This window comes from Nicotiana tabacum, chromosome 2 (genome assembly GCF_000715075.1).
Source record: "Nicotiana tabacum cultivar K326 chromosome 2, ASM71507v2, whole genome shotgun sequence".
NCBI lineage: Eukaryota > Viridiplantae > Streptophyta > Magnoliopsida > Solanales > Solanaceae > Nicotiana > Nicotiana tabacum.
In genome coordinates this window covers 86452029-86524117 of record NC_134081.1, presented here as the reverse complement: position 1 = coordinate 86524117, position 72089 = coordinate 86452029, and the positions used below count along the sequence as shown (strand labels likewise).

Below are 72089 nucleotides of genomic sequence, written 5' to 3'. Positions count from 1 at the left end.
AGGTAATACTGATACTGAGCTGAAACGACAGGGCGGTCTTCCGCGAAGCGACGACAATAGACCAATCCAATATGCAGGGAGAAACATCCTGCACCATATCTATAGTACCGTTAAACTTCCTCGATTTCCAATTTATAACAAGCGCTTCACGTCGCATAAGATTGAATAGGAATGAAATGAAGGCATAAGCCTTAAAGGAATCGAATTGCACGATGAGGAATCAAGGAGGGAAGTGCTCCTAATATTCCTGTAGCCTCTCGAAGATAAGTACAGACTTCTCTGTACCGATCCGCAAGACTCTACTAGACTTGCTCATGACTCGTGAAACCTAAGTGAACCTAGTGCTCTGATACCATGTTATCACGATCCAAAATCTATTAAAGGTCGTGATGGCGCCTAACACCGCTGTCAGGCAAGCCATCCATAATTAATTAACTTAATTACTCATTTTAGTATTTTTGAATCAAAATTTTCTTCAATTAAATAGTAAAAATAGAACTCATAGACTAAGTGATAAATATTTTAGCAACTAAATTACTAAACAATCCATAACCACTCCCAAAACCCGGTGTCACAAGTGCATGAGAATTAACTAGGGAGTAAAATAAAATACAGCATCTGTCCGGAATACAAATTAGATAGGGAAAATATAGATAACTCTGAAGGAGACTCTGCTGACTATGAATCGTAATATAGAATGTATCTCACCTAAATCCCTGCATTTTACCATACCTTTGCACCCACAAGACCGATAGACATATCTGTACCTGCACAAAAATATGCAGCAAGTGTAGCTTGAGTACGTAAACAGCGTGTACCCAGTAAGTATCAAGCCTAATCTCGAAGAAGTAGTAACGAGAGGTCGACTTTGACACTCACTATAGGTCAATATTATTAAATAGAAATATTTAAATAAATATGATTTATAGAAATAATAATAATTTTCTTTAACCAGCAGAGATAATTAATTCTTCCAATTCCAATAATTTCCAATTTATCAATTAGCTTCACAAGCTGCAATAAAATATCAAGGTATCGTGTAATTATTATTATTAGGCACGATATCTATCGAGGTCATTCGGCCCGATCCAAAGTGTCGTGTACACTACCGAGAGACGTGTGGCATGATCCATAGATGCATCTATACTGCCAAGGCATTCGGTCCGCTCCACAAGAAAGGAGGGCATTTTCTTATGAACCTCCGGAATGAGAAGTTATTATAATTATAACACATAAAGATGTACAATTCCTTTTACCAATTAATTAATTTATACAAAAATTTAAGTATATGAAATTTCAATCTTTTACTATTTCCCTTAATAATTTACAATATAATCCCAATACTTCAATTAAATAGAGGATGCAATTATCACAAGTTTTTCATGATTTGAGTCCTAAACTACCCTACCTCTTATTTTCTCGTATCTGCGGCTTAGGACTCACTTTTGTGAGCTCGCACCAGCGGCTGCCCAAGTGCAGGTGCGATTGCAACAGAAGCTGGAAGCTTCAGCTGTTGCTCCAACTTCCAAAATTTGTGTGAGCCTCGTCCGGTTAACACCCGAGGCCCCCGGGGCCCTGCCTTAGCATACCAACAAGTTTGAAATCATAAAACAGACTCGCTCGAACCCTCGGAACGTGTAAAACAACATCAAAACTAAGAATCATACCTCAAACCAAATTGATTCAACTTAGAATTTTCAAAGTTTTCAAACTTACTCTGAACGCGCCGAAACATACTTAAACTACTCGGAATGACACCAAATTTTGCGTGCAAGTCTTAAATTACCATACGGAACTATTCCCAGACTCGGAATTCCAAACGGACTTCAATTACTCCAAAACCTACTCCAAACCAGATTTAAAGAACCTTAAACCTTTAAATAGTTGATTTTCACTATTAAGCGTCGAAACGATCCCGGGTTGTTCAAAACCCGATTCGAACATACGCCCAATTCAAAAATTATCATACGAACCTATTGGAACCGTCAAATCCCGATTCTGGGGTCGTTTTCTCTCCAAAATTGATCTCCGTTCAGGTTATCACCCTTTTAAAGCCAAACTAAAGAACTAAGTGTTCCGATTTCAACCCGAACACTTCCAAATCCCGAACCAACCATCCCCGCAAGTCATAAATTAGTAAAAGCACACACGGGGAGTCTTATTTAGGGAAACGGGATTCTAAAAGTCAAAACGACCGATCGGGTCGGTACAGTCGGGATAGATCCGATCCTAAGTGAGTTATGTTCCAATATGTGTGTGAAGCTTTTGTTGGTATTCTGTGCATATCAGTTGATGTCTAGAACTTGCCCCACGTGTTTGTAAAATGAAATGGTAGTCTTGTCAATCTAGGAAGTGATACAAGTATTTCTTTATTGAGAAATATATATGCATGTAACCCATCAAAATTAATGTGTATCATAGTTAGCCCATTTGAGCACGTGATCCTATTTCTTTGGCAATCACACTACAATCCTGGCCCCTTTTGTTTGAATTGACTATCTGTTTGAACCTTTTACCTCTCTTGAGCACTTGAGTATGGTTAAAGTTTTGGGTGGAACTAGAGGAAAGGGATAAATGTGCTTTTTTGGAAAAAAAAATGAGAACCACTTGCAGGGAATTGGAAAAACAAAATCTTGAAAAACAAATCAGAACATAGAAAGAAAAAAGAAAAAAGAGTTAGCGTTTGAATATATTAGAAAAAAATTAATTCCTTCCTAGTGGTATGTTCCTCATTGTGTTTGTGCTTAAAGAAATTGGGAGCTTGATACTATTATGTTGTGAAGGTTGGGGTTTGGTTCAACATAAGTGTGGGGTTTGAATTGTTAATATATATATATATATATATATATATATATATATATATATATGTGTGTGTGTGTGTGTGTGTGTATGTGTGTGTGTGTGTAGGGAGTGTAGTCACAATTATCCAAATTATATTCTGCCAGTCCCGAAAGCCTACACGTAACGACCCGGCCGGTCGTTTTGAGTAGTATAATCATGTTTCCCCATTTACTTCTCAAGTTATGCTTTACAATCATTTTATGACTTACCGGGTTACTTAGTTCGGGTCCGGAAAGACTTCGGAGTGAAATGAGACACTTAGTCTTATAATTGAAAACTTAAGTTTGAAAAGTTGACCAGATATTGACTTATGTGTAAACAACCTCGGATTCGAATTCTGATGATTACAAGAACTCCGTATGGTGATTTTGAACTTAGGAGCATGTACGAAAATTTATTTGGAGGTCCGTAGTGGAATTAGGGTTGAAATGGCGAAAGTCAAATTTTTGGGAAGTTTGACCGGGGGGTTGAGTTTTTGATATCCGGGTCGAAATCCGATTCTGAAAATTTTAATAGGTCCGTTATGTCATTTATGACTTGTGTGCAAAATTTGAGGTCAATCGGACTTGATTTGGTAGGTTCCGGCGTCTTTTGTGGAAACTTGAAATTTCAAAGTTCATTAGACTTGAATTGGGGTATGATTCATGGTTTTAGCATTGTTTGACGTGATTTGAGGCTTCGACTAAGTTTGTATGGTGTTTTAGGACTTGTTGGTATATTTGGTTGAGGTCCCGAGGGCCTCGGGTGAGTTTCGGATGGTTAACGGATCGAATTCAGACTTATAAGAAAATTTGAATGTTTCTGCCATCTGATGTAATCGCACCTGGGGAAATTCCATCGCAGGTGCAAGCTCGCTGAAGCGAGACTTCCATCGCAGATGCGTCCAGGCGTGGTTGGGGCTTCGATCACAGAAGCGGCCCGCACCTGCAGGTATTTGATCGCAGAAGCGCAAAGCGCTTGGTGAGGCAGCTTCGTAGAAGTGGATAACTCCTCGTAGAAGCGTATTCACAGATGCGCACAAATTCCCGCAGAAGAGGAAACCCCGGCACAGTACAAAAACAAAGGGGTTCCGAGCTTTTGCCATTTTTGGGCATTTCAAGCTTGGACTGGGCGATTTTGAGCGAGGTTTTCATGAAAAATCTTTAGGTAAGTCACTTGTGATCATTTCTACTCCATAATATTAAATTATCATCAATTAATCGGACTAGATTACATGTTTTTGAGGTGTAAATCAGGAATTTGAACTTAGGAATTTGAAAATAAGATTTGAAGATTTGGAGGTCGAGTTGAGGTCGGATTTTGGTAAAATTGGTATGGTTAGACTCGTGGTTGAATGGCTTCCGAATTTTTTTAACTTTTGTCAAGTTCCAAGACATGAGTCCCACGGGCGGCTAAATTTCGGATTTTGATGGAAAATTAATATTTTCTTATGGAATTAATTCTAATAAATTTTATTGACTGAATCAAATTATTTGTGGCTAGATTCGAGGCGTTTGGAGGCCAATTCACGAGGCAAAGACGTTGCAGAATAAAGAATTACACGGTTTGAGATAAGTAACAGTTCTAAAATTGGTCCTGGGGGTATAAAACCCCGGATTATGTGTTATGTGATTAGTTTTGAGGTAACGCACATGATAGTAATGGGCGTGTGGGTGTGCACCGTAGGAATCGTGGCTTAGTCAAAGTCCATGGAACTGTATAGTTGTATAATCTGTTGATACTAGTACATTCTCTATGTGTTAGAGAAAATTGAGTTGAGACTCGTATTATAAATCATGCTTAGACATATGTTGTTATTATTGGTACCCACTAGGGTCATTTCTGTGGTTGAATAATACGTTCAAATTGTAATTTCACACTCAGTCATGTTTATTCATTTCATATCATATCTTAGTCTCTCTTGCTATTTATTAATACATCATATTATCATTTTGGGCTAAATATCATGATTTTTGAGAGCCCGAGAGACTGGAGAGGTTGATGACTGAGTGAGGTCGAGGGCCTAATTGTGAGGATATTATGGGATCGGGCTACACGCCGCAGCATATTTTTATTGATTTATGCCATGATTGGCTTGATATAGCGCTTGGGCTGAAGGAGCCCCTCCGGAGTTTGTACACACCCCAGTGAGCGCAGGTACCTACTGAGTGTGAGTGCCGAGTGATTGGGAGGAATGATTGATTGTAAGGAATGAGTGACTGTGAGGAAAGAGTGACTGTAAGGCTGGAATGAATGGAAGGACTAAGTGACTATTACTCTAAGAGGATGCATTGATTTCATTATTGCTGCATTTCAGCTGTCATATATCACTGTTTTGGAAATTTTCTAAAAAGACATCATCTTCTGTTTCATTCGAAGTTGTGATAAAATTACTGTGGAGTTTTAAATATTGAACTTGAAAGCATGCCTACCTTTTTATGTTGGAAAGTACTGTATTTGGACTTAGCTGAGAAGCTCGTCGCTAATTTTAGTTCTTTATTTATTATTGTTACTTACTAAGTTGGTTGTACTCATACTATACCCTGCACTTCGTGTGCAAATCCTGGTGATCCCGGACACAGAGGGTGTTGATTCTTTCACACGGTTGATTTTTCGGAGATTCAGAGGTAGCTGCCATGTTTCGCAGACCTTGTCTCTCCTTCCCTATCTTTTCATTTATTTTATTTGGTCTCAGATTATTATAGACCGTGTTTTCCAAACTTGTAATGTATAGATGCTTATGTACTCGGTGACACCAGGTTTTGGGAGTGTTTGTATCGATATTTGCGAGATTTGTGGATTGTGTTTAAATATTATATTTTCAAACTTAAAAGAAATTGTGGTTTGTTGAGGTTGTCGGCTTGCCTAGTATCGAGATAGACACCATCACGACAGGTTAGGATTTTGGGTTGTGACACTACATTACAGCCAAATAAATTCCTACTTGATTTTTGACTAAGTGAGCTCGAATTAGTAAAGTATTACACTACAGGCAAGCCTATGGTACATCTTCTATGGCACATAAATTTTAATTCTGAGAGTGAGTGAATTCTTTCTATCTTGAGTTGCTTTTTATTCTTGAATTTTATTATGTGTGGAACTACTCTCTATCTTTGGTGTGAGTGCACATGACTTACGAAGGAAAAGTAATATCTTTGGCATCTTTGTTAGAGCAAGTGGGCAGGTATTGAAAAATGCGGGGTGCTTTTGAGTCAAGTCTTGAGGCTAGGATATTACGGTATGGTGTTTAATCTGCTTTAAATATTCTTAGAATGATGGGTTGGGGAAGTTGTTTAATAAAAAGATCATCTCTATGTGAAGTATAGTTTGATTGCTCGAGGACGAGCAATTGTTTAAGTGTAGAGTGTTGATGGTACGGTAGAAACCCACGTTTTAGCCTATTTTGCACTCTAATTACCGCACTTTACTTGTGTTCGAACTTAAATGATGATGATTTATAATTATTACGTGTTTTATGCTTTGCATGAAATAATTCCAAGTTAAAACAATAAATTGGAGTTAAATCGAACAGTTTGAAGCTTTGAAGTCTGAGTAAAAGCTTAAGAAATTAAATCGGGATCGTATCCGAAGCTCGTGGACTGGCGTTGCATACGAAAGTTGGAAAAAAGCACAAGGTCTAGAGAAAAATGTACTAATGCATCACATAAGGCGTGGCATTAAGTGACGCATTAGTACAAAAGTTCGTCAGAAATTCGAGAAGTTCAGAGATTTGGAGTTCTTGGGTCTGACAAGAAAATACACTAGTGCGACGCAGAATGCGTAGCAGTGTGCGATGCATTAGTATAAAAGTTTGTTAGACTAGATAAGTTCAGAGAGTTTACAACCGAGAAAATTACACTAATGCATAACAGGGCAGGAAGCACTGTGCGACGCATGAAGTGTAAAAGGTTTTCCAGCTTTTTCCACTTCGGTTCAAAGAGGGTAGTTTGGTCCGGACACGTTCCGACTTGGTATAAATACACTAGAAACATGTTCTTGATGAAATTTTTGACCTTGGGAGCTTTTGGAGTGCATTGGAGGCTTCAAGACACAAGATTTCATCTTCCTTCTACCAATTCAATACGCGAGTTTGGATTGTAACGTCGGATTAATATTTTCTTATTCTTTAACTCTATTTGTGATGACTTTCTCCATATATATGGAGTAGTTTTCCTTAGGGTTTGACATGATTTGGTGACTTGGTTGTTGTTTATGGATTTGACTACTGTTTAATTGCTTGAATTTATTGGAGGAGCTTTAATATTAGTTGTGATTTTATTCTTTATAGTGTTTAATCGAAAGAGGAGCATCTTATTGAATATTATTGCAGTGTATGCCTTAGTTTATTTTGGTGATTCTTTGAAGTAATAGAGAGAGATTTTTGAGTTACCGTTTAAATTAAGATTGAGAAATATTCGCAAGAAATTTCTCTTATATCATCCCACCCAATAGATTCTTGTAAGTTTTGCCGTACTTTACATTAGTTTATTTGAATGATTTAGATTTAATCGAGAGAGAAATCTAAATCGGAAGTATATGTTAATCGCCTATTGAATTCGTGAGAATCGATAGAATCTTAAGTGCGAAATATAACACTATCAAATTCAAGATAGCAGTCTTGCACCTATCATGTCAAAACCCTTATTCTTCGTCTTGATAATAACCCATTGCTCTACTTTCTAGTTCTTTGTGATTAATTGTTAATTGCTTTAATTTTAATAGTTAATTTTAGTTCATAATCATTCCAATTAAAGTGTTAATCATCCCGAATAACATTAAACCAAAAATTACTTGAACATTATTTAAATCTAATCCTTGTGAAGAAGATAATTAAATTATATTTTCTTTGGCTAGCGAGCATTAATTTCATATTGTGTTTTGCACTCGTCACTAGGGTATTACACTTTAAATGGCACACCTATATGAAAAATTACATTCAAATTAAATGAAATTGTTACAGACGTTCATATAGGTTGTTACAAGTTAAATGGTGTTAGTTCATGAAGAAAATAAAATGTCAATCAATTTGCACCAACAAATCAAACGCAAAGTTGCATGACTGATTTACTGCATCATTCTGCTAAGAGATTAGAATTAAACTAGTTAGTAAATAAGAGAGAATTACTATTTTCATCTCACTCTCACAATAGTTTTGCCTCTAAATGTTTTTATTTTTCTCCATTTTTCATTTGCACTACGCAAACAAAAAACTCAACAAACACCTCAAGCTGCTGCAATTAAGTACACTACTCAAAAGCTGTCATAGAAATTAGATGGACATGTGTGGATCAATTCGCCGAGTGCTTCATGATAAAAGATTACTCAGCACGCTCTATTCATAGTTGTAAGTTTTTTTGTTAATTAGTTTTTGTGTCTTCATTTTTATTTTTCACGCTAATTTTTAATTTTTCATTTTATTCTTTTCAGTCCTCTACGGTTGTTACGCTGTATTACAGGAAAAAACTTTAATGCATTAAAGGCGAAGATTAACGCTAACGGGGAAGAAATTATGAAGTTATTTTTAGGAAGAGGTGAAGAAGATAAATGGAGAAATTAGGGAAGGTGCTCTAGAGGTATTGAATGAAGAGCAGACACACAAAGGGCTGAGGTGAAGAAGGGTATATTTGATATAATTGAAAAGAATCTATTTGTTCTTTTAAGACTGATCAAAGACGTCCTCATGCGCCTTGAGAACTAGAGTAATGAGGCTGGAAAGGGCGTGATTCCTCCCGATGAATGAGGTAACTTGCTATCTTAGGGTGGCTAGACACAACATGTTATTACATTATTTAAGGAGTGGATAAGTTTAAAACATATAGTCTTTAACTAGCAATATTATTATTTATATTGGTAAATACTAGTTCAAGTAAATAAGATGTTATTCATGTGTTTTAAAAATATTAACTTTAGATGTTGTTATAGAAAAATTTATTTATTAAAATGAATATTGAAATAGTTTAATTCAAAGTTCTAAAATATTTCTACTGTTAGAAGGCAGTCTTTTTTTAAAATTTAAAGATTTTTTTCCCTATAAACTTCAACGTTGTCTAACTGAAAATAATATCATAAAATTCACTATTAAAAATTATAGGGCCTGAAGTAAACACTTCACGAGCCCCTCCTAATTGAGCCGTCCATGTTTGAGTATGTTTGAATTGTTGTATTTTGTTGTTTCATATTATATTATATTATATTATATTATACTATATTATTTATGATTACGATTATTAGAATAAACAGTATTATTTGTGATGATTTAATAATATTTTTATTATTCTTATTGTTTTGTTTGGATTGTTGTATTTTGTTGTTTCATATTACATTATATTATATTATACTGTATTATTTTATGATTACGATTATTAGAATAAACAATATTATTTGCTACGATTTAATAATATTTTTATTATTTGATTTAACTATATTTTATTGTATTATAACCGATAATTGTACTAAAATAGTTGAGTTTATTAAGTGCTCATGCAAACAATCATACCAACAAAAGGGGAAAAAAAAAGTAATCTAATAGGAATCAAAAGGACCTGTTTTGAAATAGTCGACATTTTATAAGGTTTGACAAAAAATAAAAGGTAAAGTAAAAAGTCACTAGCAAGAAAGTGACGAGGAGGCAAGGAAAGTGAGGGGCTTACAACAACGACGACGACGACCCAGTGAAATTTCAATAGTAGGGTATGGGGAGGGTAGTGTGTACGCAGACCTTACCCCTACCCCAAGGAAGTAGAGAGGCCGTTTCCAAAAACCTTCGGCTCAAGAAGACGAAAAGAGACAATATCAGTATCACCAATAGAAACTATAGGAAAAATAACATCATGGAAATGAGAAAGTAGATGCAAAGCAAATGCGATAGACAGTACATAGACCCGACACTATAGAAAACAAAGGAGTAGTAAGATACAACATTACCACTAGCTGACGTCGACAAAAACCCTACCAGGCTAGCCTCACAAAGGTACGAAGTAAGGGAGACTCAACTACCTCCTAGCCTACAACCCTAATACTCAACCTCCACAACTTCCTATCAAGTGCGATGTCCTCGGAAATCTGAAGCCTCGCCATGTCCTGCCTGATCACCTCTCCCCAATACTTCTTAGGCCGTCCTCTACCTCTTCTCATGCCCTCCAAAGCCAACAGCTCACACCTCCTTACCGGAGCATCTGGGCTTCTCCTTTGTACGTGTTCGAACCATCTGAGCCTCGCTTCCCGTATCTTGTCATCAATAGGATCCACGCCCACCTTCTCCCGAATATCTTCATTCCTAATCTTATCCATCCCAGTGTGTCCGCACATCTACCTCAACATCCTCATTTCTGCTACTTTTATCTTCTGGATATGTGAGTTTTTAACAGGCCAACACTCAACCCCATACATCATGGCCGGTCTAACCACCGCTTTGTAAAACTTATCTTTGAGTATCTGTGGCTCTCTCTTATCACACAAAACTCCAGTTGCTAATCTCCACTTCATCCACCCTACCCCAATATGGTGTGTTACATCCTCGTCAATCTCCCCTCCCCTCTGGATAACCGACCCAAGGTACTTGAGATTGTCACTACTTGGTATGACCTGTGATTCAAGCCTCACTTCCACGCCCACTTCCCTCGACTCAGTGTTGAACATACACTCCAGGTATTCCGTCTTCGTCTTGCTCAGCTTGAAACCCTTAGACTCAAGAGCCTGTCTCAATACCTCCAACCTCTCGTTAACACTGGTTCACGACTCATCAATCAGAACTATGTCATCGGCGAATAATATACATTGTGGTACCTCCCCTTGAATATGGTGTGTTAACACATCCATCACCACGGCAAATAAGAACGGCCCGAGTGTAGAACCTTGGTGTAACCCCATAACAACTGAAAATTGCTCAGAATCGCCTCCTACCGTCCTAACCCGAGTCTTAGCCCCATCATACATGTCCTTAATTGCCCAAATGTAGGCAGCCGGCACGCCTTTTGCCTCTAAGCATCTCCAGAGAACTTCTCTAGCAACCTTGCCGTACGCTTTCTCTAAATCAATAAACACCATGTACAAATCCTTCTTCCCTTCCATGTACCGTTCCACCAACCTCCTAATAAGGTGTATAGATTTCGTAGTAGAACGACCCGGCATGAACCCGAACTGGTTGTCGGATATAGACACTGTCCTCCTCACCCTCGCTTCAACCACCCTCTCCCAAACTTTCATGGTATGACTCAGTAATTTGATACCCCTATAATTGTTACAACTCTGGATATCACCTTTGTTCTTATACAACGGAACCACCGTACTCCACCTCCACTCTTCCAGCATCATCTTCATCCTAAAAATAATATTAAACAGCCCAGTCAGCCACTCCAAGCCTGCTCTGCCCACACACTTCCAAAATTCAATCGGAATTTCGTCTGGCCCGGTCGCTCTGGCCCTACTCATCTTACACATAACTCCCATGACTTCTTCTACCTCGATGTGCCTGCAGTCCCAAAGTCATGGTGTATGATGAAAAAAATATGGACTTAAAATCATCACCCCGTCCAAGTTTACAAGTCCATTATTGACTTGATACCACCCTTAAAAAATACTCCCTTTAGTCCATTTTAATTGATTTTTTGGCTTTTTTTGTGATCCACAATATTTAATTTTTTCGGATATCAAGAAGGAATTAACTTCTTTTTTTAAAAGTTACCCTTGAAGTAAAGAGCCTAGAAGTACTTGTTATATTTTCAATAAATAAATTAAGGTTAATATTGTCAATTTTATTGTTAATTAATGCAAAAAGATGAATCACTTAATATATGTGAAAATAAAAAAAAAATCAATTAAAATGGAGTGAAGGGAGTATTATATATCTGCAACTGCAGTTATCATTCACCACAACAATCACTATCATTATCATCCGCCATATATATCAAGGGCCGCTATTAACTACCATCATAAATAAAGCATGTTAACCACAACTGTCAGCTGCCATCGCTACCGTATTATTTCTTTAAAATATTGTGTTGACATAATGTTAAATTAATTAGTATGTTATTTAAACTATATATTTATTAATTTTAAAATAAAGATAAGTTTTATATAACTCAATGTTGAGAAAATAAAATAATCTTAATTATTTAGTATTCAGATCGTAATATAATATTTTAAATTTTAAATATGCATTTAAATTTAAATGTTTTAATCTTAAATACATTTTAATATTGAAATATGTATGTAGATTTAAATTTCAGATGTCTTAATCTTAATATAGAAACAAACGGTACCTTAATTTAGATAAGCAATACCAAACAAGGGATTTGCAACTGTATCCTATATTTGTGCCACCTTTTAACATGTACCCTATTTTTAAAAATTATTGATTTGGTAGCCAGCTGACAAAAAAACCGTAATAATATGACAATTACATCCCTGACAAAAGATATAAAACCAGAAACTTTTCCTCGCGTGATCTACAACCTCATTCGTGAAAAAAGATCTCCTCCTCTCCTCTCAGCAGCTTTATCAAAAAACCAGAAACTTTTTCAGATTCATCTACAGAATCATACTTGCATGAAGTTGTTTCACCTTGAAACTAAAACTTTATGTTAATGTAGCATGAAGTTGTTTCATGTTGAAGCTAAGACTTCATGCTAATATAGCATGAAGTTGTTTTACATTGAAGCTAAAACTTCATACTAATGCATGCTGAAATTATTTGTCCTGCAATCCACAGTTTGGTCATGAGTTTTATCTGAAACTTCAGTCTAAACATGCTGAAATTATTTAATTCATTTGCTAAAATTTCAAACTAAACATGCTTAAGTTATTTAGTTCATTTGTTAAAACTTCAGACTAAACATGCTTAAGTTAGTTCATTTGCTAGAACTTCAGATTAAACATGCTTAAAGCTTTTAGTACATTTGCTAAAACTTCAGACTAAACATGTTCAAGTTTTTGTCTTGCAGTATGTAATTTTCTAATGAGTTTTTGCCAATGCATGCTGAAATTATTTAGTTCATTTGCTAAAGCTTCAGACTAAATATGCTTAAATTATTTAGTTCATTTGCTAAAACTTCATACTAAACATGCTTAAGTATTTTAGTTCATTTACTCAAATTTCAGACTAAACATGCTTAATTTTTTAAGTTCATTTGATAAAATTTCAGACTAAACATACTTAAGTTATTTAGTTCATTTGCTAAAACTTCACACTAAACATGCTTAAGTTTTTTAGTTCATTTGCTAGAACTTCAGTGTCACGACCCAACTTTACCTATAGGTTGTAATGGCGCCCAACATCACAGCTAGGCAAGCCAACTAGTGAATTAAATAATTATTTATTCCTTTAATAATTTTTCGAGTTTGAACTCTTCTTACTTGCATAATTTAAGAAAAATATAAAAGTTCTGATTAATTAAAAATCAAGAAAAATACTTAAATCCATAATTCTACTAGTGTGTGTGCCAAAACCTGGTATCACAAGTATATGAGCATCTAGTAGATTATACAAAAGAAATCCAAAATACTGTCTGAACACAAAATAGACAGAAAACAAATACAAAGGGAGACACTAGGTGCTGCGGAACGGCTCGGGAGAAGTAGCTCACCACTAGGCCTCGGGATAGCGTGGGTGCGCACCGGTAGTTACGCCTAAGGTTCCTGTCTCAGATCCTACACAAAAAATGTGTAGCAAGTATAGCATGAGTACGTAAACAACGTGTACCCAGAAAGTATCAAGTCTAATCTCGAAGAACTAGTGACGAGAGGTCGACTTTGACACTCACTATGGGTCAATAATATTAAAATAGAAATATTTAAATAGACATGATTTATGTGAATAACAATAATTTTCTTAACAATCGGGAATAAATAATTCTTTCGAATTCAATAATTTTCAATTAATCAATTAACTTCACAAGCTGCAATTGGATGTCCACAAGAAAGGAGGACATTTTCTTATAAACCTCCAGAATGACAAGTTATTACAAGGCTAACACATAAGGATGTACAATTTCTATTAACAGTCAAGTAATTTGCACAAAATTCAAGTATATGAAATTTCGGCCTTTCACTATTTCCTCTAAGAATTTCCAATATAATTTCAGTACTTTAATTAAATAAAGGATGCAATTATCACAAGTAATTCATGATTTGAGTCCTGAACTACCCAGACATAGCATAATCAGTAGCTACGCACGGACTCTCGTTACCTCATACGTATTTAGCCCCACACTTAGCAACAATTATTAATTTAAATCATTTATGGGGTAAATTCCCTCTTACAAGGTTAGACAAGAGACTTACCTTGTCTCAAAGTCCACTTCCCGATCACAACGTCGCGTTAAAGTCTCAATTCGATGCAGCAAAATCCAAAACTATACAAATATTATATAAAATAATTAATACATGCTCAATAATTCGAAATTTGACTCCTAAATTAATTATCAAACCCAAAATAGTAAAATTCTTAAAATTCACCCCGGGCCCATGTGCCCGGATTCCGAAAATTTTCAGAGAAAAACGTTACTCATAATCTCAAGAACTCAAATATATAATTTTCATCCAATTCCATAACCATTTTAGTGGTTAAAATCTCATTTTTATCAAAACCTAGGTTTTTCATCTAAACCATTGATTTTCACGATTTACAGGTTATAATCTACCCATAATATATATATTTAACTCAAAGTGTGTAGAATTAACTTACCTTCAAGTTGCTAGTTTAAATCCTCTCTCAAAAAGCTCCAAAACTCACCCAAGAATGGAGGAATTATGGGCTAAAACAGCTGAGCCTCGTTCTCTTTAAAACAGTCTGCCCAGCAGCATTTTCGCACTTGCGGAGGGCTAGCTGCACCTGCGGAAAAGTCCTCGCAAGTGCGAGTTTACCCCACCTGGCCAAGCTCCGCATCTGCGGCCTAAGGACCGCTCTTGCACGTCCACTTATGCGGCGCTTCTTCCGCACCTGCGGCCCTAGCCGCTTCTGCGCCCTCTTGCATCGCACCTATGCGCTCGCAGGTGCACCAAAAATCTCGCTTCTACGATCCCTGGGCGTCCATAGCTGGTCCGCTTCTGCGAGCTCGCACCTGCGGCTGGCCAAGCGCAGGTGCAACAACAGAAGCTGGAAGCTTCAGCTGCTGCTCCAACTTCCAAAATTGGTCTGAGCCTCGTCCGGTTAACACCTGAGGCCCCCGGGGTCCCGTCCTAACATACCAACAAGTTTGAAATTATAAAACGGACTTGCTCGAACCCTCATAACATGTAAAACAACATCAAAACTAAGAATCATATCTCAAACCAGATTGATTCAACTTAGAATTTTTAAATTCTTCGAACTTACTCCTAACGCGCCGAAACATACTTAAACTACTCGGAATGACTCCAAATTTTGTGTGCAAGTCTTAAATCACCATAAGGAGCTATTCACAAGCTCGGAATTCCAAACGGGCCTCAATTACTCCAAACCAAATTTAAAGTAGCTTAAAACTTTCAAATAGCTAGTTTTCACAATTAAGCGCCGAAACGCTCCCGGGTTATCCAAAACCCGATTCGAACATACGCCCAAGTCCAAAATTATCATACGAACCAATTGGAAATGTCAAATCCTGATTCTGGGGTCGTTTTCTAAAAATATTGACCGAAGTCAAACTTGGCATTTTAAAGCCAAACTAAGGAACCAAGTGTTCCGATTTCAACCCAAACACTTCCAAATCCCGAACTAACCATCCCCGCAAGTCATAAAACAGTAAAAGAACATACAGGAAGTCTTATTTAGGGGAACGGGGTTCTAAAAGGCAAAACGACCTGTTGGATTGTTACGTTCTCCACCTCTTAAACAAACGTTCGTCCTCGAATGGGTTTAGAATTATACCTGGAGTGCTTAATAAGTGTAGATATTTGCTCTACATGACTTCCTCGGCCTCCCAAGTCGCTTTCTCGACTGGTTGGCCTCTCCACTGGACTTTTACCGTAGAAATCTTCTTGGACCTCAACTAGCGAACCTGTCTATCAACAATGGAAATTGGCTCCTATTCATAATCCAAGCTCTCATCTAGCTGAATTGTGTTGAAGTCTAACACATGTGACAGGTCGGCATGATACTTCCAGAGCATAGATACGTAGAAAACCATATGAACTCCCGATAGACTGGGAGGAAAAGAAAGCTCGTAAACAACCTCCCCAACTCGCCTCAACACCTCGAATGGGCCTATAAACCTTGCGCTCAACTTGCCCTTCTTCCCGAATCTCATGATTCCCTTCATCAGGGAAACCTTCAAGAGGACTTTCTCACCTACCATAAATGATAAATCACGCACTTTCTGATCCGCGTAACTCTTCTGCCTGGATAGTGCTATACGAAGTCGCTCCTAAATCAACTTTATCTTTTCCAAAGCATCCTTCACCAAATCAGTGCCATATAACTTAGCCTCGCCGGGTTTAAACCATCTGATAGGCGAACGACATCGCCGACCATATAAAGCCTCACATGGAGCCATCTCGATGTTGGATTGGTAACTGTTGTTATAAGAAAACTCGACCAAAGGTAAGAAACGATCCCACTGTCCTCCAAAGTCAATCACAAATGCCCTGAGCATATCCTCCAAAATCTGAACTGTCTGCTCCGACTGCCCATCGGTCTGCGGATGAAAGGTTGTGCTGAGCTTTACACTGGTCCCCAATTCACTATGTACTGTTCTCCAGAAATGTGAAGTAAACTGAGGGCCTCTATCTGATATGATGGAAATTGGCACACCGTGCAACCGAAATATCTCCTGAATATAAATCTGGGCCAACCTCTCTGAAGTATACGTAGTCACAACCGAAATGAAGTGTGCCGACTTGGTCAACCTGTCGACAATGACCCAAACTGCATCAAACTTCCGCAAGGTCCGCAGCAACCCAACTACAAAGTCCATAGTAATGCGTTTCCATTTCCACTCCGGTACAGTCATCTGCTAAAGTAGGCCACCTAGCCTCCGGTGCTTATATTTAACTTGCTAAAAATTTAGACACCTAACTACATACTCAACTATGTCCTTCTTCATTCGCCGCCACCAAAAATGTTGCCTCAGGTCACGATATATTTGTGTAGCACCCGGATGAATAGAATATCTAGAACTGTGTGCCTCATCTAGGATCTTTTCCCTCAGCCCATCTACATTAGGAACACATAGACGACCCTGGAGTCGCAGCCTCACAAGTCTCACAAGTCTATTAGCCAAGGACTAAATATCCAACGCTAATGGCCTCTCCTTTATGGAAATAGAAGCCAAACTACCCATACTCTCCGCTTTTCTACTCAAGGCATCTGCAACTACATTTGCCTTGCCCAAATGATACAAGATAGTAATATCATAATCTTTTAGTAACTCAAGCCATCTGCGTTGCCTCAAATTTAGGTCCCTCTGCTTGAACAAATGCTGTAAACTGCGATGATCAGTATAAACCTCACAAGACACCCCATAAAGATAATGTCTCTAAATCTTAAGAGCGTGAATAATCGCATCTAACTCCAAATAATGTACCGGGTAATTCTTCTCCTGGGGTTTCAACTGACGTGAAGCATATGCAATAACTCGCCCCTCCTGCATTAATACATAACCCAAACCAGCGCGTGAAGCATCACAATACACTGTATACATCCCTAAACTGGAAGGCAACACTAACACTGGTGTTGTAGTCAATGTTGTCTTGAGCTTCTGAAAGCTCACCTCACAATCATCGGACCATCGGAACGGAGTACCCTTCTAGGTTAATTTGGTCAAAGGTGTTGCAATAGATGAAAATCCCTCCACGAACCGACGATGATAACCTGCTAAACCTAGGAAATTCATGATCTAAGTCACCGAAGTGGGATGATGCCAATTCTAAACTGCCTCGATCTTTTTAGGATCAACTTTAATACCCTCGCCCGATAGAATATGCCCCAAAAATGCTACAGAATTTAGCCAAAACTCACATTTGGAGAACTTAGCATATAACTTTTGTTCCCACAAGGTCTGAAGCACCACTCTCATATGCTGCTCGTGCTCTACCTTACTGCACGAGTAGATCAAAATGTCATCAATGAAGACAATGACAAACGAATCAATATATGGCCCGAATACCATGTTCATCAAATCCATAAACGTCATCGGGGCGTTAGTGAAACCGAAAGACATCACCAGAAATTCATAATGACCATATCTAGTCCGGAAAGCAGTCTTCGGAACATCCGAATCCCGAATCTTCAACTGATGGTACCCCAACCTCAAGTCGATCTTAGAGAACACCCTTTCACCCTGCAACTGGTCAAATAGATCATCAATACGCGGCAACGGATACTTGTTCTTAGTTGCAACTTTATTTAATTAGAGATAATCAATAAATATCTGCATAGTTCCATACTTCTTCTTCACAAATAATACTGGTGCACCCCAAGGCGATAAACTCGGTCCGACAAACCCTTTGGCTAGTAACTCCTCAAGTTGTTCTTTTAACTCCTTCAATCCTATCGGAGCCATGTGATACAATGGGATAGATATAGGCTGGGTATCTAGAGCCAAGTCAATACAGAAATCAATATCACGACCTGGTGGCATGCTTGGAAGATCTGAAGGAAATACATCGGAGAACTCTCGGACTACAGGAACTGAATCAATCGTCAAAGTCTCTGCGGTAGTATCCCGAACATAGGATAGATAAGCCAAACAACACTTCTCTATTATGTGTCGAGCCTTTAGAAAAGAAATAACCTGATTAGATGCACTAACAGATGAACTCTTCCACTCCAACCTAGGCATTGCTGGAATAGCCAAGGTAACAGTCTTGGCATGGCAATCTAGGACGGCATGATATGGAGATAACCAGTCCATGCCCAAGATGATCTCAAAGTCAGTCATCTCAAGCAGCAGAAGATCTGCTCTAGTTTCATAACCACAGAATGTAACAATGCAGGACCGGTAGATCCGATCTACAATAAGAGAATCGCCCACAGGAGTGGACACATAGACAAGAGTACCCAAGGACTCACGAGAAACACCCAGGAAATGAGCAAATAAAGATGACACATAGGAATATGTAGACCCTGGATCAAATAATACAGAGGCATATTTGCCGTAGACAGAAATAATACATGTGATCACGGCATCTGAGGCCTTTGCATCTGGTCTGGCCGAAAAAGCATAGAACCGAGCTAGAGCGCCACCTGGCTGGCCTCCGCCTCTAGGATGGCCCCTACCCACCTGCCCTCCAACTCTGGGCGGCCGGACGGCTGGTGAAGTAACTGGTGAGGTAATTATAGGCTGTTGATCCTACTGCACAAGTCTACCCCGAAGCTTGGGGCAGAATCTCCGCATATGGCTGAAATCCCCGCACTCAAAACAACCTATCGGTGCGATGGATTGATGACCTGAAGTCTGTCCCTGGTGACCCGAATACCCACTGGAAGAACCCTGAATAGCCGGTGGGCGTTAAGAACTCTCTGCAATAGCACTGAAATAAGGTCACACTGGAGCACCCTGAGGAGGCAGTGGTACTGGATATGGGGGCCTGCTGGACTGCCCTCTCACGAATTGACCTCTACCCCCAGACGGGGCACCTCTGAACTCTCCAAAATATTTAAACCGCTTATCTCTCATAACCTGCTCTCGGCTACGCTGACGCACACCTTCAATCCTCCGGGCTATCTCCACAACCAACTCATAAGAAGTTCTTATCTCAACCTCTCGGGCCATAGTGGCCTGAATGCCAGTATGCAAACCCGTAACAAACCTCCGTACTCTCTCCGCATCAGTAGGGAGTATCATAAGTACATGGTGAGACAACTTAGAGAACCTCGCCTCATAATTGGTCACTGACTTCTGACCTTGCTGGAGCTGCTCAAACTGAAAGCGCAACTCTTCCCTCTGGGAGGGTGGAATATACCTATCCAAGAAAATACGGGTGAACCTGTCCCAAGTCATAGGAGGAGAATCAAAAAGATAGGACTTCCACCATCTACGAGCCCTGCCCTCCAGTTGAAAAGTAGCAAAGTCTACCCCATGAGACTCCAGTATCCTCATGTTATGCAGTCTGTCCTTGCACCGATCAATGAAGTCCTCGGGATCCTCATGTCGCTCACCCCCAAAGACAGGAGGATGTAGCCTGGTCCATCTGTCCAATAGCTTCTACGGATCGTCGACCGCAGCTGGTCTGGGCTTAGGTGTAGCTGATACCACTAGCTGGGCTCCGCCCACAGGTAGTGAACCCTGGGTCTGATATACAGTAGTTGCCTGCCCATGAGCCTGTGCGGTAGGGGTCTGTGCTCCCCCGCCCGCCTAAGATGTGGTTGGGTCCACCGAAAATAAACCAGCTTGAGTCATAGTGTCCATGAACCGCAGCATACGGCCCATGACCTCCTGAAATCCTGGTGCGGAGGTGAAATCCACTAGAGCTGGATCTATTGCGGGCACCTCGCCCTGCTACTTCGATGATAGGATCTTCTACTGGATCCACTAGTGGCATAACTGGAACAACTCCGGGATGTCCTCGTCCCCTACCACGGGCTGGAGCCCTCCCTCGGCCTCTGCCTCGGACTCTAACAACAAGGAGAGAAGCTTTTCCCTGGTATGGAGCCTCATTAGAGCGTGTTCTCACCATCTGTGAGCGAATAAGAGAAAGATATTTAGTACTACATCGACTGCACAATGGGAGATGAAGAAAGGTAGTATACTAACACCCTATAGCCTCTCGAAGATAAGTGCAGACGTCTTTGTACCGATCCACAAGTCTCTATCAGGCTTGCTCATAACTTGTGATACCTACGTGAACCTAGTGCTCTGATACCATGTTATCACAACCCAACTTCACCTATAGGTCATGATGGCGCCCAACATCACAGCTAGGCAAGCCAACTAGTGAATTAAACAGCTATTTATTCCTTTAATAATTTTTCGAGTAATTAAACTCTTCTTACTTGCAATATTTAAGAAAAATATAAAGGTTCTGATTAAATAATAATCAAGAAAAATACTTAAATCCACAATTCTACTAATGTATGTGCCAAGACCTGGTGTCACAAGTATATGAGCATCTAGTAGATTATACAAAAAAAATCCAAAATATTGTCTGAACACAAAATAGACAGAAAACAAATACAAAGGGAGACACTAGGTGCTGCGGAACGGCTCAGGAGAAGCAGCTCACCACTAGGCCTCGGGATAGCATGGGTGCGCACCGGTAGGTCCGCCTAAGGTTCCTGTCTCACATCCTGCACAAAAAAAGTGCAGCAAGCATAGCATGAGTACGTAAACAATATGTACCTAGTAAGTATCAAGTCTAATCTCGAAGAAGTAGTGATGAGAGGTCGACTTTGACACTCACTATGGGTCAATAATATTAAAATAGAAATATTTAAATAAACATGATTTATGTGAATAATAATAATTTTCTTAACAAGCGGGAATAAATAATTCTTTCAAATTCAATAATTTCCAATTAATCAGTTAGCTTCAAAAACTGCAATAGGATGTCAAGGTATCGTGTAATTATTATTATTAGGCACAATTTCTACTGAGGTCGTACGATCCGATCCAGAGTATCATGTACACTACCGAGGGACGTGCGGCATGATCCATAGATGCATCTATACTGCTGAGGCATTCGGCCCGCTCCACAAGAAAGGAGAATATTTTCTTATGAACCTCCGGAATGAGAAGTTATTATAATACTAACACATAAGGATATACAATTTCTATTAACAGTCAAGTAATTTGCACAAAATTCAAGTATATGAAATTTTGGCCTTTCACTATTTCCTCTAAGAATTTTTAATATAATTTCAGTACTTTAATTAAATAAAGGATGAAATTATCACAAGTAATTCATGATTTGAGTCCTAAACTAACCGGACATAGCATAATTAGTAGCTATGCACGGACTCTCGTCACCTCGTGCGTACGTCGCGTTAAAGTCTCAATTCGATGCAGCAAAATTTGAAACTATCCAAATGTTATATAAAATAATTAATACATGCTCAATAATTCGGAATTTGACTCTTAAATTAATTATCAAACCCAAAATAGTAAAATTCTTAAAATTCACCCCGGGCCCACGTGCCCGGATTCCGGAAATTTTCAGAAAAAACGTTACCCATAATCTCAAGAACTCAAATATATAATTTTCATCCAATTCCATAACCATTTTCATGGTTAAAATTTTATTTTTATCAATACCTAGGTTTTTCGTCTAAACCCTTAATTTACACGATTTACAAGTTATAATCTACCCATAATCTATGCATTTAACTCAAAGTGTATAGAATTAACTAACCTTCAATTTGCTAGTTGAAATCCCCTCTCAAAAGCTCCAACAACGCCCAAGAATGGAGGAAATATGGGCTAAAATAGCTGAGCCTCGTTCTCTTTAAAACATTCTGCCCACCAGCATTTTCGCACCTGCGGAGGGCCAGCCGCACCTGCAAAAAAATCCTCGCAGGTGCGAGTTTCCCCCACCTAGCCAAGCTCGGCATCTGCGGCCTAAGGACCGCTCCTGCACGTCCACTTCTGTGGCGCTTCTTCCGCACCTGCGGCCCTAGCCACTTCTGCGCCCTCTTGCATCGCACCTACGAGCTCGCAGGTGCGGCAAAAATCCCGCTTCTGCGATCCCTGGGGTTCCATGACTGGTCCGCTTCTGCGGCTCGTGGCTCGCTTCTGCGAGCTCACACCTACGGCTGGCCAAGCTCATGTGCGATTGCAGCAGAAGCTGGAAGCTTTAGCTGCTACTCCAACTTCCAAAATTGGACTGAGCCTTGTCTGGTTAATACCCGAGGCCAACGGGGGCTCGCCCGAACATACCAACAAGTTTGAAATCATAAAACGGACTCGCTCGAACCCTCGGAATGTGTAAAACAACATCAAAACTAAGAATCATACCTCAAACCAAATTGATTCAACTTAGAATTTTTAGATTCTTCAAACTTACTCCGAACGAGCCGAAACATTCTTAAACTACTCTGAATGACTCCAAATTTTGCGTGCAAGTCTTAAATTACTATACGAAGCTATTCCCAGGCTCGGAATTCTAAACGGACCTCAATTACTCCAAAACCTACTCCAAACCAAATTTAAAGAACTTTAAAACCTTCAAATAGCTAGTTTTCACAATTAAGCGTCGAAACGCTTCCGGGTTGTCCAAAACCCGATTCGAACATACGCCCAAGTCCAAAATCATCATACGAACCTATTGGAACCGTCAAATCCCGATTCTGGGGTCATTTTCTAAAAATATTGACCGAAGTCAAACTTGGCCTTTTAAAGCCAAACTAAGGAACCAAGTATTTCGATTTCAACCCGAACACTTTCAAATCTCGAACTAACTATCCCCGCAAGTCATAAAACAGTAAAAACACATACAGAGAGTCTTATTTAGGGGAACGGGATTCTAGAAGGCAAAACGACCGGTTGGGTCATTACATTCAGATAAAACATGCTTAAGTTTTTTAGTTCATTTGCTAAAACTTTAGACTAAACATGCTTAAGTTTTTTTAGTTCATTTACTAAAATTTTAAACTAAACATGCTTAAGTTTTTTACTTCATTTGATAAAATTTCAGACTAAACATGCTGAAGTTTTTGTCTTGCAGTATGTAATTTTCTAATGAGTTTTTGCTAATGCATGCTGAAGTTATTTAGTTTATTTGTTAAAATTTCATACCAAAACATGCTGAAGTTTTGTCATGCAGTCTATAGTTTTGTCATGAGTTTTATCCGAAACTTCAGTCTAAACAAGCTGAAGTGTTTTAGTTCTTTTACTAAAACTTTAGACTAAACACGCTGAAGTTTTTATCTTGCAGTATGTAATTTTCTAATGAGTTTTTTCTAATGTATGCTAAAGTTATTTAGTTCATTTGTAAAAATTTTATACCAAAACAAGCAAAAATTTTGTCCTGTAGTCTACAGTTTTATGAATAGTCTTTTATTAATGAAGGGCAAAATCGTATTTTTAAAACGCTTTTAACAAAAAGATGAGTACGGATGCAAACAGAAAAACAAAACATATATAAATAAAAAGGGGTGACCAAATAGGGCGCCCCATACTATTTTTACATATCAAACACCATCATTTTTTGGAAAAAGTATTTATTTAAAAAAGTGTTAAATCTGGGTTCATGTGTTTTGGTAATGTAGTTGATTTGTCTATAATGGGGGATCAATGCAATTTACGCAAATTAATGTCATCTTCAATAGAAATGTGGCAGTGCCAATTTGCCATTTGTGAATCTACCATGTATCTAGTCTAGGATATTAAAACACAATCTTTATACGGTAAAGGGCCAAATATACCTCTATACTTTCGAAAAAGGTTTAAATATATCATTCGTTATACTATGAGTCTAAATATACCACTGCCACTATATTTTGAGTTCAAATATACCCCTAATTTAAACGGAGGGACATGTGTCATCATCCTGTTGGTCAATTCTAAATATCTCTTAATTAATTAAAAAGACTCATACTCATAACCATACCCACTACCCATACCCGAAAAATAAATTTCTAAAGCAATTGTTTTTGTAAAACTGAAAAAAAAAAAAAAGATTCAACAAAATATTTTCGTTTTTAAAAAAAACTAATGCACCTGTAATCCACTGCTTTAGGAAAGTCTTTTTTCAGTTTTCAAAACAAATTTTCTTTTTTCAGTTTTTACCAAAAAAATTTGTTTTAGAAAACTGAAAAAATTGAAAAATATTTTTTTGTAAAAACTGAAAAAACAAAAAAAGATTTTGTTTTAAAAACTGAAAAAAAGACTTTCCTAAAGCAGTGGACTACACGTGCATTAGTTTTTAAAAAAACGAAAATATTTTCTTGATTTTTTTTTCCAGTTTTTTTTAAAGTAATTATTTTGAAAAAACTGGAAAAAAAAATTTATTTTAAAAACTGAAAAGAATGACTTTCCTAAAGCAGTGGACTACAGGTGCATTAGTTTTTAAAAAAATAAAAATATTTTGTTGAATCTTTTTTTTTCAGTTTTTACAAAAAAATATTTTTCAATTTTTTCAGTTTTTTAAAGCATTTTTTTTATAAAAACTAGAAAAAAAAAAGATTTTGTTTTGAAAACTGGAAAAAAAAAAAAGACTTCCTAAAGCAGTGGACTACATGTGCATTAGTTTTAAAAAAACAAAAATATTTTGTTGAATCTTTTTTTTTCAATTTTTACAAAAAATTTGCTTTAGAAAATTGCTTCCGCGTATAAGTAATGGATATGGGTATTTTTAATTAATTATGAGATATTTAGAATTGGCCAACAGGAGGATGACACGTGTCCCCCCGTTTAAATGAGGGGTGTAGTTAAACCCAAAGTATAACGACATGGGTATATTTGGAGTCATAGTATAACGAAGGGTATATTTAAACTCTTTTCGGAAGTACATGGTATATTTAACCCTTTACCGATCTTTATAAGATAAAACATTACACTAACACATGCAAAATGAGATTATAACTCATTTTATATGAAGAGTTCATTGAAATGTAAAGATTTTGGTTATTGTTATGTTTCTTCATTTATGAAGTTAGCTAGAGTGCCTTAAGATTGAAGTTCACGTGACAATGTTTTTCTAAAAAACTAGTAGAAAACAAGAAAAAGAAAATATTTTATTGTATTACGTCCCATTAAAAGTTAGTATAAGGTTCTAATAAGTAACACATAATTTTCTTTGTATATTTCAGTATCACAAATATTCCCGACTTCTAAATCCAATTTTATAATGTCACTCGCTAATTCTAGCTAATTTTTTACTTATTTATTTATGAGCCAGGAAAATCAAGTAAAGAAGCAAGAACTGAACCTACTACTATTGCTTCAATTTTATTTTATACTAAGGTTTATTAACAGAAAATATTATGTAGTGGTTGAAGTGAGTATCATATCAGACTCATAAAATTGAATAGTCGAAGTAATTGAACTCATGCAAATTGTGAATTTTTTTACCCAAATAAAACATAAAATTATGTAAATATAGTAAAATTAAATTCGCGGAAGACAAGCCTAAAATTATATTATGCGTTTATCGTTCCTTTAGTAGATCTCTCTAGAACCCCCCAAAAAAACCCTAGGTCTCTTAAACCCTTTTAATACCTCTGTTTCCACTGAAATAAACGCGAGTGCTACAAGCTTTCCAATCATCAGCTCCCAATGGCTGCTGTATCTATGCTTCAGAAGACTTCACTCCAAAATCTCATTCACCGCCATCTCCTCCGCCCCGTAGCCACTTCTTTTGCGGCGGCGGCCACTACCCAACCGCTTAACATTTCCCCTGAATCTCAACCCTCGCAATGTTTTGATTTACATCATTTAAAGTCGGTTTTGGCTGAACATTGTTCTGATAAGAACAAGTTGAGCTCAAATGCTACTGAATTTTCTCTGAATTGTAATTTTCCTATTGGTATCTCCGTTTTGCCTTCATTTAATTTGTCTCTAATGGAGCTACGTGGCAGCCGTTCGACCAGTAGTAAGAACAGTCGTGATCTGGAGGAAGATGTGGAAGACGATGACGAAGATGATTTTGATGATGAAGATAGTGATGCGCCTATGGACTTTGATGATATTGATAATGAGTTTGGAAGCGAAAGTGATTCGGGTGATGATGACGACGACTATGGCCGCGGCAGCCGTGGTGGTGGTTCTCGCGGTGGTGCTGCTTATACAGCGTGAAATTTGGACTAAGTCCGCTTTGCTTTATCCTTATGATATGCTAATATCACTTTTATTTTGTTTTCCGGAGCAATGAAATTATTTGGTCTTACCTATGAAGCTTTTTGTAATCGTTTTATAGTGGAAAACACATTGAATCACTCTGTTTTACAGTATCTCTGTTCTATAGTATTTCACCTAATTACTCTCTAGACGACTATTTGACTAATGAGTTTGTTATTTGCCGAAGACTTTGATGTGGTGGCGAGAGGTCAGTGTGTAATGTGTAATTGAAGAAGGGTAAATGGGTGAGCTCATAATCAAACCGTCTCGGTTGTAAAAAGATCATTTTTTCATCGTACTGATTGGAAATGCTAGCAATACAAAATTATGATGTCAAATATTACATGTAACTCATCCAAACAGTCCAAATTTTGGGTAGGTTGGATTTGAAAATAATCCATTCGTGGACCATTTTGGGCATTAACTCAAATTAGCTAATTTTAAATTCTTGGCCAATTTTGGCTGTGTAAGGCGTTCAAATTATCTAGTAGGGGCAACTTTTGTAAATTAAAAAAAAAAAAAAAAGAACTGCTAGAAGGTTTCTAGGGTAGTAGTAGATCATGTATATTTTGATGATATATATGTGTTGAAGATGAGGGCAAGCCCGTTGTTGTTATAAGTCAGTTTTAAAAAGAATAGAAGGCTGTGGTAAATTGGTTATTGAAAGAAAAAGCTTTACATAAGATGTAATTGAAGAAATTGCTCCGAACTTCCCAACAGGTGATCCTGCAGGGGTTTTTGTTGTTAAACATCAGCGCAAATGCTTTTCAATACGGTAAAGTAACACTGGTAAACATTTGCTCTTTCAATCCAACGAAGTGACTGTGACAATAGTAAACCAGAATGCTCTTTAGCGAAATCCTAAAGTTGGGCACTCCATTCTTGCCTACCGAGGTTGCTCGGAGATCAATATCCTTACCTAACATCCATACATAAATTAGCTGCGGGATTGGTTTGTACAATGTTCTAGTGTGCGGCGATGGTGTACTTTCATAAAGATTTTGGATGAATTCATAGGTTATGATTTTCATAAAGATTTTGGATGAATTCATAGGTTATGATCTTAACAGTGTTTTACCAAAAAAATATTATTTCCGATTAAACTATTTAATTTATATAATGAGGGGTTAGATCTAGTTAAGGATAATAACTCTAGATATTAAGCAAAAAGATGTATATCAGATGGGACAAATTCCGTATACGGTTGGTGGCAATAAATATAGAATGCTCTTAAAGCAAGAACACTAAGGGATATATAACTCACAATAAATGTCAATAAATTGTATTTAAGTAAATAAAGAGAATGATTCACCCAATAATTGATGAGTTTGATGAATATTTTGCCTGACAATGATGAATGACAGTTATATCCAAGATTCGCACAAACGGTCCTCGGATCTGGTGGAAAAGTAGGGAACAATATGAACAAGAATCTTTGTAAAAAGGTAATCTTTGTGTTTTTGCAAGAGAGAGAGTCATCTTCTCAAAAGTGATCTTATCATAATCAAAATTATATGCCCCTATCATTGTCTCTTCTTTCTATATATATGAGGCATTTTTCCTAAAAAAACCCTAATAGTACAAATGTTAGGAATATTCACTAGAATATTCCCTTTTCGTACCTTATTTTGACAAATTAGCTGTTGCGAGTCTTGTCATCAATGGTCAATCTCGGATAACCATCGATATCTTGACCACGGCTCATGTCGGCACCTCGGCCATTGACCTCGTTGCGTCTTGGGCGAGCTCGACTGATAACTTTCTTTAATGCCATATTACGCTAAATATTCAGAAGATGGATTTTGACCTATCCAGTTAGTCCCTCTGCATATTAAGGCCGAGCTCAGACGGCCTTGGTGAGCGGACTATGTGTGGCGTAGTTGACGAAATGAGGCGAGCGAGCTGAGTAGCAGCGCTTTAGGTGAGGTGGCAACCTGACTCTTCGTGAGATGCAAACTTTGGGGATTAAGCAATTGTTTCATAATGATGTCACGACATCATGCGTCACTATGACGTATTTTTCCGATGCCTTGCATTGTTTCCTGCGCCTCTGACATTTCGATACCTGCACTAGGTAATGATGGCATGACTTATCGATTTCGATGCCTGTATCCTTATAAATAGGGATGTATGGGCAACATTTTAACATTTACGAAGCTTCTAATACCCAGCATACTTTGTATCTTTTTCTCCCTCCATTGTTCGAAGCTCCTTAGCAGTTTTAGTGATTCTTACTATTTTCAACCCTTATATGCTTAAAACCTCCTTTCTCAAGAATATGGTTAACGCACCTTCTGGTTCTCGCATGGCAGCTGGTCCTACCCCCTTGGCGGTGCGTATGGCTCCTCACGGCGATGATGTTTCCATTGCCCTTGAAGACGAGAGGTTTCCTACGGTAGAGGCAATAATTCCTCGTAGTGAGAATAGATCTGATTTTTCGAAATTGCCTAAAGACGATTCTGAGGCCTCAGAATCGATGATGAACGAGGTCGACCTTGTTAAGTTTAGGGAAAATTTCAAAATCCCGGCTCACATCGATCTGATTCCGGTGGGGCGTGATGTGGTACAGATAAATCGCTTGGGATACTGCGCGTTCTATGCGTACCCGTTCTATGCAGGTTATTCCTTTCCTCCTCTCCTATTGGCGGAGGAGTTTTGTCATTACTACGGCGTCTTTCCGGCTCAACTTTACCCCTGCGTCTATAAGTTTATCCATATGTTGACGAAATAAGCGGAGTTGGCTGGACGCGAGGTCTCTCTTCGCCACCTGATGTATCTCTTCGCCACCTGTTTCTATAGGGGGTGATGTTGCATCTTCGCCATCGAGGACGTAAAAGTTTAGTGGTGAAAATGGACGATAAGGTAAATCGTCAGTTTTGGCTCTACTATTTCTTCATCAAGACCGAGGACGTGGTAGCCAATGCGAGCGGGTTTCTCGAGGCTTGGAATTACGCCCGTAAGTATTTTCTTTTAGCATTTGTTTTGTCTGTTTTAGTCGTGATCTGACACTCCGTCCTTTCTTTGTGCAGCCGAGAATTTGCCCCCTCCTTTGGTCGGGGACATCCATGACTGGGTCAGCCAAGTTTTACCTCACACAATGGGGATTCATGAATGGACGGCCTTTATCAAGAAAATCGGGCCCGTGCCTTCCGTGACCGGTGAGTTCGTCTATATGTATTTATTTATACATGGGCACTTGCTATCCTTTATCTCTGTCGTTTTGACAGCGTTGTTGTCTGTTCGTCATGATTTTTCACAAGAGGTGACAGTTTTCTAAAAAGGTTTTTGGCTTTTCTTTTTTAGCTTGAGGGTCTTCGAGGAGGTCGAGGGCTCCAGCTCAGGAGTTTCGTAAAAGGAATGCAGCTTTTATTCCTTCTGTTGAGGTGAGGTCTGCTCGGTCATCGAATACGCTTGTGGCAAGGATCTCGACCTCCCCTCTACGCCATCTAGTAGACGAGGACAATGAGGAGGAGTTATCGCCGAATAATGATAACTTGCTCCCTCGTAAAAGGCGATCTGTAGATGTCGCGGCTGATGCCGTCCGGGTGGCGAGCTCAGCAATGGGTGATTTTGTCATTCGAGAAGCGGCGACCATAAATATTGGAGTTGATGTCGAGTTGCTACCCACGATTCCGTTGTCGTCAGGGGCCGAGAAGGGTACGTCTCTCCCTGAGACCGTGATGAATTTTGAAGGGCCGTCGGCGAGAGTCCCTGACACCTTACGGCAGGATGAACTATCGGCCTCGCTATTAACCGACGATCCTTCTTCCCGGGTTGACACAAAGGGTAAAAGCGTAGCCGAAGAAGGTTACGAGACGGGCTCCAATATGGATGCCGAGGATGTGAGGATGATGGGGGAAGGGCTTACTCTACTTGAGGTCAGATTGGATGGGACTACGTGGACCATTGCGCTCCCCTTGGACGGGGATTTGCTAGTGAATACCGAGGGTGTGGTCCCTTCTCTTGGTCTCCTCTGTTCCGATGTGGAGGGTAAAACCCTTGAGAAGTTGACGGATGCTACTTTGTCAAGGAGTATAGCCGGTCTCGCTCTCAAGGTAAGCCTTTTGGTTTTTTTTTGTTCTTTTTCTTGTTGAGCTCAGTTTTGTTCTTATTCCTCATTTTGTCTTTCTTTCAGACCGTGATTTTGGAGATCGAGAGTGCCTGGCGGGAGGAGAGGTGTAAGGCCATTTTTCAGAATATAGAGCGGAAGTATCGCGAATACCATGATAAACACCGCGATCTTTGCAGGCGGCTTGGTGGGAGCAGTAATTTCCCGGCTCCCCGGGCGAGTTGAAGGAGAAGGATGACGAGTTAGTGAGGGCCATCAGAAAATGCAGCGTCCTCGAGGGGGCATTGAGGGATAAAGAATAAGAACTTGAGGTGAGCAAGGGGGTTGAGGCCCAATGCATCGATCTTCAGGCTCAGGTGGTTTCACTGGGCGCTAAGCTCGAGGAGTGCCAACTCAAAGCGTACGCTCTGAGTGGTGAGGTTGCTGAGAAGGCGGAGTCGACTCATTTATCGGCTGTGAGAATAGCAGAGGCTTTTACAATTGCAATCCGTGTTCTACGTTATGAGAGGGAGAGTGCCCTGGAGATGGCCAGACTCAGAGAGGAGTGGCTTGATGAACGGGTAGAGGAGTTGGAAAAAGAGGCTTCGAGCCTTAATGATCGAGTTGATGCTCTCGCGGCCGAGAAGGCGTAGTTGTTGGTTCACCGTCCTCTTCCCGGACTTCTGCTTTTCCTGATTTTTTATGGGATTTGTATGAGGAATGGATTCACGCTGAGGCCCAGCTGGACATATTCAGGGATTTGATGGGGGGCGGGGACTGTTTTGGAAGCCGACCTCGAGGAAGCTCATGCTAAGGCGCATGAGGCTCGATTTGCTTGTAGATATGATCCCGCTACACCGAAAGTTGGCGATTAGGAGGAAAATGCGGGGGTGGATCGGATTGACAGGATGCCTGGTACGAGGATGAATATCCCGCTGGCGATGCCGAAGGTGGGAAGGTAGGTGGAGACGGTCTGGGCGATAAAGCTGGTGGTGATTAGTTCTTTTTTTTTTGTTAAGCCGCAGATTTGTGTATACTTTTTGTAGGCGTGGATTCGAGCCTTTGTAAAGAACAAATATTCTAAGTATGAAGTGTTTTGTTGTTCGTACCTGATTCCTTTTCTTAGTTCGGGTTTGTGCATTTTTCTGATTTTATTGCTTGATTGCCTTTGTCGTAAACAATTTGTTTGAGTAGGCTGAACGAGGTTTAAAGTAACCTTCATTTAGTTAAGGTCATGGGCCGAGTAGGTGTTAATTCTAATGAGGTTGAATGTAACCTTTAATTAACTGAGGTCGTGGGCCGAATAGGTGTTAATTCGAATGGGGACGAATGTAACATTTAATTAATTGAGGTTGTGAACCGAATAGGTGTTAATTCGAATGAGGTAGAATGTAACCTTTACTTGATTGAGGCTTTGGGCCGAGTAGGTGATAATTCGAACGAGGTCGAATGTTACATTTATTCGATTGAGTCGCTTTGGCCAAGTAGGTGCTAATTCGAACGAGGCCGAATGAATGTTACCTTTTATTTGATTGAGGTTGTGGGCCGAATAGGTGATAATTTGAACGAGGTCGAATGTTACCTTTATTTGGGGAGAGCAGAAATAAACTTCATGTACTTGTGCTTTATTCATATTCCTTGAGAGATTTACATAATTTTCGGGCACTGGCTGGTAGTTCAGTCCCGGTCCGGTCTATCTAGTCCATTCACTGGTCGAAATGGAAAAATAATGAGAAATTGAGCAATGAACTAGCCGTCAAGTGCCCTCGTCTGTGCGCACTTCAATACTGAAGTATCCCCGTCCTCGCCTCGTTAAAAACCTCCTCGAGAAAACCCAATTGGGACAAAACTCAAATAAGGGAAAAATAGTGTGATTTTGGGGACCTCGTACTTTAAAAGTTGAAGTACTTGAGGTGTGTAATGTTCCAGTTGTTTGGTAGTCGCTTTCCTTCCATTGTCTCTAGTTTGAATGACCATTTGCTTGCTGCTGCCGTGATTTTGTAGGGGCCGTCCTAGTTTGTTTCTAGTTTTCCTTCTCGTAGATCTTTGCTTACTTGTGTTTTAGCTTTAAGCATGTAGTCCCCGACTTTAAGTGGCCTGATCTTTGCTCTATTGTTATAGTAGCGTTTTGCTTGCTGCTTTTGGGCGACCATTCTCACATAGGTCATATCTCTTCATTCCTCGACCTCGTCGAGTTCCTGCCTTTTATTGTCATCGTTCTGGGGTCCGCTTTCGCAGAAGTATCTTAGACTGGGCTCCCCAACCTCGATTGGTATTACTGCATCAGTTCCATAGTCTAATGAGTATGGAGTTTCCCCTGTGCTCTTTTTTGGCATTGTTCGGTAGGCCTAGAGTACTTTTGGTAATATCTCCGGCCATAGTCCCTTGGCGTCTTCGAGCTTCTAATTCATGACGTTCAGTATTGACTTGTTGGAGGACTCCGCTTGCCTGTTTCCCGCGGGGTGGTAAGGCATCGATAGTATTATTTTGATGTGCCATTTTTCAAAAAAGTTGGCGACCTTCTTTCCTGCAAATTGGGGTCCGTTGTCGCAGCTGATTTCTTGGGGAGATCGAAATGGCATATGATGTTCTTCCATATGAAGGCGATTACTTCTTGTTCGTGTATTTGGACGAATGCTCATACTTCCACCCATTTAGAGAAATAATCAGTTAAAATTAAGAGAAAATGTACATTACCTCGTCCGGACGGGAGGGGGCCTACGATGTCCATTCCTCATTTGATGAACGACCAAGGGGAAGTTATTGAGTGTAGGTGTTCTCCTGCTTGGTGGATCATTGGGGCGTACTTCTTGCATTGCTCACATTTTTTCACAAAATTTGCGGCCTCATTTTTCATGGTGGGCCAGTAGTATCCTGCTCGTATGAGGCACCTGACCAAAGCTCGATTGCTTGAGTCAGCTCAACAGTGGCCCTCATACACTTCTTCAAGGACGTGCCATGTCTGATTTGGGCTCAAGCATTTCACTAGGGGGCGCCATATGTTCTTTTGTACATGTCGTTGTGAACGATGATGTACCTGGCCGCTTGCATTCGCAGCTTCTTGGCCTTTTTTTATCATTAGGGAGTATGTCGTCCTGCAAATATGTAATAATACTATTGCGCCAGTCCCGAGTTAGGTTTATGGTTCTTAACTGGATTTGTTCTATCGACGAGTTGAGGAGGTGGACCACATTTTGGTTTACGGATGTGATGTTTTTGGTGGATGCTGCTAATTTGGCGAGGATGTCCGCCTCGATATTCTGCGCTCGGGGGATCTGGTCGAGCAGACATTCTTCAAACTCGGGTAGTAGTTTGCAGATTTTAGTCTGGTATTTTTGTAACCTTTGCTCCTTGATTTGGAAAGCCCCTATGACTTGGTTGACCACGAGCTGAGAATCGCAGCGCAGCCTTAGCTGTTTCACCCCGTATTTGAGTGCTAGTCTTAGTCCTGCAATTACGGCCTCATACTCGGCCTCGTTGTTAGTCATGTCTGGGCACCTTATGGAATGGAGAATCACTTCGCCCGTTGGGACTTCGAGTACGAGTCCCAGTCCGGACCACGACGCATTAGATGCATCGTCAGTGTATAGGACCCAGAGGTCGTGTATTTGGGAAGAAGCGTGGACGACTTCCTTTTTGACTTCAAGTAGTATATGCGCACTGAAGTCGGTGAGGACCTAAGACCTTATCGCTGTTCGCGGTCGATATGTAATATCGTGCTCGCTTAGTTCGATGGCCCATTTGGCCAATCTACCCGAAAGTTCGGGTTTGTGTAAAAGGCTTCTTAAGGGGAAAGTCGTGACGACTGGGATGGGATGGCATTGGAAATATGGTCTAAGTTTCCGTGAAGCTACGACCAAGGCCAAAGTAAGTTTTTCAAGGCGGGGGTACCTCGTCTCATCGTCGACTAGTGTCTTGCTAATGTAATTGATGGGGGATTGCGTACCTTTATTTTCTTGGACTAAGACTGCGCTCACAGCTACTTCCACGACGAGATAGATGAGGAGAGGTTGTCCTGGTTTCGGTTTTGAGAGCAACTGGTGGCGAGGACAGGTACACCTTTAAATCCTTCAGTGCTTGGATACACTCAGGGGTCCATTGGAGTTCGTTCTCCTTTTTGAGTACACCGAAGAACTTGTGGAACCTATCGGAGGATCGCGAGATGAACCTTGACAGAGCAGTGATACGGTCGGTTAGCTTCTAGACTTTCTTTTTGGTAGTCAAGTGCTTGGGTATACGCTCGATGGCTTTGATTTGGTCGGGATTGACCTTGATACCCCACTGCGACACTAGGAAACCCAAGAATTTTCCTGAGGCCACGTCGAATGCACACATTTCGGGGTTCAATTTCATGCCGTATTACCAGAGTATGCCGAAGGCTTCTCTTAAATGCTCGATGTGATCTTTTTTCTTTTTGGACTTGACCAGCATGTCATCGATGTATACCTCCATCATTTTTCTGAGTTGTTCTTTGAACATCTTAGTCACCAACCTTTGGTAAGTTCCCCCTGGATTTTTCAATCCGAAAGGCATGACCTTGTAGCAGTACGTCCCCTGGTGGGTGATGGAGGTGGTCTTTTCCTGGTCCTCTTCCTCCATAAGGATCTGGTTATAGCTCGAGTAGGCATCCAAGAAACTCAGCAACTCATGCCCGGCTATCGCATCGATGAGTTGGTCGATATGAGGTAGTAGAAACGAGTCCTTGGGGCAAGCTTTGTTCAGGTCGGTGAAATCTACGCACATCCGCCACTTGCCATTTTTCTTTTTCACCATGACCACGTTGGCAACCCATTGGGGTACTTCGACTATCTGACATAGCCATTTTCCAATAATTTTTTCACTTCTTCGCATACGGCGTCATTGATTGCGGAATTGAACTTACGTCAAACATGCCTTATCTGGGGGGTAGAGTGGATCGATGTTCAATCTGTGTATGCCAATCTCCTTTGAATTACCTGGCATATCTGCATGGCTAAAAGCAAACAAGTCCGTGTTAGGAATTAGAAATTTGCGAAACTTACCCGGTTCTTGGAGTTTGCAGCCGATGTAAGCTTTCTTGTTGTGGTCATTGATGTCTAGCTGAACGGGGTCAAGGTCCTCTATGGTCGATCTTGCGGCCTCAGCCACATCGGGGTCTCTGATGATGTCCTCGATGTCGTCGCCTACCAACCTTGACCCTATTGATTGCTATGCTTCATTCTCTTCGTCTCTCATTTGTTGGGTAGTCGTGCAGTCTAGGGCGATGCGGTAGCAATCTTGGGATGTGCGTTGTTCCCCGCTTATGATAATATACCCCATGGAGTTGGGAATTTGATGACTTGGTACAAGCTGGAGGGTATGGCCCTCATGGTGTGTATCCACGGTCGCCCTATCATGGCATTGTATGTCGTGTTCTGGTCCATGATGTGGAATGTGGTTTCCAAAGTGACGCCACCTGCTAGGACGGGGAGTGTGATCTCGCCAGATGTTCATTCAACTGCATTGTTAAATCCTGTTAGTGTGATGCAGCATAGTACTATCTTGTCCTCGAGTTTTATTTGTGTGAGTACTCGAGGATGGATAATACACACGCCACTCCCTTCGTCTACCATAATCCGTCTTACGTCGGTATTTAAAATTCGTAAAGTAATAACAAGAGCGTCATAGTGAGGGAATGCCAAATCGTTGGTATCTGACTTATCGAAGATGATACTTTCTTCGAGTTCATCATATTGTTCGTGGTGATCAACCGTTTGATCTTCTGGGTCATGGTGAACTTCACATCATTGATGGAAGCGCCGTCTCCTCCGCCGATGATCATGTGGATGGTGCGGGCTGGCAAGTTGGTTTGTCCCCTGGAAAAATTAGTTCTTCCCCGATCGCTCAGCAGTTCTTTGAGGTGTCCCTATCGCAGCATGTTTATGACCTCCTGTCTTAGAGCGATGCAATTTTCGGTTTTGTGTCCTAACTCTTGATGGAACTCACAGAGGGCGTCTGATTTTCTGGTATTCGAATCCGACCTCATTTTTTGCGGCCACTTTACCTTTGGTCCGAGCTTCTCCAAGGCATAGACGATCTCCGTAGGTGATACGCAAAAATTATGAGCGGACAATAAAGGGGGCATACCTCTTTCATTCCGGTGAGTCCATGTTCTTGATCGGGGTGGGCCTTTTTCATAGCGAGGTGAGGATACAACGGTAGTTCTGACATATGGGAGATGTCGTTCCCGGTTCGGCTGTGAGGTCACCGGATCTCTTCTGATATCACTTCTCCGATCTTTTTTGGATTCTGCTTGTACCAAGGTTAGTCGATGAGTCGGCCCATTGAGGTCGTCTTCGTCTGCTCGCACTTCGGCACAGTATGCATTATGTATTTCGTTCCAAGTTGTTGGGGGGTATTTTATAAGCCGACTTAATAATTTTCTTGTCGCTCTCGAACTATTTATGTTCAGCCCATTTTGAAAAGCGGCTACCGCCATTCCTTCTGATACATCCGGGGAAAGTCATTCTCACTCGGTTGAAACGGGCGAGGAAGTCCCTCGGTCCTTCTCCCGGGGACTGTTTGATAGCAAATATATCATTCACTCTCGCCTCGGCCTTCTTGGCCCCGGCATGGACCGTCATGAAGTTATCGGCCATTTCCTCGAAGGTTTCGATGGAACGAGCTGGTAGTTGTGAGTACCAAGTTAATGCCCCTCCCGTGAAAGTTTCACCGAATTTCTTTAGCAGAATGAAGGATACTTGTTCTTTGGCGAGGTCATTGCCTTTCACATCGATGACGGAGTGAGTCACATGATCCTCGGAGTCGGTCGTGCCGTTATATATTATAGGTAAAGCGGCATTTTGTAAGTCTTTGGTATGGCATGTGGGGCAGCACTATCACTGTACGATTGCTCGACGAAACGCCCGACATCTCTCTTCGGCAATAACTTAGGAGCGCCCGATATTTTATCGACCCTATCTTGGTACTCTCTCATTTGGTCCCGAAGTGCCTTGTTCTCATTTTCCATTTCCTCCATTCTTTTCAAAATGGTTATGAGAGTGTCATCGCCTGCATTGTTTACAACATTGTGAGTTATACTTGTCGTCGCGGGTGAGGGGGAGGAGTTGATCATGTTGCTCGTTTGCTGGTGGTGCAACACAGGTTCTCGCATTTGCTGCGGACGTGTCCTGAACGGGCTTATGGAGGACGTTGGTCAGTATATCAGTCAGCTAGGCCTCAATGAGTTTCTTTATAGCTGGCGGTGTCTTCTCTCCCACGGACGTGGAGGCTATCTTGCCAAGGGTTTTGTGATGCTGCAATGGGGGAAGACGACCCACCTCGCCTAGGGGAGGCATTGGGCATTGTTCCCTCGTCCAATGCTTTAGAGCTTTCGTAGATGATGTCTATGAGGTTGGTTGGGAGGTCACTCATTCTCATTCTTTCTTCTCTGTTACCTGCCATGTTAGATCTATGCATGCAGAGAGAAAGAGATTTTTTTTACGTCAGCAACTAGTATCAGTTGTAGATCTAGAAGAAACTAAAAGACTTAGCTAGAAGATCCCCACAGACGGCGCCAAATTATTTAACCAAAAATTATAATTTTCGGTTAAACTATTTAATTTATATAATGAGGGGTAGATCTAGCTAAGGATAATAACTCTAGATATTAAGCAAAAAGATGTATACCAGATGGGACAAATTTCGTATACGGTTGGTGGCAATAAATATAGAATGCTCTTAAAGCAAGAACATTAAGGGATATATAACTCACAATAAATGTCAATAAATGGTATTTAAGTAAATAAAGAGAATGATTCACTCAATAATGGATGGGTTGGACGAATATTTTGCCTGACAATGATGAATGACAGATAGATCCAAGATTCACACAAACGGTTCTCGGATCTGGTGGAAAAGTAGGGAACAATATGAACAAGAATCTTTGTAAAAATGTAATTTTTGTATTTTTGCAAGAGAGGGAGTCCTCTTCTCAAAAGTGTTCTTATCAGAATCAAAGTTACATGCCCTTACATTGTCTCTTTTTTCTATATATATGGCCTTTTTCCGTGGAAACCCTAATAGTACAAATGTCAGGAATATTCACTAGAATATTTTTAGTACCCTATTTTGACAAATTAGTCGTTGCGAGTCTTGTCATCAATGGTCAATTTCGACCTCGACCCTCGTTGACATCTTGATTGCGTTAACCATCGATATCTTGACCACAACACATGTCGGCACCTCGATCATTGACCTCGTTGCGTCTTGGGTGAGCTCGACCGATAACTTTCTTTAATGTCATATTACGCTAAATATGTTGAAGACGGATTTTGGCCTAATTTTGGCCTATACAAACAGGCCAAGTATAATGTTGTATTGATTCTAATAGGAAGACCACTATAATAGGATAATGGAAATTGCAGCTAGGAAATAAAGGAAATACAGATAATGGAGTCACAGAGAGAAATAGTGAGGGCGAGTCCGAGAGAGAGACCCTTTCTCCATTATATAACAAATTTCTCCGGTTAATTGCTTAGACACATGTTCTCCCTCGTCTAGGTTCAATCTTAAAAGTATATAAATTTAGTCGTAAAATAGTAGTTATCAAATAAGTTCAAATAAAATATTTATACAAAATTTATGCAGCTTTAATTCTAATTTATACATATACACAATATTATTTTTTGATGAAGCGGGATCAATTGAACCCGCTTGTCACTACGTGCGTCGGACGCCACTGCTTGTTTAGCGTGGTAGCAGACCTTGGACCCCGTTTGTTCTTAACATTGTTCCTGTTCTAAGCAAATGTTCTGAAAGCACGCCGTTGATTGCATAGCGTTTAAACTTTCAGCTTTCGACTGGAATTCATTAGCTTCGAGGATTATATATTTTGTTTTTCCGAAAACAAACTTCATTCACCTTTAAAAGGATGGACCTAAATGTTCGCACTCTCCTTAATCGCGTAGAAAATTGAAATGCTTTTTGTTTCTTAAACTGACCCATATAATTGGAAATTATAAGCAAACAATTTTGGTGCACTTGTATTCACCAATCAGTAGTTTAAAGCCATAGTAAAAAGAGAACATTGTTGCTTTAGATAAGATGGATTCGAAGATAATCATGAGCTAATTAAAAATGATTGCATAATTTTTTGTTATTACATCCGAGATTTGCCAATTTCTCCAATTCTCCATTCTCCGTCGTTAATAAAAAAATCAAATGCCGATATTTAGTTCAACTTCATCATCTTCCTCGTCGTCATCCTCTTCAAAATCATGGATCCTTCATGGTCTAGCTGCGGGAGCTGCAATGGCCGCGGCTCTCGGGGCTCGAGCGTATCTTGGCCGATCCGGCAGGTTTCGGAGCCGGGTCATTGGCATTATACCAGCCCGTTTTGCTTCCACTCGCTTCCAGGGTAAACCCCTCGCTCATATCTTGGGCAAGCCCATGATCCAGGTATTTTCTAAGAACTCTCATTCTTTTTATTCAGCTAATAAAATTGCATGATTTGTTAATTGAAAACAGATTGTTGAAATAGAGCATAAACAACAAGCCACAAATTTCAAGAACATTCAGCTTGTACCGAATAATGTAATTACTGAATTTTATGGAAACTGCATATTATATACTCCCTAGTACCCCCTTTGTTTGAAATAACTTACCTCTGGTGTAGCTTTAATCAGGATGCACTATCGTACTCGTCATCTCGAAAGGAGTTGACAGTTGACACCCTCACCAGATTCAAATTCTTAATTGCAGAGAACATGGGAAAGGGCAAAACTTGCTGCTACCTTGGATCACGTTGGTACGTCTCCATTTGACCTAACTTTACTACTTTCCTATAACCCCAACCACAATCCCCGACAAAGAAAAACAGGAAAGAAAAGAGAGATTGAAAAAAAGAGAAGCAATAGTGGGTGTAGTGTAGTTGCTGATATGTTTGCATTGTCTAACAGTTGTGGCAACAGATGATGAAAAGATAGCTGCGTGCTGTCAAGGTTTTGGTGCTGAAGTAATAATGACTTCTGAATCATGTAGAAATGGTAAACATAACATCCACTTGCTTATTGATCCTAATTTTGCTACTTCTGGGAATTCCAGTGTTTGAAATTGCTAATGCTCAGTTGTTAATTTGAAGGAACCGAGCGTTGTAATGAAGCTCTTCAAAAGCTTGGAAAGAAGTATGACATTGTCGTAAACATACAAGGAGATGAACCACTTATTGAACCTGAGATAATAGATGGCATTGTCAAAGCCCTGCAGGTAAAGTTCCTTCTTTGTTTTTTCCCGACACTGATATGAATTTCTGTTGAACTTTCTGAAGTTAACTCTGACAAAAGGCTGTCACTTGTTTGCCTTTGGTAAAATGTAATCACAGCTGGCCTTCTCCACTTATTCCCTGGTTTCTATTTTTGATAGGTTCATCGTTAACGGTCAAGTGCTCATTAACTATTACCCTTTCCGTCACAAATGAGTTGCTTTTCATAAAGAGTGTTCAAGCATATATATTTGAGATAGTGTTGAACGATCTCCACCGATACATTTTCTTATGCACCCTGGAAGCTTGTCTATCCTTTCCAACAAATCCTTCTCCACCATCCAGGGAAGTTTCTTGCATTTGCTATCTTATTGCCAAAAAATTGGAAACCTCTGTAATCTTTCATATTCTTCTCTCCTAGTTACTTGCTGGCTTACCCAAACTCTTGTGCTTCATCACTGAGTTGACTTATCTCTGTGAAGAGGAAGTTTCTTGCCTTTTTCGTACACACTAGCTATTATTTGAAAGACATCTCCAATTAAGTCAAGCATAATAGCGAATTCATACTTTCTTCCTCAATATGTGCTCAATCAAAATAGTTCTACCTCATTTGGGAGTGGATTAGTTCTTAATCATTTTTAAAGGTACTTAAACTATCATAAATGAGAGGTTTGTATTTTTATAAACTATTATTCTAATATGGAGGTGGCTTATCATACTCATACCGTCTAAAACCTTACTTATTTAGACGTGTATTTCTAGATATTACACTGTTAATGTTAATAAGTTGGTTAATTGTTGTTAGAAAGAGGGAAGGGATTAAACTAATGCTATGCTCAAAGTAATATAAAATTTAGTTGCGGCCACTTATCAGAAAAGAGTGGATAAGCTGACATGGACGGTGGACCCTCAAATGAATGGTTGAACACAATGTTTTTCACAAAGTGAAGATATAAACATTTCGGATCCTGTATTAACTATTATCTTCATCATATATTAACTCAGTATGATCGGGGAGATTTAGAGAAGTTAAAGTTTGAATAGGACCTTAATGATGTGTTTTGGTGTTATATCTTGAATTTTAGTGAAATTCTTTGAGGAAGAGTTATAATTTCCAAGGAAGGCAAATCCCCCTCTAAAAAAAACAACGAAGATATCAGTTTAAGGTCAATATAAACTGCTTAGTCTAGTTTAAATCATTTGACTTGGCACTGTTTGCCATTTATGAAAAGATGTTAATTTTATTGGGGAATGTGCAAAACTGATTGCAGATCAGAGAAAGGAAAAAAATTAACTATAGAGTAATGTGAGAGTTAGCCCTTGCGAGTGAAGCCAAAATTGCAAAAGGCTTTAGCTACTGCATGGTCTAATATTACCATCAATTCACGGTAGTCCTAAAGCTGCCTCCTAATTGACTTCATGATTATTTTACATAAATATATGTATGAGCAGATTATCTACGTTTGAGACAATCATTTCACGATATCATCTCTTGGGATGACGGGTACAGGGTAGTCAATTGCCACAAAACCTGCATTATGTGTAGTCATATATCATACTTATATTGTCAACGTATGAGGAAAGGAGTTTAGCTTTTACAAGAGTTGTAATGTAATTTCATCTCCTCACAACTTTCTTTCTGCCTCTATAGCCAGTAGTATAACTTTATCATAAAATTACCAAAGGATTACTCTGTATTTGTGCAGGCTGCACCAGACGCGGTCTTTAGCACTGCTGTGACGTCTTTGAAACCTGAGGATGCATTTGATCCAAATCGTGTTAAATGTGTGGTTGATAATCGTGGTTATGCAATCTATTTTTCCCGGGGATTGATCCCTTATAACAAGTTAGTCATGATTCTCTTTAAAATCTATTGCGGTGGTATTTCTTATCTACTTTGTGATAAAACCTCATCACTTTTGTGCTAACTTTCAGGTCTGGCAAGGTTAATCCTCAGTTTCCTTACTTGCTGCACCTTGGAATTCAGGTATTGAGTAATACATCTATAGTGCAACTATCATTAGTTTCTCTGGAAAAATCTTGTATGACTGAGCAATTGTCTTTCTCTTATTTCATATACAGAGCTATGATTCGAAGTTCCTGAAAATATATCCAGAATTGGAACCTACTCCATTGCAACTTGAAGAAGATCTTGAACAGTTGAAGGTCCTTGAGAATGGATACAAGATGAAGGTACCAAATCTGCATGCTTGACTCATTTGCTTACTCGTGCTTTGATTATACAATTGGAGACTCTCGTCAAGTTATACCTTTGTATGCTAATTGATTGTGTCTGAATATTTTGGGAAAACAGTTCAAAGGAAAAAAGAAAAGTTTTTCTCCTTCTATGATACAAAATACTTAGACGTTAGAAACTTACCCGCACCTGATGTTGACACTAAATCAATGAATGCAAGACATGTGTCTTTCGTATACACATTTCTCACTTAACTATGGTTAACGTGATATGGATTCTCAGTTTAATTTTTAACTGCTAAAGTTAAATTGCTTGTATAAACAGCAGATGCGAGTAAGTATTTACCATATGTGGAGTGTGGACAGAAAAATTATAGTCTTTTGGATGTAACTATAAATTAACAAAAACAAAAAAGATAAACTGAGAAGAAAAATCGTCTACAAGGTTAATCAGTTTGTATCGATGTCCTGCCTTGTTGCAGCCTTTCATTTATTTGCACATCTAATTTTCCTAGTTGGTTTGCTCCTCTTGTTCTGATTATCTATCTAGAGTGTATTTATATAGTGGATGGATCTCGTCCTGTATGCAGGTGATAAAAGTTGACCATGAGACTCATGGTGTTGACACTCCGGAAGACATAAACAAGGTAGAGCGGTTCATGCTGGAGAGGAACTTGTCTTAGAGCAGAGTAAGTTTATATTGGATGACTTTGGTGTTGTATAAAGCTATAGATGTTGAGCTTTCTGGAAGCAATTCTTAATTGGAATTAGTGGACAATTGATGTTGCTGAATTATACATGTGAAGATGAAAGAACAATCCTGCGAATAGTTTATATTTTGGTGTTTGTGATGTATACTGTCTACAACCTTACCGGGGAGTGGGGACTAGTTATTTCCGTCGATTTGCAAGTTTATGTGTTTCTTATTATTTCAATGGGTGAAATACTGGAATTTGGGTTATGTCTACAGGGCAGCCCTCTGTCTGTGCTTAACAGTGCATTGCGTGAAAGCGCTTTAGAGGTACAAGCTGACTTTTGACTTCCTAGGGTGTGAATAAGATATTCTGTGTTGCATTGGTAGCATTGAGTCTGCCTTGGATTTTCTTTGTTGTCGCCAATATCTAAAGTTAAATGGATTGAGTTGGTAATGGTAGTCGGGCATTGGGTTGTACATGGTTGCAGGTGGTAGCTTCTTGATTAGTTTGGCTCTTGGAATGAAACTGCACACCGGTGTTGCCATTTCAATGGGTAATACTAGCTTGGTATAAGTTTCAATTTATAAGAAACCAGAACAGATTAGTGCTACTAGCAATATTTATAATTTTGATTGTTCAATAGAGGCACTGAAAATGTTTCATAATTGGTGGAAGATAAATCGATCGAGTCATCATAAGAATATGAGGACGAGTGACTTTGGACTCTTAGAAAAAGCAAAATAAACAAAATCTGGAAAAGACTGAAGATTTCCATTTACCATGGAGTCTAGACTACTCTAGAATAAAAGAGAGAAACAAAGTAAGAACAGTGTGCTACATGTATTTTTTCTTAGAGAAATGTCAGTGTTATCATGTACATTAATGGCTTGTAGAAAAGCTCCAAAAGAAACTACGCAGCTAGTATATCTGACTGTTGCAACTGTGGATTGCGCAACTAACCACCGACAGCAGCTAGCAGAAAATGAATCAGCGGGCAGCAGGTGTTGGTACCGATTCCGTGATCAACTGAACCTCTGTCTTGAAAAGAAGGAAGGAAAGGGATTCCAGTGAAAAATAAACAAACCCACCGGGTGAGTGAGTCACAAACGATCCGAAACTCTTTCCCACCACACAATGCCACGCTGGTCCGTATACCGAATCAAACTCCTAAAACCACAATGTGGAAAAAAAAAAAATCAAAATGTTTGAACTCGAATTTGAAACTAAAGGGGAACAAGAGCTAAAGAGATAGTGAAGTACTCGTACCTTTTTAAGGGAGCGAGCGAGGAGGGTGGGGTTAGGACGGTGAGGGGAGGGGTGGAGGAGGAGAGTTTTGGCGTAACGAAGGGCGTGTTCTTGCATGGTGAAAGGCATGTCAGCTGATCTGAGTCGCACGTTTAGGCTGATGGCGAGAGCAGCAAGCTTCACTTCTTCTTCTGTCGATATAAACTTGCCATTGTCGTTGCTCTTAGGCCTCTGGCGCCGGGAAAGAGTAGAAGAAGAAGTAGAGTGCATGGGCATAAGGAGTTTTTTTGTTTTTTTGTTTTGAGGAGGAACTTTGCTACGGTTGTTTCAAATATTGATTTGGGCAGAATTTCTCTGTAGTCAATCAGGAAAATAGATGAGTTGAAACTTTTGACCATTCAGACAAACAGACTGACCCAACCACAGGGCGAGGGCGGGTACGTTTGAAGTTCTTTTTTACCTACTACCCAATATAGTACTGTATTTATTACTAGTAAATAAATCCTGTCTTTTTTGTTTTTTTTATTATTCCATTATATTTTCTAGCATCATGAATTAATTTTATATGTATAGCACGTTAAGGCACAAGTCTAGCCAGGACTCTTTTCTATACTCACTCCCAAAAACATTGAGATTTGGACCAAGTGAATCCCCAATGATATTTGATTTTTTGTGAAATAAAATATGAACATTTAGAAATTATAAAATGTATAAGTCGTAATATTTTATACTTAAGTGTATTCTAAAAGTTGAGATTAATATAATAAAGAAATTTTTATTCAACTCTTTAATTGATAACAGTACTATATAAAATGAGAGGAGTATTAATTCCTCCCGTTGTGGAAGGCGTGGAAGTGGCGACATAAGGGAGAAAAGACGGAGCGTGGAGGCAAGGAAATGAGTCATGACAATGTTGGGTAAGGGGGGTGTTTGTGGGGGGGGGGGGGGGTTCTAAGTTCTAAGTTTTTGTGCTAATAATAGTCTGAGACTACACGAGGATGGCATGGGAGATTCCCAAATATTGTGTTTCCAAATGGTTTTTCACATTTTGTCTCCTCTTCCACCAAAGTCAAGACTCAAATCGCAACACCTTTCTCTTCTTTTTTGTCTATTATATGCAACTCTCATGAATATTATGACCTCTGGATGCTATTATTGCTGTCATTGCGCTTTTGTTTGTAAATAAAAAATAAAAAAATCATTCTAACATATTGATTTCGAAATTTTCTGAACAAATTTACAATTGTTTATTGGCGCTTTTCCCCTGGACACTTTATAAGCTTTTAGAGGTAGTACCGGTGTTTCTTATTTCTTCACTACGGTATTTGATAATCAGTAGAAAATGATAGGACGAGCATTACTTTAAATAGCAATTTCGACCGTTTACTTTCACCAACGAAAAAGCTTTTTTCCCCCAAATTCTATTGGTTATCCAACAGTTAGTACTCAGTTCTGTCGTGAGTGATAGACATAGACTGAATCAAATGACTAACGTTACGTTGGATAAACTTGGAAAAGCTCATCATGAAGAATAAGTTACAAGGCTCATAAAATATAAAAATGTAAAACAACTAGATTATTTCATACTTTCCCCACCCAACACTAAGAGGGGTAAAAATGTTGGAAAGAATTATATTTGGAAACAATTTCTTTGAGATTATTAGATATCACCGAAAAGTCTCTTCTCCTATTCATTTAATCCCCCTCTTCGCCACCCCAAAAAAAAATGGAAAAAGAGAAAATGATGTAAGGTTCAGAATGGGCCAGTAAATATTACTTGCACTGTGGTCTCCGTTGATCCAGTGGCCCAATTACAAATGGATAACAAAAAATGAGATTTTAGTTATATGTACTGCATTAGAAACTTATTTACCCTCATTCTTTATGTTTTAACTTAATTACAAGTTGATATACAATTTACTAATTATATATAAATTAATATTAATGAGTATCCTTTTATATTAGGAATTGAATAGGGAATCCCCATCCCTTAATAGCTGCTCTCTCTCTCTCTCTCTCTCTCTCTCTCTCTCTCTCTCTCTCTCCTTCGATGTTCTCTGTTTTTTATCCTTTCATGTTGTATAGAATTTTAACGGAATTCATCAATGGATTTCAATCGTTTTACTATAGAGTTTTAATTTTCTTTCCTGTTGCACAATTGATGTTTGAATTGAAATTGTCAATCAATAAATTTTGAATAGGTTTGACTCTCCACCATTAACAGCCATTAAAAAACTTCAAAACCTTGCATTCGAATTCGGGTTTTCACAAAAAAATATTTTTGGATTGGGTGTTGTTGCAAACAATTAGGAATATTGTTTGAAGTTTATATCTCAATTTTGAGGGGGTTTGGTGAAGATTAGAGTTGATTTTGGCTGGATTTCAAATTGAAACTCGAAAAAGAAGAAGAAGAAGAAGAAGAAGAAGAAGAAGAAGAAGAAGAAGAAGAAGAAGAAGAAGAAGAAGAAAAAGAAGAAAGAACACATGACATATAAATATAAAATTATATTAAAGTTATATTATACTTGTATGTAAATTGTATTTAAGTTGTATTCTATTGTAGTTATATTTTTTTTTTATTTGAGTATTGTATTTAAAGTTGAAAAGCAATTGTATAATGTTTGAATCTTTGTATGAAATTTGTATTTAAGTTATAAATACTGTCTTTAAACAAAGTTGTTGATATGTATCAAAATTGTATTAACATAGGAAGTTTTGATTGAAATTTCAGAGAGGAAGAAGAACACACCACATACAAAATATACACAAATCATATACAAAATACATACAAAAGACATTGTATAATTTTTGTATAAAAATTATATTTAAGTTGTATGATATTATAATTATATTTAACTGGGTAAAAATAGTGTATGAAAGTAGTAGATAATTTATCAATAAGTTGTATACTATATAATTAGCTGTATAAAATATATTTTTAGTTTATATGTTGTTGTAGGTGTATCAAATTTGTATCAAATTTGAATATTCAGACATTCAACTTGTCTAGTTTAGGTGTTGTCTATCGTTAGCGTCTCTATTGCTTTGGTTTAGCGCTACTTTCTAGTTCAAGCTACTAAAATAATTTTATAAGATTTGGTTCTCAACTAGGGAGAGCACCAAGCAGTTCCATGACTCCAAAATTGTCACGACCCGAAATTCTCACATTCAGGACCGTGATAGCGCCTAACATTTCACTTGCTAGGCAAGCCAACGTTAAAATAATCTTAACCATTTTAAAGCAAATTAAGATAAACAGAAGTCAATTATTGAAATAAAGTGCGGAAGACCATAACTACCGAATCATCACAATACATCTCCGAATCTGGTGTCACAAGTGCACGAGCTACTAGAATAATACAAATAAAGGTATGAATAAAATTCAAGTTGTTTGAAAGATAATACACAGCAAAGAAAAGATAGAAGGGGACTTCAGAACTGTGAACGTTGTGCAGTTATACCTCAAGTCTCCTCTGAGTAGCTGAATCTGAGCACGTCTATGGTACGCCGCTGGGACCAACTCCAAAATTTATACAAGAAGTGCAGAGTGTAGTATGAGTACAACCGACCCCATGTACTCCGTAAGTGTCGAGCCTAATCTCGACAAAGTAGTGACGAGGCTATGACAAGACACATACGTAAACAACATGTGCAAGTATATACATATACGAAGCAATATTGAACACAGTAATTAACAAGTTTTACAAATTTGGGAGGGGCTGATATAATAATTTCAGCAGGAGAATTATCACTTAGCAGCCTATTAATTCCTCAACAATAAATGAGCAACTGATAATATAAAAATGGCACGGCACCACTCTTCGTGCTTTTACTCTCATTCCTCCCATAAACTGATAAATAAATAAATAATAATAATAATAATGATAATAATAATAATAGGCACGACATCACCCTTCTTGCTTTAACTCTCTTTTGGAACGGCATCACCCTTCGTGCTTTTACACTCTCTAAAAATGGCACGGTATCACCTTTCGTGCTTTTACACTCAAAAATGACACGGCAACACCCTTCGTACTTTTACACTCTTTCTCACCATGACAATGATAGTATAAATAATAAAAATAGCACAGCATCACCCTTCGTACTTTTACACTCTTTCTCACCATATTCAACAATAATTAAATCAATAAATATTTCATGAATAATGATCAAATAATCAATAATAATTTTAAGCATGAATATCTTAATTAAATAAGCAATTATTCAAAATAAAATAAATTCCTCCGGCATGCTTTGACTCAACCATAATGCATAAGTACCCGTCACCTCACATATACGTTGTACCCGCACATTGAATCACGTAGCAAATAGACAAATAAATCCTACTCCCTCAAGTCAAGGTTAACCACGACACTTACCTCGCTTGCAACCAAATTTAAGATTCCAATAAACCTTTTCCTCCCAAATTCGTGTCCGAAATCCTAAAATCTAGTCATAAACAATTCAATCTACTCAATACAAATCGTAGGAATTAATTTCGTATGCAATTAAAAAAAATCGGATTAAAAACCGAAATTCATCTAAAAAAATAAATAGTGGGACCCACATCTCGAATCCCGAAAAAACTCACGAAATCCGAACACCCGTTCCGATACGAGTTAAACCATACAAAAATTATCGAATTCCGACATCGGATTGACCTTCAAATCTTAATTTTATATTTTTGGAAGATTTTATAAAAATCTGATTTTTCTTCCATAAATTCACGGATTCATGATGTAAATGAGTATGAAATCATGGAATATAATCAATATAGAATAAGGAACACTTACCCCCAATGAATTTCTTGAAAAACCATGAAAAATCGTCACAAACCGAGCTCTCAAAGTCTAAAATGTTAAATAATATCCAAACCCTCGGTTACATAGTACACAATTCTGATTTCCCAATGTGTGGTCCGCACATATTTAAGTGCTGCCACACATTTTTAAGTTCTGCAGCCGCACAATTTTGAGTGCGGCTGCACTTCACTGTGACAGCTTAGCAGGCTTCAATAAAATATGCATAATTTTCTGTACGAATATCCAAATGATTAATGCTATACCTTTCTGGAAACTAGATTCAAAGGGCTACAACTTTCAATTTTGATGCATCTTCAAATTCGTTGTGGATTGAAAGATATAAGCTTCTTAAGACAGACTATCGAACCTGTAAAACCCCTTAAGTGCGGCCGCACACAAAATTGTACGGTTCGCACTTTTCCTTTGAAGTGCGGCCGCACACAAAATTGTGCGGTCCGCACTTGTCCTATGCGGTCCGCACTTTTCCTCTGAAGTGCGGTCGCACTCAAAATTGTGCGGTCCGTATTTTTCCAAAAGTTCCAGAACAACATTAGAGTGCCGAAATGCCCGGACTCGCTCAAAACTCACCCCGAAACTCACCGAGCCATTCGAGATCCCGTTCAATTATATCAACCAGTAATGTAACATAATACAGACTTACTCGGGGTCTCAAATAACATCAAAATTATAATTCACATCTTGATTCGGACTTAAAAGTTTCAAACTCTTTCTTTTACAAAACTTATGCCGAAACATATTAAATGAATCTGGAATGACTTCAAATTTGGCACACAAGTCATAAATGACATAACGGAGCTATTCCAATTTTCTGAATTGGATTCCAACCCCGATATCAAAAAGTCAAATCCGTGGTCAACTTCGAAAATCTTTAGCCTTTAAATTTCTAGTTTCTGTTAAATGGCCATAACTTGAGCTAGGGATCTCCAAATTAAATTTCGGGTATATGCCCAAGTCCAAAATCACAATACGTACCTACCAGAACCGTCAAAATACTGATCCGGATCCGTTTGCTCAAAATGTTGACCGAAGTCAACTCAGTTGAGTTTTAAAGCTATATTACACATTTTAATCAAATTTTCATATAAACACTTTCCGTAAAAATTTGCGGAATGCGCACGCAAGTCGAGGAATGATGAATAGTGCTTTATTTTTCAGGTCTTAGAACACAGAAATAATTATTAAATTTAAAGATAACCTTTTGGATCATCATATTTTCCACCTCTAAAACAAACGTTCGTCCTCGAACAGAATTAGAAAAGTACCTGAGCTGGTGAAAATGTGTGGATATTTACTCCGCATGTCCGACTCGGACTCCCAAGTTGATGTTTTTACCGGCTAACCTCTCCATTGCACCCGAACTGAAGGATAACTCTTAGACCTCAACTGTCGGACCTGCCGGGCTAGAATAGCTACCGGCTCCTCCTCATAAATCAAATCCTTGTCCAATTGGATTGAGCTGAAATCTAACACATGGGACGGATCACCATGATATTTATGGAGCATATACACATGGAACACTGGATGAACCACTGATAAACAAGATGGTAATGCAAGCTTGTAGGCTACTTCGCCCACCCTTTTAAGAATTTCGAAGAGTCCTATATACTTAGGGCTTAACTTGCCCTTCTTTCCGAACCTCATTACACCTTTCATAGGTGAAACCTAGAGCAATACTCTTTATCCAACCATTAATGCAATGTCACGAACTTTATGGTCGGCATGACTCTTTTGCCTAGACTGAGCTGTGCGAAGTCGATCCTGAATAACCTTGACCTTATCCAAGGCATCCTGTACCAAATCAGTACCAACAACCGAGCCTCTTCCAGTTCAAACCAGCGAACTGGCGAACGACATCGCCTCCCGTACAATGCTTCATACGGAGACATCTGAATGCTCGACCGGTAGCTATTATTATAGGCAAACTCCGCAAGTGGCAAGAATTGATCCCAAGAACCTTTAAAGTCTATAACACAAGCGCGAAGCATATCTTCCAATATCTGAATAGTGCGTTCTGACTGTTCGTCTGTCTGTGGATGAAATGTTGTACTTAACTCAACTCGCGTGCCTAACTCACGTTGTACAGCCCTCCAGAAGTATGAAGTGAATTGCGTACCTCGATCAGAAATGATAGACACGGGCACACCGTGAAGGCAGACAATCTCACGAATGTAAATTTCAGCTAACCACTCTGAAGAATAGGTAACTGCCACTGGAATGAAATGTGCTGACTTGGTCGACCTGTCCACAATGACCCAAACTGCGTCGAATTTTCTCTGAGTACGTGGAAGCCCAACAACAAAATCTATAGTGATACGCTCCCACTTCCACTCAGGAATTTCTAGCTTCTGAAGCAAACCACCAGGTCTCTGATGCTTGTACTTAACTTGCTGACAATTCAGACACCGAGATACATATGCAACTATATCCTTCTTCATTCTCCTCCACCAATAATGTTGCCGCAAATCTTGATATATTTTGGCGACATCTGGATGAATAGAATACCTGGAACTGTGGGCCTCTTCAGAATTAATTCACGAAGCTCATCCACATTAGGCACACAAATACGGCCCTGCATTCGCAGAACTCCATCTTCCCCCACAACAACCTGTTTGGCATCATTGTGCTGCACTGTATCCTTAAGGACAAGTAAATGAGGATCATCATATTGTCGCTCTCTGATGCGCTCATATAAAGAAGACCGAGCGACTGTGCAAGCTAGAATCCGACTGGGTTCTGAAACATCTAACCTCACGAACTGATTAGCAAAAGTCTGAACATATGCCGCTAACGATCTCTCACCCACCGAAATATACGCAAGACTACCCATACTCATAACCTTTCTACTCAAACCATCGGCCACCACATTGACCTTTCAGGGGTGATAATAAATAGTGATATCATAGTCCTTCAATAGCTTCAACCATCTTCTCTTCCTCAAATTGAGATCTTTTTATTTGAACAGATACTGAAGGCTACGATGATCAGTAAATACCTCACACGAGGCACCGTACACGTAATGCCTCCAAATCTTCAGCGCATGAACAATGGCTGCCAATTCTAAATCATGAACATGATAATTTTTCTCGTGAACTTTCAACTACCGCGATGCATATGCAATCACCCTATCATCTTGCATTAATACTGCACCGAGCCCAACACAAGATGCATCACAATACACCGTATAAGATCCTGAACCTGTGGGTAATACCAACACTGGCATCGTAGTCAAAGCAGTCTTGAGCTTCTGAAAGCTCAACTCACACTCGTCTGACCATCCGAATGGAACACCTTTCTGGGTCAGTCTGGTCAATGGGCTTGCTATAGATAAAACCCCCTCCACGAACTGACGATAATAACCTGCCAAACTCAGGAAACTCCGGATCTCTGTAACTGAAGTAGGTCTAGGCCAATTCTGAACAGCCTCAATCTTCTTAGGATCCACTTTTATGCCTTTTGCCGATACAACATTCCCCAAAAGGCAACTAAGTCTAACCAAAATTCACATTTTGAAATTTTGGCATATAACTGATTATTCATCAAAGTCTGAAGCACACTCCGAAGACGCTGCTTATGCTCCACTCGACTACTGGTGTAAATCAAGATATCATCAATTAATACAACCACAAAAGAATCCAAATAGGTCTTGAACACCCGATTCATCAAATCCATAAATGTTGCTGGGGCATTTGTCAGCCCAAATGACATCACTAGGAATTTGTAATTCCCATACCGAGTACGAAAAGCTGTCTTAGGGACATCGGATGCCTTAATCTTCAACTGATGGTAACCAGACCTCAAGCCGATCTTTGAAAACACAATTGGCACCCTGAAGGTGATCGAATAAGTCATCAATTTTTGGCAGTGGATACTTGTTCTTGGTAGTAGCCTTGTTCAACTGCCGATAACTGTACACATTCGCATTGAACCATCTTTATTCTTTACAAATAACACCGATGCACCCCAGGGCGAGACACTAGGTCTAATAAATCCCTGATCAAGCAAGTGTTGTAACTCCTTCTTCAGTTCTTTCAGTTCCGACGGGGCCATACGGTATGGGAATAGAAATGGGCTGAGTGCCTTGAGCCAAATCAATACAGAAGTCTATATCTCTTTCGGGTGGCATCCCCGGCATATCTGCAAGAAATACTTCTGGAAATTCATGAATAACTGGTACTGAGTCCATAGAAGGAACATTCGCACTGGAATCGCGAATATAAGCCAAATAGGCTAGACACCCTTTCTCGACCATACGTCGAGCCTTCATATAAGAAATAACCCTGCTGGTAGAATGACCAGGAGTTCCTTTCCACTCTAATCAAGGTAACCCCGGCATGGCTTGGGTCACCGTCTTAGCATGACAATCCAATATAGCACGATAAGGTGACAGCCAATCCATACCCAAGATGACATCAAAATCTACCATATCAAGAAGTAGAATATCCACACTAGTCTCAAGACTCCCAATAGTAGCCACACACGAATGATAGACATGATCTACCATGATAGAATCTCCTACCGGAGTGGACATACACACAAGAGCACTCAGAGAATCACGAGGCATCACCAGATATGAAGCAAAATAAGAGGACATATAGGAATAAGTAGATCCTGGATCAAATAGAACCGAAACATCTCTATGGAAAACTGGAACAATACCTGTAATCACGACATCAGATGATTCGGCCTCAGGCCTAGCTGGAAAAGCATAAAATCGGGGCTGGGCCCCACTACTCTGAACTGCGTCCCTAGGACGACCTTTAACTGGCTGGCCTCCACCTCTAACGGCCTAACCCCCACCTCTAATGGTCTGACCTCCACCTCTAGCTGCCTAATCCTATCTCTTGCTGGCTGAACAGGCGGTGAAGCAACCAGTGCTGGAATCATAGCACGAGAACCCTACTGCTGCATGCTGCCCTGAGACCTAGGGCATAATCTAGCAATGTGCCTCGGATCACCACAAGTATAACAGGACCTCGGCTGCTGTGGCTGCTGACCCTGAAATTGTCCATGTCATCTGAGTAACCACCTTGGAAACCCTGGATTAGAGGTACACTAATAGGAGCTGGTGGTGCACTGCAGGATGCCTGGAGCGCTGAATGAAACGGCCTGGGAGGATGACCCCTACCAAAATTACCTCTACCTCCAGACGAGGCACCACTGAACCCACCGAACTGCCGAGCCTCTTATCAGACCCCTGCCCTATTTCCTGTGCAAGAACCATCTCGATCCTCCTAGCAACATTAGCAACCACCTGAAAGGAAATCTCACTTCCGGTCTCCTTGCCCATTTGAAGCTTGATAGGGTGAGTAAGTCCCTCAATAAACCTCCTTACTCTCTCTCACTCAGTAGGAATGAAAAGGAGAGCATGACAGGCTAGATCTACAAAACGGGTCTCGTACTAAGTAACTGTCATACTGCCCTGTTGGAGACGCTCAAACTGCCTACGAAAATCCTCTCTCAATGTGATAGGGAGGATCTTCTCTAGAAATAGCCGTGAGAACTGATCCCAAGTCAGTGTAGGCGACCCAGCTGGTCTGGTCAACATAAAATCTCTCCACCATCTCTTGGCGGAATCGTCATCTGAAATATAGCAAAATCGACCCCATTGGTCTCAACTATACCTATGTTCCGCAACACCTCATGGCAGCAGTCAAGATAATCCTGTAGGTCCTCAGAAGGTGTACCACTGAAGTGAACTAGAAAGATCTTAGGAAACTTATTCAGTCTCAATAAGGCCTCAGAAGACATGGCGGGCCTATCACCGGCCTGTGCCGCAACAACTGGCTGAACTACCCCAACTGGCGGGGCTGCTGGAGCCTGATACTAGGGAGCCATCTACTTCGGAGCGGGAGTAGTGGGAGTTTTTGCTCCTCCCCCAGCCTGTGAGATGGCTGGTGCCACTGGAAACGTACCATTCTAGGCCACACCCTCTATAAGACTCACCAAACGGACTAGAGCATCTTGAAGCACTAGAGTAGCTATGAATCCTTCCGGGACCTGAACTGGTCCAACTGGTACATTCTGAACTGGAACCTCCTCCTGAAGATCCACCTGAGGTTCTACAACAGGTGTTGCTGCTCGAGCTCTAGACTGAGCTCTACCTCTACCTCTGCCTCGACCTCTAGCATGACCTCGTCCTCGACCTCTACCCCTGGTCATAGTTGCCACAGGGGGCTCTAGTCCCTGTCCATCGGTAGATGTATTATGTGTTCTCACCATCTGCGAGAGAATAAGAATAGAATGGTAAAATCATCGATGAAAGAATAAGATCGCACGACTGATTAAGAAAGAAGTGATATTGTTCCTAAACTTTATAGCCTCTAAAAGATAAGTACAGATGTCTCCGTACTGATCCTTCAGACTCTACTAAGCTTGCTCGTGACTCGTGAGACCTAAGTAACCTAGGGCTCTGATACCAACTGTCATGACCCAAAATTCCCATATTCAGGACCGTGATGGCGCCTAACATTTTACTTTCTAGGCAAGCCAACGTTAAAATAATCTTAACCATTTTTAAGCAAATTAAATTAAACAGAAGTCAATTACTGAAATAAAGAGCGGAAGACCATAACTACCGAATCATTACAATACATCCCTGAATCTAGTGTCACAAGTGCACGAGCTATTAGAATAATATAAATAAAGGTCTAAATATAATACAAATAAAGGTCTGAATAAAATTCAAGTTGTTTGAAAGATAATACACAACTAAGAAAAGATAGAAGGGGACTTCATAACTGCGAATGTTGTGCAGTTATACCTCAAGTCTCCTATGAGTAGCTGAATCCGAGCACGTTTATGATACGCCGCTGGGACCAACTCCAAAATATGCACAAGAAGTTCAAAGTGTAGTATGAGTACAACCGATCCTATATACTCCGTAAGTGTCGAGCCTAACCTCGACGAAGTAGTGACGAGGCTATGACAGGACATGTACGTAAACAATTTGTACAAGTGTATAGAAATACGAAGCAATAATAACACTTTATAAATTTGGGAGGGAACATTCGAAGGGGGTTGATATAATAATTTCAGCAGGAGAATTATCACTTAGCAGCCAATTAATTCCTCAACAATAAAATGAGCAACTGATAATATGAAAATGGCACGACACCACCCTTCGTGCTTTTACTCTCATTCCTTCCATAAAATGATAAATAAATAATAATAATTGGCACGACATCACCCTTCGTGCTTTTACTCTCTTTTGGCACGACATCACCTTTCGTGTTTTTACACTCTCTGAAAATGGCACGACATCACCCTTTGTGCTTTAACACTCAAAAATGACACGGCAACACCCTTCGTGCTTTTACACTCTTTCTCACCATGACAATGATAGTATAAATAATAAAAATGGCACGGCATCACCCTTCGTGCTTTTATACTCTTTCTTACCATATTCAACAGTAATTAAATCAATAAAAATTTCATGAATAATGATCAAATAATCAATAATAAACTTAAGCGTGAATATCTTAATTAAATAAGCAATTATTCAAAATGAAATAAATTCCTCCAGCATGCTTTGACTCAACCACAACGCATAAGTACTCGTCACCTCACATATACGATGTACCTGCACATTAAATCATGTAGCAAATAGACAAATAAATCTTACTCCCTCAAGTCAAGGTTAACCACGATACTTACCTCGCTTGCAACCAAATTCAAGATTACAATATACCTTTTCCTCGCGAATTCGTGTTCGAAATCCTAAAATCTAGTCATAAATAATTCAATATACTCAATACAAATTGTAGGAATTAATTTCGTATGAAATTATAAATTTTCCGGATTAAAATCCGAAATTCATCTAAAAAATAAATAGTGGGACCCACATCTCGAATCCCAGGAAAACTTACGAAATTCGAACACCCGTTCCGATACGAGTTCAACCATACAAAAAATATCGAATTCCGACATCGTATTGACCTTCAAATCTTAATTTTATATTTTTGGAAGATTTTATAAAAATATGATTTTTCTTCCATAAATTCACGGATTCATGATGTAAATGAGTATGGAATCATGGAATATAATCAATATAGGATAAGGAACACTTATCCCCAATGAATTTCTTCAAAACTCACGAAAAATCGTCACAAACCGAGCTCCCAAAGTCAAAAATGTGAAATAATACCCAAACCCTCAGTTATATAGTACACAATTCTGATTTCCCAATGTGCGGTCCGCACATTTTCAAGTTCTGCGGCCGCACAAATTTGAGTGCGGTCGTACTTCACTGTGACAGCTTACTAGGATTCAGTAAAATACCCATAATTTTTTGTACAAATATCCAAATGATTAATTCTATACCTTTCTGGAAACTAGATTCAAAGGGCTACAACTTTTGTTTTTGAATCATGTCCAAATTCATTGTGGATTAAAATATATAAGCCTCCGAAGTCGGACCATCGAACCTGCAGACCTTGAAGTGCTGCCGCACAAAATATTGTGCGGTCGGCACTTTTTCTCTGAAGTACGGCCGCACACAAAATTATGCGGTATGCACTTGTCCTCTGCGGTCGGCACTTTTCCTCTTAAGTGCGTCCGCACTCAAAATTATGCGGTCCACACTTTTCCTCTGCGGTCCACATTTTTTCAAAAGTTCCAGAACAATATTAGAGTACCGAAATGCACGAACTCGCTCAAAACTCACCCCGAAACTCACCGAGCCACTCGAGATCCCGTTCAATTCTATCAACCAATAATGTAACATAATACAGACTTACTCGGAGTCTCAAATCATATCAAATAACATCAAAATTATAATTCATACCTTGATTCAGACTTAAGAGTTTTAAATTTTCCTTTTACAAAGCTTGTGCCGAAATATGTTAAATGAATCCGGAATGACTTCAAATTTGGCACACAAGTCATAAATGACATAATTGAGCTATTTCAATTTTCGAAATCGAATTCCAATCCCGATATCAAAAAGTCAAATCCGTGGTCAACTTTGAAAATCTTTAGCCTTTAAATTTTTAGTTTCCGTTAAATGGCCATAACTTGAGGTAGTGACCTCCAAATTAAATTCCGGGCATACGCCCAAGTTCCAAATCACGATACGTATCTACCGAAACCGTCAAAATACTGATCCGGATCCGTTTGCTCAAAATGTTGACCGAAGTCAACTCTAAAGCTATATTACACTTTTTAATCAATTTTTCATATAAAAACTTTTCGAAAATTTTTACGGATTGCGCACGCAAGTCGAGAAATGATGAATAGTGCTTTTTTTCCCGAGGTCTTAAAACACAGAAATAATTATTAAATTTAAAGATGACCTTTGGGTCATCACAAAAATCAAGTTCCCATTGGTGTTCAAGAAAGCCGGACCACCTAATACAAAAATGAAGACAACATACAAGGCTACCAGACCCAACTTGTTCATGTAACATGTTAGGTCATAAGTTAATTGAGAAGCAACTTTGAATATATGCAAATTTTGTTGCACTGCAAGTTTGACATCAAACGAAAACCTTTATGTGTTTTCCTTTTATTATATTTACCTTCTAGGCATCGGGCAATCTTTTCCTTTAGTCTTAAAAAATTTTGTTTGCTTCGACAGTTTCAGTTAAAGTTCTATATGTTCCCTCTAAAAAAAGAAGTCTATACCTATTTTATGTCACTATGGTTCAACATTATTGAAACTGCTATACTACAGTTAAGGCACTATTGTAAAGAGGAGAATAGAGAAAAAAAGAAAATGGATATAACTGAATCCCTTAATTTAAAGCACTAATACTAAATTATATATGGAGAAAGACGGTAAAGAGTAGGGAAAGAGGAGAGGAGAGATGAAGACAAAAAAGGATGTCACTAATACCCTAATTTAAGACACTAATAATAAATTGTATAAATTATTATAATCAATCCTTGTTTAAAATGGGTAATATACAAAATTAGGATAATTTTGATAAATAAATTTCAAATATTGTATAGGAATGAAAAATCTCTAACAAAATCATAAAGGCCAAAAATTACTTTTAGCGTGCAGCCAAAACTATTTACATCTGATAGCCGTAAAAGTATATAAATTTTGAATATATTTTTTATGAACCTTGTATAGAAATATATATATATATATATATATATATATATATATATATATATATATATATATATACAAAAATATACAAAAATATATTTTTTTGGCTATTAAAATTTTGAAGCCAGCTATATAATGTCATTTCCCAATCACAAAATGTCCAAGAGAATCACGTGAGAGGCACGTGGATGGCAGAAACGCTAAGCTACTCATCCGTTCATCAACACAATCGTATATCTTACTTCTAACATCCAACTCAAAAACCAAAACTCAGCTCAGCCGCAGACCTCATTATCTCTCTGTAAATATCCACTCTCTCTCTCTCTCCTCCCATTATCCACACACGCGCGCTCTCTCTTTCAATGGCTGGTGTGCTGGAAATGATTTCAGTCCCACGCGCCTCGGCACTGCCGTCGTCGTCACTGGCTCCGGTAGCCGGTTCTTCCTTCTCAAGTCCTCGTTCCTCCGTTAGATTCTCTCAATTCAGAGGCCTTAAGATCCAGTCAACTCGCTCATCCGTCTCCACTACCTCATGCTCAAAAATCATTCCCGGACGAGCTCGAATCGTCTGCGAAGCGCAAAATACTGCCCTTGAAGGTAATTATTTTTTAAAATCTTTTGTACTCCTCTATTTTACTATTTTTTTTTACTCCTCTTCATGTTATAGTGTAGCTGTTGAGATTTTTCGGGCTTCTTTAAGCTTGATTTTGCTGAAAGAACTGTTCCACAACATTCAATTCCATAGTAAAGAGTAAATCTTGTTTTTACCAACGGAAGTTTGTAGACGGACGACGAGTTTAGCTTATTTGATATGTGGCTCTCATGGTATAACAAGTAACAGGAATTATATATGTCGTATTTTAAGACAAATTTTACTTGGCGGTGGAATGGCCACCTGAATAACTACTTTCATTCAGCAAGGTGCAGGGTTGCACAAGGAACATTAGTTAATTGATTTGAAGTAGTGAAGATGACTAAAAGCAGACTATTCTTTCTGTTTTTTAGAGTTTCTCGTTGTCGTTGGAAATTCATTGGCCATCACATCGCTGATAAACTAACGGCCAAGTTGTTAGGTACACTCATTTGTGTTTGACTTTTGTGCCTTATCATCAGTGATCAGTCTCTTTTAATAGTTTTCGAATGAAAGCAAAGACATAGCCTCAGAGTTACTGTTTGATTTTTTCTGCACACAGCTAATAAACTCTGGCCAAATTCTAAGGTACACTAATTTGTGTTTTCTGAATAAAACAGGAATTTGTGCGGGAAAACCATCAGTAAAGTGTCAGCTAGTACTTGTGTTAGATGTCCTTTAAAAATCCCAGAACCTAGAATAACGCTTTTACAACCACCAGACACCTGCTGCAGGTGGGGTTGTTCTTTTTTTTCCCTTTTGTTGATATTCCAGCCACCATCCAAACGATCCTTGAGCAACCCTGCCCTGCCACGGTTCCTGCGCTAAGCTCCTTCCCTCAATCTTCCGTAGCTCTTCTTGTAGCTTCTTACTTTTCTTTTTCTTTCTTTCCCTATCTGATAGAAATACTATTTTGCTAGTGGTCTTTAACAACACTATAAAAAGGAACTTGTAGAGGTGTCAAGATGAGCCAATTGAATGTTAAAAGGCGTCACTGGGGTCTCTATGGTGTATTTCCATAAAAATTGCTACTTCCACTTACCTGCTAAAATTCAATGAATATTGTTTGCTATTATGAGCATATTGATTGCTCATGATGAGGCATTCTTTGCTATATTTTAGAAGTACCACGAACTTGAACAATGTTGTGGACACCTATGAGTTACTCGTAAAGCTTCTTTATATCTTTGGGAATAAACATTGTTTGGTACATCAGTGCTTCCTTTCACCTTGTTGAACTTCATTCTTCACCCTTAAGCCTTTTCTGTGCGAAATGTAGATGTTGCACCTGTTACACGAATCGTACATAGTTAGGAATATGGGATTCTATGTTTTCCGATTTGATCTTTGGCCTAATTGACTTGATATAAGTAGCGTAAACAAGTATGATACATCGGCTTCCTTGTCTAGTAAATTACAAATTTGTTTCTCTGGTTTCTGTTTGTGTATAATTAGCCTGGTGCAATATGCGTCTTGTCTAGAGAGCATTGCTTTTGTACCTTCCCCATCATCAGGATCTTTTGTTGGTTTAACATGGTTCTTCAAAATTGCAGTGGGTGCTGTTAATGATAAAACATGGAAGTCACTTGTTGTAGAGTCTGATATACCTGTCCTGGTTGAATTTTGGGCTCCGTGGTGTGGTCCATGCCGAATGATCCACCCGGTCATTGATGAACTGGCAAAGGAATATGCTGGCAAGCTTAAATTCTTCAAGCTGAACACGGACGAAAGCCCTTCCACAGCAACCGAATTGGGGATTCGAAGCATCCCAACTGTGATGATTTTCAAGAATGGAGAGAAGAAAGATGCAGTCATTGGTGCAGTTCCTAAATCAACACTAACCACCTGCATAGAGAAATTCTTGTAAAATGGTGCATATATCTTATGAGAATCTTCCTGTTTCTATTTTCCCTCTTTGCCTTTGATGTGGCAAAATTAATTTAGTAAACCTGAAATGCTCCTGTATAGTTCGGTGGCATTATGTTTCCCCTTTAACATTATGTTGGTAGTTGAATGTTTCTGTTGAGTTAGTTTGTAATATTTGGAGGTCTAAAAACTGAACAGGCATATCTATTCGTGAAAGAGAGTGGCTTTTCAGAAAAGTCATCTCTAAAATTCTATAAATATAAGTAATCTCCTGAAGTAGCGGAAGTTAATTTGCAGTATACAAGACTTTGTTTAATCCTGAAAGGAATTTGCTTGTAAACCCCTGAAGACAATAGGGGCAATATCTCTTAAGGACAGTGTGTTTGACACAGCAAAGTTTTTCTTCTTCAATTTTGTTTCCTATTCTTCTAACAGTTTCTCATGCATAGAAATTGACTGATTGTGTCTGTAAAGGCTTTAAAATGGCATCATCCAAGCTTTATTTTAACTGAAAGGCTTCTTCAGGCATTTGTTTTTGCACAACACACACTAGGCATTTAGCTTTGCATGTTTCTCACCTTGTTTACTGCACGTAGCATCAAAACAATCACAGGCAAAGCGCACACGCTATGTTTATCGCTAATCTTTGGCTTTATTCTATACTTTGCTGACTGCTGAGGGCAAATTTGTGTTTACTGCAGTTCATGGCAGCAGATGTGTTCCTTGATGTATTAATTTCGTTGCTTTATGTTCTTGTTATTTTATCACCATCTATATGGAGATATAATCATGAGAGAGTAATGTGGTGTTGCACAAACTTGGATTTAAGCTAGATTTGTGCCGGTGTGACTTAGGTGCTATTTCAAGATGCTAGTTTGATTGTTTACTACTTTTGTTCCATGGGTTAATTTGGTCAGGGTTTTAGCTTAATTTTGAAGTTCATATTATAGGAGAAAAGCAGATCAGAGTAAATCTGGATCTATTCCGTTTACCGAAGATAAGATTAAGTTACCATCATTGACTATTGATCTTTAATAGTCAATGTGGATTTTGTTTTTTGAAACTGGTTAGTCAATGTGGATTTTAGTTTTATGAACACTCAAAAATTTCTTGAATTAAACAACTATCCAAAATTTTTTGGAAGACTGCGGTAGGACAGGTTTGGAGTAGCTAACTGGACTGTTTAAAATCATTTTTAGGACGGCAAAAATATACGAGGAATAAAGGTGGAGTACAATGATTCTGTTGTACAAGAACAAGGATGGTATTCCAAATTGCAATAACTATGTTAATTTGGTTGGGTTTTAGCTTAATTATGAAGTTCATATTACACGAGAAAGGCAGATGAAAGTAAATCTGGATCTAATCCGTTTACTGAAGACAAAATCAAGTTACCATCATTGTCTATTGATCTCTAAGTAGTCCGTGTGATTTTAGTTTTATGAACACTCAAAAATTTCTTGAATTAAATAACTATCCAATTTTTGTTGGAAGAGAGTGGGCAATGCAGGTTTGGAGTGGCTAATGTCATTTTTAGGACGCTAAAAATATCCGAAGAATGAAAGTGGAGCAAAATGATTCAGTTGTACAGGAACAAAGGTGGTATTCATATTTGCAACAACTATAGGGGCATCAAGCTGATAAGCCACACTATGAAGGTTCAGGAGAGGATGGTGAGATGAGGGTGACGAGGGGCGTGTCTATTTCCAAGAACCATTTCGGATTCATGCCAGGGCGATCGACTATAGAAGACATTCATCTTGTGAGGAGATTGGTGGAGCAATATATGGAGAGGAAGAGGGACTTACATATGGCGTTTATTGACCGAGAAAAGACATACGACAAAATCCCAAGGAATGTTCTGTGGAGATATTTGAAGGCTAAAGATGTACCGATAACATACACTACGACAATTAAGGACATATACGACAGAGCCAAGACCCGAGTAAGGATATTGGGAGGAGACTCAACTATCCAGTCGTGATGAGATATATTGCACGAGGGATCAGCTCTTAGATCATTTTTATTTGCCTTGGTGATGGATGGATTGATGTGACACATTCTAGGGGAGGTATTATGGTGCATGTTATTTGCGGATAACATAATACTAATTGAGGAGTTGTGAGGCGGAGTTAATGCTAGGCTAAAGGTGTGGAGACAAACCTTGGAGTATAAAAGGTTCAAGTTGAGCAATACTCGAAGTGCAAGTTCAGCGACGTAACTCATGAGGCTTAGAGTGATTCTTTTGTTATTTAGTCTTTATAGAATGAGAAAACTACCCTCTATAGCCCCTCAAAATTTTAATAGCCCATATTTTTGCCCATTGATAGAAAATGGCCCTCCGGCCCAAACATATTACATCTAATAGCCCGAAATATCTATTTTATATATTTTTTTATAGAGAGACAGTCTATTTTGTATATTTGTTGTATAGTGACAGTCTATTTTGTATAATGACAATCAATTTTGTATATTTTTTGTATAGTGACAGTCTATTTAGTATATATTTTGTATAGTGACAGTCTATTTTGTATATTTTTTGTATAGTGACAGCCTATTGTATATAAATTGTACAATGACAGTCTATTTTATATATTTTTGTATAGTGATAGTCTATTTTGTATATTTTTTGTATAATGACAGTCTATTTTTATATATATTTTGTATAGTGACAATCTATTTTGTATATATATATATTGTATAGGGATTGAACATAATTAGTAAACACAAATGTGTAATTGAAATAATCGTCAAACAACACGTTAACTCATTAAAACTGGAATTAATTCACAGGCAAGACAAATAAGCATAAATAAAGCAAAACAGAACACTTCGTTGATGTAAATACAACATACTAAGCACATTAATTTCTTCGTTGCACCAATTTAACATAACTGCACTACTTACATTAATCCTAAAGCCACATAAACTAAAACCCCACCTAAAATAGCAAAGTATATGTCCGTCACACGTGCCACCTATATAAAAGCCAAGCCAGTTGTGCTTTTTTAGATGATGAAAATTAGTGAGTGCCTCGTTGATTTCTATATAGCCCATGCTCACCACTTCTCTTTTGAACTTTCTTGAGAATAACATCAAACAGTACACACACTCACAAAAACAAAAAAACTTAAAAAGAGAGAAATAATTCAGTCTCTCGCTCTCTCTCTTTCTCTCTTTAAGCTTATCAGCTACCTCTATCCATATCCAAGAACATCAATGGGCGAGGTTTGCTTTGCTCTTTACCCCTTTTCATTTTTTTTTTTGGTTTTTTTGTTTGGGATTTCTGATTTTTTTTGGTTATAGGAAGAGAAGAAGAAATCAGAAGAAGTGACAGAATTTATATAGTGACGGTGGTTCGCAATCTTCAAATTGAAACAAGGAATTAAACCCTCTGTGGTTGGTGCTAAGAGGTATGTTCTGAATTGGGTATTTGCTGGCATATTGCAATTGGAGATTGAGCATCATTTGGTCATGATTTAGCAGTAATTTTGGAGTTCCTGAGTTGTGCCAACACTCCTGACTTTAGGTATGTATAATACGACGGTATTGAAGATCTCAAATTCCTGCTTCTTATCTTAGATTTCATTTTTCTATTTTGGAACTTGAGTTGGAATTGGAGAAGAGAGGTTTTTGGATGAAGGACGGAACTGTGTTTCCGTGTTAGTTGGGTCGGTGGCTAGCCTTTTAATTAGTTTTGGGCTATAAAATGCATACTATAATTTTGTGGCTAGCGATTGATATTAGTATCTAGCGGTCGGCCATAAATGAAGTTTTCTCTTATAGAATCCTATTGGCCCATACACATATGGACCAATGCGCAGAAACAGATTCCTTGATCCTAGCTTCTTGCTCGGTCCTTCTCTGTTGAATCATAGAACTATCCAGAGCCCCCAAAATGGCTCAACAGTTATTAGTAGTAAGGCTTGAGCCTTAGGCCCCCAAATTTGAGGGGCCTCATTTTTTAAAAATAATAGGTTTATATGTATTTTAAAAATAATATTTAGTACTTTTAATACAAAAGTTGAGTTTTTCATATAAAAGGAAAGAAAATCTTTTAGATATATAAATAAAGTAACAATTTGACTTACTAAAAATGGGTAGATGAATAGTTTTCTCATCTTTTCAAGTTGAGTTGATCTCGCAATTTTATTTTTTTTACTCTTTGTTTGATAACTTGTCCGAATTTTACTCATTCCTAAATTTGTCCACGCCAATCTTTATTTTTCCCAATCTTTTCATATTTCAGAAACCACCTCTTTGATATTCTTACTCACCTTTATTTTTTCAGATTTCATTACTCACCTTTATTCTCTAAGATTTCATAAGTTCAAGTGTTCAACCGTACTTTTAAACTTACAATAGTTTTATACTTCTATTACTCCATAAAATCTTACCTAAGATCAACAATGTCTCAAGAAAGATTAAATGAGTTGGTTATATTATCAATTGAAAAGGAATTACCAGAAAAAATTGATTATAAAAAATTTATTAACAACTTTGTATCTCAAAAAAGTAGAAGAACAGACTTCAAGTAAAAATAAATATTATAACCTTTTTTTTAAAATTTAGGCCTCATATTAGACTTTACCTTTAAGCCCTGCATGTGCTTGAGCCGCCCCTGGAACTATCTTTACTCCTTGCATCTCTAAGGCTTATAGAGCTTGAACTCTTTCGTACAAAATTTAGAAAAAGTCGATGGAACTCATAACATATAACAACCAAATCCGCTTCAGTTTTGAATTCCCAGTTTTCCTCCTCTTGATATTACTAAAGCAATTGTAAGATTTGGAAACCACAGCAACAAAACTCAGATAACCAGTGGCGGATGTAGCTTATTGATATCAAGTTCATCTTTTAGTGATGATCATAAAATTCTATGTAAAAATCTATCAAAATTGTAATAAATAGTATATATGATCTCATAACTTTTAAAATATAATGACTTCAATGCTAAAAACCTTAAAGATTGAACCCATAAAGCTAAAATCCCGAATCCGCCTCTTGGGGATAACCAGAAAGTTTGTATACTGATTGAGATTGAAATGGAAGTAAAACCTAGTTGAACTACGCTGAAAAACTCCATAGAAAGTTTGTGTACCACGAACAAAGCCCAAAACTCAAAATACATGACGTTCCTTGTAGCCTACAGTACCGAAAATTACTATTATAACTTCTACCTCATAGTCTCCGCAATCAATATTGAATTACAGAAATGGAAATGGATTTCCCAATCTCTGCAACACATCTGTAATGGAAATGGAGTTGAGATTAGATGAAGAAGCAATTGGGTTGAAGAGAGAAAAATAAGAAGATAGTTGAGAGAAAGAGCTGAGAAGTTGGTTAGAGAAATTACCGGTTAAAACATACCCAAATCAATTGGGCCCGAGTCTATTATAGTAGACTAATGAATTAATCTGGTCCGTCCAATATTAACTAATCATAAAGGCCTTATCTCTACTGTTGATCTCCACTACCCAGCTCAGCTTATTAATATTTAATGCACGCGATGTCTTTGTTGCACGTGAGATAGCTGAAACCCTAATATAATCCCCAATTCCCCTTTATTTATCTAATTACCCCCTCCGACCACCACAGACATAACATTTCCTCCTCGTTCAGATCGACCTTGTCCTCAAGGTTGGAGATTAGCGATGAAATCTAGAAATTGATTGTGGATGTAACCCCAATCTTCCCACGTAACCTCCTCTGGTCCAAGATTTACCCATTGCACCAAAAATCTCACTTTTACAGCGTTGTTAACCTTCTTCGTTCGGCATTGAAGGATAGCTATAGGCTGCACCAAGACTGCGCCATCACTGTCACAGGCAGGAGTTTGTGCCTGCTGATAAATGGTGATTTTGACTACTTATTAGCACGTTTTTGCTTTTATTTTAGTCCGAAAGTATTGATTTATATTCCCAAAACTAATGAAAGTGTGTAAATTGTAGGAATGTTGGAAGTTTGGTCTCCCATGATAAAATCCGACTAAAAAAGGAGTGTTCTGAATAACAAGACAAGAAAGGATGCAGAACTAAAGAAGTGCGGTCCACAGAAGGATTTTTGCGGCCGCAGAAGAAAGTGCAGACCGCAGAATTCCATCTGCGGCCGCAGATCAAGTGAAAGAGCCCAGTAGGAATTTGGCCAATGTGCAGACCGCACATGAATTATGCGGCCGCAGAACAAGGTTTACACTGACAAATAATTCAAAGTTTAGAGAGTGTGCAAAAGACCAAGACTTGAAGCCTTGCTGAAGTGCGGATCACACAAGAATTGTGCGGCCGCAGAAGATGCTTCGCAGCCGCAATCCAGAATTGTGCGGCTGCACAATCCAAGACCTTTCCAACTAAAGAAATCTGCAGACTGCACATAGAATTATGCGGTCGTAGAACCTCCCGAGAGGCATTTTTGTCATCCAATTTTGGCCCACTATAAATAGACGAGTTTCACATTTTTAGGTGAAGTTTCGAAGTTTGAGCTGCTGTAGCCATTATATTTTACCATTTTAGGAAGTTTGTGACTATTTTAGTATTTAAACATTATATTTTATTATTTTAATCTTAGACTATGAGTTTAATTAGTATTTCTTCTTTATTTTCTTCAGTTTCCAATATGAATAGCAAGATTATTACTAGGGTTGTGACCCAACCCTAGTGTGTAAACCTTATGGGTACTTAATTTAATGCCTTTTTATGATTGAGTGTTGATTATTTAGTTTAGTTTATGCTTCAATTTTAGAATTAGTGATTGCAAATATTGATTCATGCCTTTTTGACTTGGTCTCTACTTGGAAAAGAGAGACCTAATCTAGGATAACTTGGCTAATAAGGAATTAAGCTAATTGTGGGTTTGATTAGCCTAATTAAAGGGTTCAAACTAGAGATAATGAGAACCCGACTTGAGCTCATATCAACTATTTTGTTTGATACCCATTTGGACTTGAGAAAGCCAAATTGGGAAAAATCACTCTGTGACCGAGAGGTATTGAGTGGGTAACGTAGAGTTGAGAGCTATAATACACCCCATTCAGCAAAATAATTATTAACATATTTAACTCATTAGGCGAACACCTAGGCTATAGTGACATCCCTAGGCTTTTTAACTATTTGGAAAAGTACCAAAACCAATCAGTCGCTTCTAGTTTCTTTTCTTAGCTTATAGTTGCTAGAGTAAAATTAAAATTAGAAATCAAAACCTTTTGTGGAAGTGTAATTTAGTTATTCCATTTGCTTTCATCAAGTGTATACCTCTAACACCCCTAGTAACTCCTTGTGGAAATTGACCCCGACTCTTGTTGGGTACTATTCTTCCAATGACCGTTTTCACTCACTATTGAGTGCGGATTGGACGTGGATCAATTTTTAGCATCGTTGCCGGTGAGTTAAAACTGTGTTAGCTATATATTTGGGTTTATTTTTGGAATATCTTCTTTTCCTTTCGTGTTACTAACTTGTGTGAGAAATCTTAGGTACAACCATGGCGAACAATGAGCTCGGAAATTTGCCTTTGAGGGATTTGGATGCGGATGATGAGCAAGTAGAGGAGGTACTCATGAGCCACAAGCCAATCGGAGAGGCCGGGTACCTCATGACAATGTGACCGTTCCACCCCCACCTCTACCACGAGCGTCTCCACACCGGATATTGCCCAACGAAGGTTATGCTAGTGCAATAGTCCCTCCCCGTATTAGGGCGGGCAACTTTCAAATCATCAATATGATGCTCACTTTACTTGAGCAACGGGGTTTCTTCACCGGTGCTCCAACACAAAATGATTATAAACATTTGAAGGGGTTTGTGGACATTTGTTGGGGGAGCAAGCAAGCAAATGTCTCCGAGGATGCATTGAGACTAAGGCTTTTTCTCTTCTCTCTACGGGGTAAAGCTTTAGATTGATCGGAACGATTGCCGAACCATTAAATTCACACTTGGGATGAGTTGGCGGAAAAGTTCATATGCTAAGTTCTTCTCTCCCGGACACATGGCTACATTTCGAGATGAGATTTTGGCATTCAAGCAAGAGCCAAATGAACCACTACACGAGATATGGGAGCGCTATAGAACAATGGTCAAGGAATGTTCCAACGACGATATGATGAAGAACATGATTCAACAAACCTTCTATCGTGAGATTAACACTACCAACCAATATGTAGTGAATCAACTAGCCGGTGGGAACTTTATGACTATGTCTTATGCGGAGACGTGTGAGATTTTGGATAAGATGGCAGAAACATCGTCGGCTTGGCAATCCCGGGCCAATGTTCCACAAGGTGACCCGAATATGATCCACCTTCACAAAGAATTGCAAGACTATGGGCAAGCCATTGCCGAATTGACAACTACCATGACTCAACTAGCAAAGGCCCAACTAAATCAAGTGCAAACTCCAAAGCAAGTCAATGCTATGGAAGGAGTGAACATGATAGTGAACAAGAGAAGGACTAAGGTTCCATTTGTGCAAAATCGAGTGGAGAACTATGTGTAAGAAGATGGTGGATTGATAAAGATGAGTCCTATAATGAACAAGAAGAGGAAGTGCAATATGTGAATAATTTTCAACTTCCAAGGCCCAAGCCAACAACAATGGCGACCTCAAAACAATCAAGGCAATTGGAATTCTAACAATAAAGGAAATTCGAGTGGAAACAACAATCAAAGGAATTGGCATAACAACAACAATCAAGAAAATTGGGGAGGTAACAATCAAGGCGGATGGAACAACAATCAAGGCAACCGGGGGTTGGGTTTTCAAAGGCCCCCAATGAACCAACAACCATGCAACCCACCTCATTATCCTTCCCATGGTTCGAGTTCTTCAAATAATGAGATGGGGCGTATTGAAAATATGTTCAAGCAAATGGTGAAAAAGAATGTTCGGATGCCCAACTTGCCTTACACAACACATCAATCCGCAACCTAGAAGTTCAAATGGGTCAAATCTCTCAAGCTCTAAATTCTCGCCCTAAGGGGATACTACCAAGTGACACGGTGGTAAACCTAAAGGGTGGTAACAACATGGGGCATACCATGGAGGTTATCACAAGAAGTGAAAGTGGAGGGAATCCATCCACCTCAAGCAGAAGATAACTTATTGATGATGATCAAGTGATGCAAGAAGAAGAGATCATGAACAATATGGTGCAACCTAATGATGAAGTTCGGATTGATATTGATGATAGTGTGGAAGAGACTCAAAAGGAGGTGAACCCATTTAGGGAACACATTATTGACATACTGGAGCCGGTAGTGCAAAAGGCTAAGGCACTATTGCCTAAGCCTCCACCTCCATACCCTCAAAGACTCGCTAAGCAAAATGGTGAGAATCAATTCAAGAAGTTCATTCAAATGATAAAGAGTCTCTCAATCAATGTACCATTAGTTGAGGCTTTGGAACAAATACCCGGTTATGCAAATTTTATGAAGGATCTTGTGACAAAGAAGCGGTCAATGAATTTTGAGACCATCAAAGTCACTCATCAAGTGAGTGCAATTGTTCATTCAATGGATCCTAAGTTGGAGGATCCCGGTGCTTTCACGATTTCTTGTACAATTGGAAGTGCCGAGTTTGCTAAAGCTCTTTGTGATCTTGGGGCAAGTATCAATTTTATGCCCGATTCGGTTTTCATGACTTTGGGAATTGGGAAACCAAGACGCACCTCTATGAAACTGTAAATGGCCGATTGTATCATGAAGATGCCCTTGGGAGTGATTAAAGATGTTTTGGTTCATGTTGATAAATTCATTCTTCCGGCGGATTTTGTCATTCTAGATTGTGAGGTTCATTATGAAGTGTCGATTATTCT

At 38.9% G+C, this 72089-nt stretch overlaps 2 protein-coding genes across 2 annotated transcripts; both read left to right on the top strand.

The window, feature by feature from the left end:
- The first annotated feature begins 39319 nt into the window (after positions 1 to 39319).
- LOC107813341 (3-deoxy-manno-octulosonate cytidylyltransferase, mitochondrial) lies at positions 39320 to 43905 on the top strand. The gene is made up of 8 exons (XM_016638597.2): positions 39320 to 39972; positions 40276 to 40321; positions 40473 to 40559; positions 40655 to 40779; positions 42481 to 42620; positions 42710 to 42761; positions 42857 to 42967; positions 43561 to 43905. The coding sequence occupies exons 1-8, from the start codon at positions 39736 to 39738 to the stop codon at positions 43651 to 43653; spliced, it is 891 nt and encodes a 296-aa protein (XP_016494083.1). The 5' UTR covers positions 39320 to 39735; the 3' UTR covers positions 43654 to 43905.
- A 16118-nt stretch (positions 43906 to 60023) lies between these two features.
- Positions 60024 to 62542, top strand: LOC107813342 (uncharacterized). The gene is made up of 2 exons (XM_016638599.2): positions 60024 to 60384; positions 61972 to 62542. Exons 1-2 carry the CDS (start codon positions 60150 to 60152, stop codon positions 62283 to 62285), a joined length of 549 nt encoding a protein of 182 aa, XP_016494085.1. The 5' UTR covers positions 60024 to 60149; the 3' UTR covers positions 62286 to 62542.
- Positions 62543 to 72089: the final 9547 nt, after the last annotated feature.

Excerpts from the sequence above, each read along its gene's own strand:
- LOC107813341 (XM_016638597.2), top strand. The coding sequence starts at position 39,736 with ATGCCGATATTTAGTTCAACTTCATCATCTTCCTCGTCGTCATCCTCT. Across the intron at positions 39,973-40,275 it reads TGGGCAAGCCCATGATCCAG|AGAACATGGGAAAGGGCAAA; the intron begins GTATTTTCTAAG and ends TCTTAATTGCAG. Across the intron at positions 40,560-40,654 it reads TTCTGAATCATGTAGAAATG|GAACCGAGCGTTGTAATGAA; the intron begins GTAAACATAACA and ends GTTAATTTGAAG.
- LOC107813342 (XM_016638599.2), top strand. The coding sequence starts at position 60,150 with ATGGCTGGTGTGCTGGAAATGATTTCAGTCCCACGCGCCTCGGCACTG. Across the intron at positions 60,385-61,971 it reads GCAAAATACTGCCCTTGAAG|TGGGTGCTGTTAATGATAAA; the intron begins GTAATTATTTTT and ends TCAAAATTGCAG.